At 42.8% G+C, this 69,867-nt stretch overlaps 1 protein-coding gene and 1 non-coding gene across 2 annotated transcripts; both read right to left on the bottom strand.

Annotated features, from left to right (window-relative positions):
* Nucleotides 1-33,655: 33,655 nt before the first annotated feature.
* Nucleotides 33,656-41,832, bottom strand: EIF5 (eukaryotic translation initiation factor 5). Its single transcript, XM_063090320.1, has 12 exons — nucleotides 41,745-41,832; nucleotides 41,381-41,598; nucleotides 40,240-40,519; nucleotides 40,053-40,134; nucleotides 39,595-39,767; nucleotides 39,161-39,272; nucleotides 38,198-38,343; nucleotides 37,790-37,948; nucleotides 37,302-37,463; nucleotides 36,647-36,811; nucleotides 36,156-36,290; nucleotides 33,656-35,769 (listed from the first exon to the last, which is right to left on the bottom strand). The coding sequence occupies exons 3-12, from the start codon at nucleotides 40,309-40,311 to the stop codon at nucleotides 35,680-35,682; spliced, it is 1,296 nt and encodes a 431-aa protein (XP_062946390.1). The 5' UTR covers nucleotides 40,312-40,519; nucleotides 41,381-41,598; nucleotides 41,745-41,832; the 3' UTR covers nucleotides 33,656-35,679.
* LOC134374416 (small nucleolar RNA SNORA28) lies at nucleotides 38,696-38,820 on the bottom strand. Its single transcript, XR_010023264.1, has one exon. It is a non-coding gene; the product is annotated as a small nucleolar RNA SNORA28 (small nucleolar RNA).
* Nucleotides 41,833-69,867: the final 28,035 nt, after the last annotated feature.

The raw sequence follows: 69,867 nt of genomic DNA, 5'->3' as shown, positions 1-69,867 counted from the left end.
ATGAATTTGAAAGCTTATACAAACTCAGTTAACTCCTAGGAAACTATAACATCATAACAACCCAGGAAGAAACAGAAAGTGAATAGCTCTATAACTATCAAAGAAATCAAAGCGAGCCCAAATAGTTTTACAGGTGAGTTCCGCCAAATTGTCAAAGATGACATTATTTCAGTTTTATACGAATTTTTCCAGACAAGAAGAAATGCTGAAACCCATGAACTAAGCAAGCATCTCAGGAAACTTGAAAAGGAATGGCAAACTAAAAACAAAGAAGGTATAGGCTAGGAAATAATAAGGAGAAAATAATAAAATAGAAAATATAATGTAATATTTATATATATATACATAAAAAAATATAATAGAAAGAATCAACAAAACTAAAAGTCTCAGTCCTGATGAGACGGATCGGGGAGAAAAAGGAAAAGCACAAATAATGTCAAGAGTGAGAAAAGGACATAACTAGAGATCCTTAGACATTAAAACGACAGCAGGAGGGTATTATAAACAACTTCATAAAAATCAATTCAAAAATTTAGGTGATATAGACAAAGTTCTAGAAAAATATACCTTACAAATTGACATGAGATTAAACAGAAAATCCAAAGAGTCCCATAACCAAGAAAGAAATTGAATCTGCAATTCAAAACCTTTCTACAAAGAAAACTCTATGCCCAGATAAGTGTACTAGCTACCAAACATTTAAAGAGAAGAAACAAACACTAATCTCTCACAAACACATCCAGAGGGGAAAAAAGAGGGGGCGCTGGCTGGTTAGCTCAGCTGGTTAGAGCATGGTACCGATAACGGCGAGGTCCAGGATTTGAACCCTTGCCGGAAGGAAGGAAGGAAGGAAGGAAGGAAGGAAGGAAGGAAGGAAGGAAGGAAGGAAGGAAGGAAGGAAGGAAGGAAGGGGAAGGAAGGAAGGAAGGAAGGAAGGAAGGAAGGAAGGAAGGAAGGAAGGAAGGAAGGAAGGAAGGAAGGAAGGAAGGAAGGGGAAGGAAGGAAGGAAGGAAGGAAGGAAGGAAGGAAGGAAGGAAGGAAGGAAGGAAGGAAGGAAGGAAGGGGAAGGAAGGAAGGAAGGAAGGAAGGAAGGAAGGAAGGAAGGAAGGAAGGAGGGAAGGAAGGAAGGAAGGAAGGGGAAGGAAGGAAGGGAGGAAGGAAGGAAGGAGGGAAGGAAGGAAGGAAGGAAGGAAGGAAGGAAGGAAGGAAGGGGAAGGAAGGAAGGGAGGAAGGAAGGAAGGGGAAGGAAGGAAGGGAGGAAGGAAGGAAGGGGAAGGAAGGAAGGGAGGAAGGAAGGAAGGAGGGAAGGAAGGAAGGAAGGAAGGAAGGAAGGAAGGAAGGGGAAGGAAGGAAGGGAGGAAGGAAGGAAGGAGGGAAGAAAGGAAGGAAGGAAGGAAGGAAGGAAGGAAGGAAGGAAGGAAGGAAGGGGAAGGAAGGAAGGAAGGAAGGAAGGAAGGAAGGAAGGAAGGAAGGAAGGAAGGAGGGAAGGAAGGAAGGAAGGAAGGAAGGAGGGAAGGAAGGAAGGAGGGAAGGAAGGAAGGAAGGAAGGAAGGAAGGAAGGAAGGGGAAGGAAGGAAGGGAGGAAGGAAGGAGGGAAGGAAGGAAGGAAGGAAGGAAGGAAGGAAGGAAGGAAGGGGAAGGAAGGAAGGGAGGAAGGAAGGAAGGAGGGAAGGAAGGAAGGAGGGAAGGAAGGAAGGAAGGAGGAAGGAAGGAAGGAAGGAAGGAAGGAAGGAAGGAGGGAAGGAAGGAAGGAGGGAAGGAAGGAAGGAAGGAAGGAAGGAAGGAAGGAAGGAAGGAAGGAAGGAAGGAAGGGGAAGGAAGGAAGGGAGGAAGGAAGGAAGGAGGGAAGGAAGGAAGGAGGGAAGGAAGGAAGGAAGGAAGGAAGGAAGGAAGGAAGGAAGGAGGAAGGAAGGAAGGAAGGAAGGAAGGAAGGAAGGGGAAGGAAGGAAGGGAGGAAGGAAGGAAGGAGGGAAGGAAGGAAGGAGGGAAGGAAGGAAGGAAGGAAGGAAGGAAGGAGGAAGGAAGGAAGGAAGGAAGGAAGGAAGGAAGGAAGAAGGAAGGAAGGAAGGAAGGAAGGAAGGAAGGAAGGAAGGAAGGAAGGGGAAGGAAGGAAGGGAGGAAGGAAGGAAGGAGGGAAGAAAGGAAGGAAGGAAGGAAGGAAGGAAGGAAGGAAGGGGAAGGAAGGAAGGAAGGAAGGAAGGAAGGAAGGAAGGAAGGAGGGAAGGAAGGAAGGAAGGGGAAGGAAGGAAGGGAGGAAGGAAGGAAGGAGGGAAGAAAGGAAGGAAGGAAGGAAGGAAGGAAGGAAGGAAGGAAGGAAGGAAGGAAGAAGGAAGGAAGGAAGGAAGGAAGGAAGGAAGGAAGGAAGGGGAAGGAAGGAAGGGAGGAAGGAAGGAAGGAGGGAAGAAAGGAAGGAAGGAAGGAAGGAAGGAAGGAAGGAAGGAAGGAAGGGGAAGGAAGGAAGGGAGGAAGGAAGGAAGGAGGGAAGGAAGGAAGGAAGGAAGGAAGGAAGGAAGGGGAAGGAAGGAAGGGAGGAAGGAAGGAAGGAGGGAAGAAAGGAAGGAGGGAAGGAAGGAAGGAAGGAAGGAAGGAAGGAAGGAAGGAAGAAGGAAGGAAGGAAGGAAGGAAGGGGAAGGAAGGAAGGGGAAGGAAGGAAGGAAGGAAGGAAGGAAGGAGGGAAGGAAGGAGGGAAGGAAGGAAGGAAGGAAGGAAGGAAAGGGAAGGAAGGAAGGAAGGAAGGAAGGAAGGAAGGAAGGAAGGAAGAAGGAAGGAAGGAAGGAAGGAAGGAAGAAGGAAGGAAGGAAGGAAGGAAGGGGAAGGAAGGAAGAAGGAAGGAGGGAAGGAGGGAAGGAAGGAAGGAAGGAAGGAAGGAGAAAAGAAAAGAAAAGAAAAAGAGAAGACACACTTACTTACAAGTTTATTTTAGTTGGACATTACATGTAGCCTTTACATCTGACAAGGACATTATGAGTAAGGAAAATTACATGCCAATATTGCTCATGGACATAAAAAACAATTCTAAGAAAATAATAGTAAGTCAAATCCATTGATACATTGAAAAGACACATCATAATCAACTTGGGCTTAATATAGAAATGTAAGTTTGGTTTAAAATCAAATGTAATTCACCAAATAGCAGTAAAGGAGAAAAATGTCATATGATCACCCCAATATATGCAGTAATCGGTTGATTGAATATTCCTAGCAAGCTAGGAATAGATTGGAACTTCCTTAATCTCTTAAGAATATCTAAACAAACCTGCAGCAAATATCATCATCACTAATGTTAAAATGTTTCCAGCTTTTCAAGTCATTAGCCTGCAAGTCTCTGGCTCTTCACGCACATGGATCTGGTCCTCTATCTCCCTTCAGCCCCCACCTCCATGGTCGCACCTAGTCCTGATCATGACCAACACGTGCATTCCACCCGGATCCCCAGTTTCAACATCCCACTCTCCCACCACCCGCTCACTCCCTCTTACACCTCAGTTCCCACAACGTTTGACTCTACTGCCTCCTCATTTTCATCCATGAGTACCCGGCTCACGTCCTCCCTTCTTGTACTCCGCTCAGATCCCATGACCTGAGGGGTGTAAGCACCCATTTGCAGACACCCCAATTCCAAGTTCACCACTCCTTTAGTCCTAACTGCCTGACAAAATCTCAGCCTCAACCAAACCTGACTTTCTCTGCCCACTCCTCACCCGTACCTGTGCAACTAAACATGGCTAGAGGAAAACGCAGTCACAACCGCCAGCGACAGGCTGGCCCTCGGGGTTGCCCACCAACCCTTGGGGACTTCGATCAAGTCTGCTCTCTGCAACTGCAGCTATTTCCCACCTTCTTCTCTCTTCTTTAACCTCCCCAACCCCCACTTCTCTTCAAGATGAGGTTATTGCCTCTCACTTCAATGAGAAAAAAGAAAACCCATACCAGTAAACTTACGAACGTTGTGTGCCTGTAGCCCCATGCCTTGTCTTCCCTTTTATAACACGGACTTGGTGCTCGGGTGTCACATCCCACCCCTCTTTCCTACTCAGCTATTTCCGTTCTGCCAGTACCCGCTGTCTCTGCTGCATTGTCAGCCTCTCTCTCGCCACAGAATTGTTTCCACCAGCATCCACGTATGCTTTCATCTTAGGCTATCTCTACTGACCCCACGTGACCCTCTAGATACCACCCCATTTCCCTGCTCGTGTCAGTCACCTGTGCCCAATCCAATGATCAGTTTTTATGTATCAGCAGGATTTGGCCACTCCTTCCTTCTGGAAATATTTCTACTCTTGGTTTTTGGACAACACGCTCCCTCTCTCCTCTTTTGTCCCCGGCTACTCAGTCTCAGTCTCTGATGGATCCTCTTTTTCTTGCCAATTTATAAATATTGTACGAAGGTACTTCGAAAAGTTCACGGAAAATCAGAATGCAAAGGTGATACAAGTCTTTCCACATACTTTTTGAAGCACCCTCATATTTGCCATCCCACAAGTTGCCATCTGCAGAGACTTAAAGTCCTTTGCCTTGTCAGGTTTCTAAAAATTCACTATTTAAAAAAAAATTTTTATTTATTTTTAAAAGATGACTGGTAAGGGAATCTTTTTTTTTTTTTTTTAAAGATGACCGGTAAGGGGATCTTAACCCTTGACTTGGTGTTGTCAGCACCACGCTCAGCCAGTGAGCGAACCGGCCATCCCTATATGGGATCCGAACCCGGGGCCTTGGTGTTATCAGCACCGCACTCTACCGAGTGAGCCACGGGCCGGCCCTGGTAAGGGAATCTTAACCCTTGACTTGGTGTTGTCAGCACCACGCTCAGCCAGTGAGTGCACCGGCCATCCGTATATATAGGATCCGAACCCGTGGCCTTGGTGTTATCAGCACCACACTCTCCCAAGTGAGCCACGGGACGGCCCAAAATTCACTATTTTTTGTTCAAGATGCAGTATAGGCTTAAATTCAAAGCCACGTTCTGGAGAAATACTTATTCCCTGAGTATCTCCTGTGTATATATAAATATACGAGTTAATAAACTTCTATTTCCTTAAAAAAATGTTTCTGGCTTTCCCTTTGAGAAGAGGAAAACACAAGGGTATTCACTTCTGCTGCTTTAACTCAAGATTGCACTGAAGCTGCTAATGAGGAAGGAAGGAAAGAAAGAGAAATGAAAGGTAAAAGAAGTGGAAAGTATAAGTAAAGCCGTCATTACTTGCAGATGATATGATGTATACATAGGAAATGTAAAATAATGTATAGATAACTTATTATAATTAATAAATGCATTTAAGGGCTGGCCCGTGGCTCACTTGGGAGAGTGTGGTGCTGACAACACCAAGTCAAAGGTTAAGATCCCCTTACTGGTCATCTTTAAAATAAATAAATAAATAAATAAATAAATTTAGTAAAGGTGCTGTATATAAGGTCAAAATATAAAAAGAAATTGATTTCTATAAAGTAGCCACAAAAACCTAGAAAAATAAAATGTTGTAAAAAATACTTTTTTTTTTTTTTTTTTGTCTTTTTTTGTGACCAGCCACGCTCAGCCAGTGAGCGCACCGGCCATCCCTTTATAGGATCCGAACCCGCGGCAGGAACGCTGCTGCGCTCCCAGTGCCGCACTCTCCCGAGTGTGCCACGAGGTCAGCCCAAAAATACTGTTTATAATATCAAAAATACAAAACAATAAGGAATACATTTAATAAAGGATATGCAAGGCATCTATATAAAAAACTGAAGAGAATTAATTAGGAGAAATTAAAAATAAATAAAAGGTGGAAATACTAAATTTATATATCAGAAGATGTGCAAATTTAGTCATTCTTACCAAATTGATCTATAGATTCAATACAATCTCAAAAAACATGCCAGAAGGGTTGTGTGTATGTGTGTATGTACATTCTGTGACTTAACAAGCTGATTCTAAATTTATATGGAAATACAAAGGACCAAGAAAATCCAAAAACATTCTTTTCTTTTCTTTTCTTTCTTTTATTTTTTTAAAGATGACCAGTAAGGGGATCTTAACCCTTGACTTGGTGTTGTCAGCACCACGCTCACCCAGTGAGCTAACCGGCCATCCCTATATGGGATCCGAACCCGTGGCCTTGGTGTACCCTCAAAAACATTCTTAAAGAAGAGGAATAAAGAGGGACAATTGACTCACTGGATATAAAGACTCATTATGAAGTACAGTCATTAAAGCAGTATGGTATTAGTGCATAAACACGAAAGCAGTGCAACAGACTAGCAAAGAAAACTCAGAAGCAGACTAGCACAATGCAGACACCTGATTTACAGCAAAGAGGGCATTGCAGAGTGGTGGCCAAAAACACAGTCTCTTAAATAAATGTTCTGGAACCATTGGATATTCTCACAAGGAAAGAAAAAAGTCCCTAGTTCACACTAAACAAAAATTAATCGTAGATCTAAAGATATAAGACAAAATACAAGGCTTGTGGAATATAACATAAGGAATTATATTCAGGAAGTTAGAATAGGGAAAATTTATTAAATACTAATAAGAATAACCCTAAAGAAAAATACTAATAAATTTTATTACAGTAAAATTAAGAACTTCTGTTCCTTAAAAGACACCATTCAAAGAGTAAACAAAGAAAAACAAGCAAATACTCTGGAGGAGATATTTATAACCACATAACTGACAAAGGCTCATATTCTGAATATATAAAGAACTTCTACAAATATCTAAGAAAAAGCCAAACACCCTAATAACAGAGACTTAAAAAGGCATTTCACAAAGAGGATGTCAAATGGCCTGTAGACATACGTAAAGATGCCTTATTTTATTAACAACCAGGAAAATGCAAATTACACTGTCGTTTACTACATTAAAGATATCATAAAGACAGGCTAAAAACTTGGAGAAACTATTTTTGTGAACATAATTAACAAAACATTAGTATTTTGAATTTTTTTTTTTTTTTTTGGTGGCTGGCCAGTCGGGGAATCTGAATGCTTGACCTTGGTGTTACAAGGCTGCACTCTAAGCAACCGGGCTAACCAGCTGATGTGGACTGAACTGTGTGCCCCAAGTTGTTGTATGTGTTAGAAGCTTGATCCTCACTGGGACTGTTAAGAGGGTGGGAAATCCTATTACGGTAATTGAAAGGTGGGGCCTTGAAGAGGTGATTAGATTCTGAGGACCCTGCCCTAGTGAATGGTGGTCATGGGTGTGATTCTGACGGCTTTAAAAGGAGAGCACACGACAGTCTCTCTCTCTCTGTGCTTCCACCATCTTGCAATGTGATACCCTGTGTCACTGAAGCCACCACCAAACAAGGTCTTTACCAGATGTGTTCCTTGGACTTTGGACTTCTCAGCCTCAGAAACTGTGAGCAATAAATTTTGGTTTTTTTTTTTTTTACAAATTACCCAGTTCCAAGTATTTTGTTATAAGCAACAAAAACAGACTAATACATCGGCCAGTCCAGTATCATGAAGAAATAAGAAATTCCTGTAAGACACTAAAAATAGCAAACAACCCAGTGCTGAATGATATTGATATACTGCTCTATGTGCATACCACGTTTTGTTTATCCATTTATCAGTTGATGAACATTTAGGTTGTTTCCACTTTTTGACTGTTGTAAGTAATACTGCTATACCATTCATGGACAAGTTTTGGTGTGGACACATGTTCTCTTTCTTCTTGGGTATATTCCTAGGAAATAGAATCGCTCAGTCATATGCTAACCCTATGTTTAATCTTTTTAGGAACTGCCCGAGCATTTTCAAAGTTGCGCCACATTACATTCCCATCAGCAGGGTATGTTTACGAGTATTATAACTTCTCCACATCCTCACCAACATTTATTATTATCTGTCTTTTTGGTTATAGCCATCTATATCAGGAGACTCCAAAAAGTTAATGGCAAAATGAAATTAAAAGATAAAAATATGGGCTGGCTGGTTAGCTAGTTGATTAGAGCATAGTGTTAAAACACCATGGACACAGGTTCAGATCCCTGTACACACCAGCCCCCCCCCCAAAAAAAGATAAAAATAAAAAATATAAACTTTATTTCTCAACATAAGCTCCATCAAGTTCAACACACTTTTGTAAGCAATGACACCAGCTATTTAGTCCATCCCTAAAGAACTGAAGATCTTGGCAATTTAACCATATCAATGCAGTCTTTTTTACATTATTTACTGAAGAAAAAATGAGTGCCCTTTTAAGATTTTTTTAGGATTAAGAAACAAAAAAATAGCTAGAAGGAGCCAAATCAGGACTATAAGGTAGATGCCTAATGACTTCCCATCAAAACTCTCACAAAATTGCCCTTTTTTGATGAGAGGAATGGGCAGAAGCATTGTTGTGGTAGAGGACTCTGGTGAAGCTTTCCCAGGCATTTTTTTGCTAAAGCTTTGACTTTCTCCAAACACTCTTATAATAAGCAGATGTACCATTCTTTGGCCCTCCAGAAAGTCAACAAGCAAAATGCCTTAAACATCCCAAAAAACTGTTACCATGACTTTGCTCTTTACTGGTCCATTTTGCTTTGACCGGACCGTGTCTATCTCTGGGTAGCCATTGCTTTGATTGTGCTTTGTCTTTATCTCTTGTTATAATTCTTCAAAGACATTCTTCAGGATCTTGATCTCACTTGTTTAAAATTTCCACTGAAAGCTGCTGTTGTCTGCAGCTAATTTGGGTGCAACGGTTTTGGCACCAATTCATTGGAAAGTTTGTTCAATTTTAATTTTTCCATCAGAATTGTGTAATTTGAACCAATTGAGATGTCTATGGTGTTGGCTATTTTTCTGCTGTTAATTGCTGATCTTTTTCAATTAGGACATGAGGAAGATTAATTCCTTCTTCACAAATTGGTGTGGATGGCCTGCTGCTATGGGCTTCATCTTCAATATCATCTCATCCTTTGTATTGTTTTTGTTTTAATGCACCCAACAAGAGCATCATCCCTTCTTAAGATGAGTTATCCATTTATAAACTGCTGATTTATGTGGAGCATTGTCCCCATAAACTGAAAGAGCTAAAGGAAGACGTGGACAAAGTCAAGAAAACTACGTGTGAACAAAATAGAAACATCAATAACGATACAGAAAATATAAGAACGAACCAAAAGGAAATGCTGGAGCTCAAAAGTACAATAATTGAATGAAAAATTCACTGGTGGGATTCAAAGCAGATTTGAACAGGCAGAAGAAAAAAATCAGCAAACTTGAAGGTAAGACCATTGCAACTACTGAGTCTAACAGGAAGAAAAAAGACTAAAGAACAGTAAACAGAGTTAAAGAGACCTGTGGTGTATCACTGAGCCGACCAACATATGCATTGTGGGCATCCCAGGAGAAAAGGACAGAAAGGGAAGAGAGATTATTATTGTTGTTTTTAACTGACAAATAAGGAGAGATTATTTTTTAAAATACCTGGAAACTTGTCAAATTTGATGAAATACATCAATATCAACATCCAAGAAACTCAATGAACTCTAGGTAAACTCAAAGACACCCTCACCAAGAAACACTGTAATCAAACAGTCCAAAATGAAAGATAACAGAGAGAGTCTTGAAAGCAGCAAGAGAGAAGAAAGTTTTTATGGACAAGGGATCTCCAACAAGATTATTGGCAGATTTCTCACCAGAAACCCTGATGGCCAGAAGGCGGCAGGTTGATGTTTTCAAGAAGAAAAACTGTCAATCAAGAATTCTATATCTGGGGCCAGCCTGTGGCTCACTCAGGAGAGTGCGGTGCTGATAACACCAAGGCCCCGGGTTCGGATCCCATATACGGATGGCCGGTTTGCTCACTGGCTGAGCGTGGTGCTCACAACACCAAGTCAAGGGTTAAGATCCCCTTACCGGTCATCTTTTAAAAAAAAAAAAAGAGAGAGAGAAATTAGTACATTCTTCAATAAACAAATGCTGAGAGAGTTCCTTACAATTACACTGGCCCTACAAAAAATGCTAAAGTGACTCCTTCAGATTGAAGTTAAAGGACATGACAATAACTCAAAGCTATATGCAGATATAAAGATCTCCTCTATAGGTAAATACGTATGCAATTATAAAAGTTAGTATAAGGGACAGTCAACGGCTCACTTGGGAGAGTGTGGTACTGATAACACCAAGGCCATGGGTTTGGATCCCTATATAGGGATGGCCGGTTAGCTCACTTGGGAGAGTGTGGTGCTGACAACACCAAGTCAAGGGTTAAGAGATCCCCTTACCTGTCATCTTTAAAAAAAAAAAAAAGCTGGCATAAACTTTGATTTGTAATACCACTTCTTATTTTCTACACAATTTAAGAGACTAATGAATAAAAAGACAATTATTAGTCTATGTTTTAGGACACATAATGCATAAAGATGTAATTTCTGACATCATTAACTGAGAGCAGTAGCGATAGAGCTGTATAGGAACAGATTATATTATTATTTTTTTTTTTTTTTTTGTCGTTTTTTCGTGACCGGCACTCAGCCAGTGAGTGCACCGGTCAGTCCTATATAGGATCCGAACCCGCGGCGGGAGCGTCGCCGCGCTGCCAGCGCAGCACTCTACCAAGTGCGCCACGGGCTCGGCCCAGATTATATTATTGAAATTAAGCTGGTATAAACTCAAATTACAGTATTATAACTTTAGGATGTATTCCTAAAGAATCCTAATAATAATGGGAAAAAATAAAATTCTAAATAATAAGTAACCCCCATGGTATCTGTGTTAGTCCATTTCTGTTGCTTATAACAGAAATACCTGAAACTGGGTAATTTATAAAGAAACAATATTTACTGCTTACAGTTTCAGAGGCTGGGAAGTCCAAAGTCCAGGGAACACATATGGTGAAAGCCTATGGTGGGTAGTGACTCTTCACAGCAAAGCAGTGTGTCACATGGTAGCTAGCAAAGCAGAGAGAGCTAACCTCTTCACTTGTTCTTCTTTTAAAGCCCTCAAAACCACACCCATGGCCACCATTAAACCATCAACCTATTACTTAGTGAATGGATCAATCCATTCACTAGGCATGGTCCTTACAATCCAATCATCTCCTAAAGGCCCCAGCTCTCAATTACCATAATAGAATTTTCCACCCTCTTAACACTGTCAGTGCGGATTAAGCTTCAACGAGGTTTGGGGGGACTTCCAATCCACAGCAGTAACCATGAAGAAAATAGCTATGAAATGTGCACAAAAGGAAACAAGATGGGAATAAAAAGATTTCACTACAAAAAAATCAATAAATACAGAAGAAGACAATAATGCAGGAAATGAACACCAAAAACCCTATATGGAATATAGAAAACAAACAGAAAAATGGCAGAGCAGCATAGAAGCAAAGTATGCTATTGAAGTTAAGCTGGTATAAGTCAGTCTCTCCTCATCAGTAATTGCTCTAAATTTAAATAGACTAACTCTCCAATCAAAATACAGAGATGGGCAGAATGGATAAAAAACATGATCCAATAATATGCTTTCTACAGGAGACTCACTTTATATCCAAAGACACACATAGGTTGTAAGTTACAGGGTGGAAAAGGATATTCTATGCACATAGTAATCAAAAGAAAGCAGATGTGACTATACTAATATCAGACAAAATAGGCTTTAAATAGAAAAAAGATTATAAGAGAAAAAGTAGAACATTATGTATTAGTGAAAGGTTTAATGCAGTAAGAAGACATAAATATTATAAACATTTACATTTCTAATCAGATACCTTCAAAATATGAAGCAAAGTTTGACAGAACTGAAGGAAGAAATAGATGGTCCTACAGTAATAGAGACTTCAAACCCCACTTTCAGTAATGTACAGAACAATCAGAGAGAAGATAAATAAGGAAATAGAGGACTTGAGCAACACAATAACCAACTAGAGGTAACAGACATGTACAGAACATTCTACCCAACAATGGTATACATATTCTTCTCAAGTGCACATGGGACATTCTCCAGGAGAGAGCATATTTTAGTCCACAAATCAAATTTAAGGAGATATATATCATACAAATTATCTTCTCCAACCACAGTGGGATAAAGTTAGAAATTATTAACAGAAGGAACACTGGGAAATTCACTAATTTGTGGAAATTAAACAACATGCTCTTAAACAACCAGTGGATCAAAGAAGAAATCACAAGGGAAATTAGAAAATATCAGAGATAATTAAAATGAATCTACAACATACCAAGATTTATGGAACACAGTGGAAGCAGTGCTAAAGAAGAAATTTATAGCAATAAAGGCTTACATTAAAAAAATAAGAAAGACAGGGCTGGCCCATGGCTCACTTGGGAGAGTGTGATGCTGACAACACCAAGTCAAGGGTTAAGATCCCCTTTCTGGTCATCTTTTAAAATAAATAGATAAATAAATAAATAAGAAAGACCTCAAATCAAAAACTAACTTTATAGCTTAAGAAACTAGGCAAAGAAGAACAAACTAAACCCAAAACTAACAGAAGGAAAGAAATAGCAAAGTAGCAGAATAAAAAATAATTAACACACAAAAATCAGTTGTATTTCTATATACTAATAATGAACCATCTGAAAAGGAAATTAAGGAAGCAATTCCATTTATAATAGCACCAAAAATAATAAAATACTTAGGAATGAACTTAACGGAGGTGAAAGACTTTACAATGAAAACTACAAAGTATTGCTGAAAGAAATTAAAGAAGATATAAATAAATGGAAACACATCCCATGTTCATGGATTGAAAGACCTAATATTGTTAAGATGTTGATACTACCCAAACAGACATACAGATTCAATGTAATTGCTATAAAAATCCCAATGACTTTTTTTTGCAGAAATAAAAATATTTATCCTAAAATCACATGGAATCTCAAGGGATCCAGATGGCTGAAATGATCTTGAAAAAGAACAAAGTTGGAGGACTCATGCTTCCTCATTTCAAAACTTGCTACAAAGTTAGAGTAATCAAAACAATGTGGCACTGGCATGAAGACAGACGTAATAGACCAATGGAATACAACAGAAAGCCTGGACATAAATTCTACCATATATGATCAACCATTTTCAACAAGGATGGGAAGAACTACTCAATGGGGAAAGAAAAGCATTTTCAACAAACCATGCTGGAAAAACTGGATATCAACACACAAAAGAATGAAGTTGTTTCCTTACCTTACACTATATACAAAAATGAACTCAAAATGGATCAAAAACTTAAACAACAAAGTTGGGACTATAAAACCCTTAGGAAAAAACATAGGGGAAAAGCTTTATGAGATTGAATTTGGCAATGATTTCTTGGATACGACACTAAAGGCACTGACCCCCAAAACACACACAAAAAAACCCAGAAAAATTGAATTTCATCAAAATTAAAAACTTTTGTGAATCAAAGGAGACTATCAACAGCATGAAAAAGCAACCCACAGAATGGGAGAAAATACTTACAAATTGCTATCTAATAAGGGGTTAATATCTGGAAAATATAAAGAACCAAGAACAGTATCTGAATCAAAAAATGGGTAAAGGACTTGAATAAGCATTTCTTCAAAGAAGGTACACAAATGGCCTCTATGCATATGAAAAAATAAAAAGATTCTCATCATGATTAATTAGGGAAATGCGAGTCAAAACCACAAGGAGATAACACTTCACACTCATTAGGATGGCTGACATGTTTTTTTAAAAAGGAAACAAGTGTGAAGGAGGATATGGACAAATTAGAACCTTTGTGCGCCCTGTTCATAATGTAAAATGGGGCAGCCACAATGGAAAATAGTATTTTTTCAGGTGGCTCCTGAAAAAATTAGAAATAGAATTTCCATATGATCCAGAAATTCTACTTCTGGATAAACCAAAGCAGGGTCTCAAAGAGATATTTGTACACCTATGATCATAGCCACATTATTTACAATGGTGAAAAGGTGAAAGCAACTCAAGTGTCCATCAATGGATAAATGGATTAACAAAATGTGGTATATCCATACAATGGAATATTATTCCCTTAAAAAGAAAGAAAATTCTGACACATGCTACAACATGGATGAAGCTTAAGGACAACATATTGAGTGAAATAAGCAAGCCATAAAAGGGCAAATACTGTATGATTACACTTATATGGAGTACCTGGAATCTATCTATAAAGATGTAGAGATAGAAAGTACAGTGGTGGCTGCCCGTGATGGGAGGAGAGGAGACCGGGGAGTTAGTGTTTAACGTGTACAGGGTTTCAGTTTTGCAAGATGAAAAACATCCTGGAACTCGATGGTGGTGATAGTTACACCACAACGTGAATGTACTTGATGCCACTGAACGTTTAAAAATGGTTAAAATGGTAAATTTTGTGTTATATGTATTTTACATAAAGTGTAAGTATTTATTAAAATATTTATTTTATAAAATATATAAAATTTTTATGTTCTAGATACAAGTTACTTATCAGATATATGATTTGAAAAATTTTTTCTCTTACTTTGGATTTTCTTTTCACTTCCTGTTCATTATGTTTTATGCTTTATAATTTCTGTATGTGTTACATATATATATTCTTTAGCATATATTAAATAACACAAAAAAGGAAGCACAGAAAAAATTTTAAGGCAGGATAATTGTAGAGGCTCTCAGAGAGAGAGAAAAGTTAACCTAGAAGGAATGTGAATGCAAGCACATCAAATTATGAGCAATGACTTCAATGTTCTGAGCAAAAATGACCTTCGACTTGAAATTCTATACCCAGCTAATTTATCAATAAAATGTAAGGGGCCGAGCCCGTGGCGCACTCGGGAGAGTGCGGCACTGGGAGCGCAGCAACGCTCCCGCCGAGGGTTCGGATCCTGTATAGGAATGGCCGGTGCACTCACTGGCTGAGTACTGGTCACGAAAAAGACAAAAAATAATAATAATAAAAATAAAATAAAATAAAATGTAAGGGCAGAATAAAGCATTTCAGACCTATATGCTGTGGAAGATTAGATTATTGTCTAGCAAAAATTTACTCCTTTCCCCTTATCTTTATGGGAGCAGTGTACTTCCTTGCCCCATTGCTGTTGGGCTTAACCATATAACTTGCTTTGGCTGATACAGTGTAAGCAGATGTGACACAAGCAGAAACTTGAAATATGCCTGCTGGGTGCTCAGGCTGTGTCATTCCCCATGAGAAGCATTCCTCAGGTAGCTGCTGGTTCAAGTACAGACACGGACCCAGCCCACACTTCAGAGTCAAGCCCAGCCAAGCCCTGCCTAGTTCAGCTGAACTGCAGCTGTACGAGGAAGAAATAAATGGCCGTTTTGCCATGGAGTTTTGTGGAGGTTTGTTATGGAGCAAAACTTAAGACATGTGGACTCAGAAAAATTTATTTCCCACACACCCTTTCTTTGGAAGTTACTTGGGGATCTGAGATGACAGAAAGAGAAACATATGGGATCTAGAAAACAGAGGATTTCAGCTCACGAGAGTAATGAAGGGAAAATCCAGACAGTGAGTACCTTGGGTTGACGGTCCCCCAAAACTTCGTCCCCACTGTGACAGTATGAAGAGGGTGGGAAATTCTATTATAATAATTGAAAGGTGGGGCCTTAATGAGGTGATTAAATTGTAGGCCCAAGCAGTAGTGAACGGATTAAAAATGGTGGCTATGGGAGTGGTTCGGAGGGCTTCAAAAGGAGAGTGCAGGAGGGGCTCTCTCGCACTCTCTCTGCTCCACCGTTTTCTGCCATGTGAGACCCCTGAATTGCTGTAAAGCCACCACCAAAGAAGACTCACCAGGTGTATTCCCTGGACTTTGGGCTTCCCAGCCTCTGAAACTGTAAGCAATAAATTTATTTTTCTTTATAAATCATCTAGTTTCAGGTATTTTGTTATAAGCCACAGAAACAGACTAACGCAGTGAGCATGGGCTTACACTGGAGCAGGAGCGGGATGGCTGAGAGGAAAGCGTCCGGAGATGACTCCACAGAGTTTAGAGCATACTGGAGGTTTTGGAAGAGCTTAGAGATGCCATAAAAGAAGACAATGCAACAAAGAAAGAAAAGCAATTTGAAACTCTAGGGGAAAAAATTAATATAAAAAAATTTGGCACCGCACACCTTGGCTCTACAGTGATAGAATCTTTGTAAAGAAAAAAAGTATTGACAGATCTTCAGCTTTATAATCAATCTATAGACAAAAGAGAAAACTTTGTTCTGATTGCAGAATGATTACAAATATCATTAACCTTGACAATGTAAAAAGAGTACAGATGACAAATTGGGAGCTGGAAGGTGGGAATTATGAAAGCCAAAGGTAGAGAAATACACAAATATCCTCATCTACCCTCGTGGGCAGTCAAGAGATACTCTGCATGTATAGAAGAACAAGTAATAGAATCGTAAATATTATTTTTAAGCTTACAAAAGTCACCAATAGAAGGACTGAAAATGGTAACTACGTTGAGAGAACGATATGGGGATTGGTGGTGGGTGGGTTCTTCATGTGCTAACATGACACCAGTGGATAATGTTCCAAAGTGATGGCAGCAGACAGCAATGCAGCCTGTCCTGGTTAGACGTTAACCACCGGAGACACCTCGGGCAGAAGCTGAGTTACTGTCAGTTGCTCTGGGCTGGCGGCGGGCACTGTCGCTGTCCGGATGCCCAGGGCTCTGTGAGTGTTTAGCAGGAGTTCATCTGACTTCAGGAAAAAGAAGAGAAGACAAATGTCCAGACTGATTCCAAAGCTTGTGCCTGTAACCATGTGCTAAAAGACAGATGGAGACACACACGCGCACACACACGTGCACAAACACATACGCACATGCACAAACACACACGAGCGCACACACGCGCACACAAGTGCACACACACGTGCGCACACACGCACGCGCACACACGACACACACGCGCGCGCGCACGCGCGCGACACACACAGGCACACACGCACGCACGCAGACACACGCAGACACGCGCGCACACACACACACACACACACACACACACACACACACACACACACGGTGTCACCTCTGGAGGTCAGGAGCCTCCTGGGGCTGGCCAGGGCGGTGGAGGGCGGGAAGGGGGCTCCGGCGCGCGCAGGGCGGAGAGTGGAGGGGACGCAGGGGCTCGTGGCAGGCGGGGGCCGGGGGTGTCGCAGAGGCGGAGTCCTCCGCGTTGTGGTCGCCCGTCTCTGTGCCTCTCCGCACAGTCCCTCGGCATCGCACGACCCCCTGGCCGGAAGGGGACCCAAGGGAGCAGGAGACCCGGGTGCCAAGCCCAGCCCGCCCTGGTGACCTCGGGCAATCCGCCCCTCCCTCGGCTGAGCGAGGGGGATGCAGTCGTGTCCTCAGGCTAAGGCACCTGTCCCGCGCGATGGCAGCCGTCCCACCGCCCCGCCTGGAGGAGGGCGGAGCGGCCCAGGGCAGTCCGCGGGGCCGAGGGGCGGGAGGCCAGGACAGTCGGCGGGGACTGAAGCACCCCCAGCTCCTGGGGCCGTGGGGAGGACTCGCCGCCACCGTGCGCGGGCCCCTGGCGCGGCTGGACGAGCCCCGCGGGGAGCCCCCCGCCCCCACGCGCCAAGGGAGCCCTCGCTCCAGCCCCCGCCGCCGGCGAGTCGGTGGGTGTCGACCCTCTAGGGAACCCTCCAGCCTCGCCGTCCTCGCCCCGACGTCTGTCGCTGCCCGCCGGAGCGCACAGCCTCCGCCAGCGCCAGCTCTCCAGCCTCAGCCCGCATCCAGCGAGACCCGCCGCCGTGACGCTCCGGGCTCCCTCCCGGCGCTTTTTTAGCATCAGGTGCCTCGCCCAGCGCGGCTGCAGGAAAAGTAAAGCGAGGTGCTCTGCAGGGCCCAGGGGCGCGGCCTGCCACCTCTTGCCACGACAGGCGCGCTTCTTCCAAGGCTCCCGGGGCGCCGGTTGTGCCCGCTTGTTTAGTTTTCTACCAAAGCCGAGCTGGCTCGAGCCCCAGTCACCCAGCTTGCTGGGAGGCCGAAGAGCAGACACTTGCCCCCGCCTCCCTCCTCCTCCCTGGGATCCTCATCCCCAGCCTCAGCATATCCAGGTCTGGGTCACCAGGGAGAGTCTAGGCCTCAGGACATGGAGGGTCCTCACGGTCCTTTCAAGGGCTGCTGGCTCATGCCCTTTGTGACTCTCCCAGCATCCTATCTTTGCTCCTGCAGGGCCTGTAAGCTCCTCTGACGCCCCAGGATCCACCAGCCCCTGGGGCTGCTCCCCTCAGCACCTAAGTTTCCAGCATCAGACTCACAGCCCTTGCCTAAGTCCCCTTGTGCCACATTGAGGGGGTGTGTTCCCCTCTATCCTCCCCCAGGTCTCTCTGCTGGAGTCCCATTCTGCCCTGCAGCTGTGGGACCGCATACCTCCTGGAGGCCAGGGAGTGACAATGGGGGATCTGGCGACATTGGTAGGTTTCTGTGGCTCTAGTTGGTGGGGTCTCGCCTGTGTCCTGATCATTTTAACATTCTGCCTCTGCTCACTCTGCACCTCCCCATCCCTTGCTCTTGAAGGCCGCCTCCTCCTTCCATGTCTTCCCCCACTGCGAGCAGGAGACAGGGTTGTTGGAAGCCGGCGTTGAACTTGGTGAAACAGCTGGGAATGGAACATGGTGCTCCTAGTTGCCCCTCCCCCGATGGGTGCCAGCCTCACCTCAGGCTTTCAGGTGTCTCCGTAGGGTACCTGCATGCCCAGCATTGTTCTCTGCTCTCCACGCATTAACTCCGCACAACAGCCCCAAGCCCTTGGGGTGGGTGCCATTGCTGTCCCATTGTACAGGTGAGGGGAGTAAGGCACAGCGAGGGTGCCGGGACTTGCTGCTGAGCCAGAGGGTGAGGGCTGACCAGGGCTCCCTTCCCGGCTCCACCTGCTGTGCTCTGGTAGCCTAGGCCTGCGGTGCCCGGCACCCGTCGGGTACCTGCATGCCCAGCATTGTTCTCTGCTCTCCACGCATTAACTCCGCACAACAGCCCCAAGCCCTTGGGGTGGGTGCCATTGCTGTCCCATTGTACAGGTGAGGGGAGTAAGGCACAGCGAGGGTGCCGGGACTTGCTGCTGAGCCAGAGGGTGAGGGCCGACCAGGGCTCCCTTCCCGGCTCCACCTGCTGTGCTCTGATAGCCTAGGCCTGCGGTGCCCGGCACCCTGCCATCAGCTGGCCTGGGACATGCCCAGGGTTTACCGTATGTCTGGATGCCAGTAAGGAAGCGCACAGACACCTGCACTTTCTTGCAGATCTTTGCCTGAGGTCTTCCCTCCAGAGCCACGGAGCCACGCCCTAGAACATGCCTTCTTGAAGTGTGGGGTGTGCAAGGTCACCTTATTTTCATGATAATTCTAAGGTGGTATTTGCCTTGTTCCACTCATTCTCTCATTTACAGAGTACAAAAAGTTCATTATTATGGTTTCAATTCCTCATGGCAACTAACTTTTAAGAAACTACCACTTGTCAGGTTTTGTTGTAGTATCAAAGAGCATCCACAATTACGGAAAGGTATGAAAATGTTACTTCCCTTTCCAGCCACATATCTGTGTGAGGCCAGATTTTCTTTGTGTGTCAACCAAAACCAAACCAAAACCAAACCACCACAGATCAAATAAAAACAGACAAGAGAATCCTGCTGTATTCTATAATCTAGACGTTAAAGAGATTTGCAAAATTGAAAAATTTTTTGAATATATAGTTTTCTGTAGAAATATATTATTTGTTAATATGCAATGAGCTTGTTTCATTAAAAAATTAGTTAATAAATAGTTTTATAATTTCTTTTCTTTCTTTTTTTTTTTTTTTTGGCAGCTGGCTGGTACAGGGATCTGAAAGTTTTCATTTCCAATACTATAAATCTTGATATAACCCACATGTACAAAAGCTCTTTGGGGTCCTCAGTAATTGTTTGGTTTTTGGCAGCTGGCAGGTATGGGGAACTGAACCCTTGACGTTGGTGTCATAACACCGCTCTTTGATCAGCTAAGCTAACTGGCCAGCCCTAGGATTTATTTTCTTTGTTGTTTGTTTGTTTTTTGTGGGGTCTTCAGTCATTTTGCTGCACTAAACAAAAGTCAAATGCCTCTCCCTGGGGCGGGAGTTTTGTTCCAGAAAACACCAATTTGGGGTAGTCCACAGTTTCTGTGAAAGGTTGTGCCCTGCCTTCTGGCTGACCCAGCACTTGAGTTTATGGCATGTCCAGACGGTGGGCAGGAGAGTGTTCTCAAGGCCCCGGACACTGGCGTAATTGACTACCGTGGGTGGGTCCTCCCTTCTGCACAAAGGGCTTGAGAATCCAAGACCGGGCACATAGATTTTCTTTCCTGCATCTTTTTCCCAGCATTTTTCTGGGGAATCACACAGCAAACCTTAATAAGGCTACAGTTACCCTGGATGACTTTGTCCGAATCCTGCAGCAGCGTTCTAGCGACTTCTCGTCCTAGAATATGGGTAGCTCCCACATCAGCAGGGACTGCTGAGCCACACTCATCTCCACATTCCAAGAGTCATGGCCACTGTCTCAAAAATTATTGCCTCCAACTGTAGGGACTATGGTACCCCCGTGGGTACATAGTTAGCACACTAGCAGTGCTCCCAGAAGCCCCCTCCCGTCATCTTCCTGCTTTGTACTGTTTTACTTTTCAGGATTGGTAATGGTTGCCTTCTGTTAGGCAACCGTAATTCTCCCAGATGTTTAACTGTGCTTCTAGATTTAAGCGAATCCGTTCAGCACTCAAGGCTATATCTTCCCCACCCTGGAGTTTACTATTTTGATCAATCTCTTGATTGGCTGCATTTCGTCGGTAAGTAGTTTTTCCCAGGAGGCTCATGGATGCTCTATTCTTTGAGACAGTTCACATTTGAGAAGATCTCTCTGTTGCTTTTGTATTTGAAAGATGACTTTTCTGGGTTTGATAGTTTGAGGTCACTCTTCCCCTTAGAATTGCATGAACATTGACTGACTCATGCCTGCTGGCACGAAATGCTGCTGCGGAGGAGTCTGGGCCCGCCTGGCTTTTACAGGTGACTTGTTTCTTCTGGTTGGATACCTGAAAAATTCTTTCTTTATCCTTGAAGTTCAACAACTTAGCCAGAGTGGGTCTCATTGCCTGTTGTTCTGTATCAAATTTTCTTGTCATATTTCTTACTTCTTTCTTTGGTGGCTTTTTACCTGGCATGCTTTTAAAATCTATTAATTTTCATTAATTTCAGAGAAACTAGTATTTTACTTTTGATTTTTTTTCTGTTCTAGTTGTTGGATTCTCAAGTGAAAAATGTTCTTACACTATTGTATTTCTTTGTCCTTTCCTTTCACATGCACTGTGACATCTCACAGATTTTCTTCGCGCCACCAATTTCGTTTCCAGCCCTGTCTGCTCCGTTTCCTGCTGTTTATAACCTGTTAGGTACGTAGTGTTAACGTCTTGGTTCTCAGTTTGTTCCCACCCCTCTTTGGCTACCACTTCACTGTGCTGTCTTTGAGTTTAGGTCTCACTGAGTCACATCTTCTAGGTTCTATTATGCGGAGATGCCTCTGGGGAAGTCTGCTTCTCTGCCACTAATCTCCTCCCTATTTGTTTTTACGCTTGTCTTTTTTGTTTGTTTGTTTTAACATTGCCAGTATTTTCCTTTGCAGATTAAAAAACCAAAAATTAGCATCCGACAAGGATCACACATTGTATTTAGTAGAAATGTGTCTGTAGTCTGCTCTGGTTGCCATAACAAAATACCATACACTGGGTGGCTTAAACAACAGAAGCATATTTTCTTTTTTTAAAGTTGACTGGTAAGGGGATCTTAACCCTTGGCTTGGTGTTGTCAGCACCACACTCTCCCAAGTGAGCCACGGGCTGGCCCTAGAAGCGTATTTTCTTACAGTTCTGGAGGCTGGAACGTCTAAGCTCAGGGTGCTAGCTTGGTCAGTTCCTGGTGAGAGCTCTCCTCCTGGCCTGCTGCCTTCTTGCTGCATCCTCACATGGCAGAGACAGGAAGCTAGCTCCCTGGTGTCTCTTCTTATAATGGCACTAATCCCATCATGAGGGCCCCACCTTTGTGACGGCATCTAACCCTACTCACCTCCCAAAGGCCCCATCTCCAAATACCATCACATTGGGGGTTAGGGCTTCAACATAGGAATCTGGGGGAGGACACTATTTGCTTAGAGCATTCTCCTTTCATCTAGAAACCTCCTCAACCTTTTTTGTTTGTTTTTCACGACACATATTTTTGCTTCCTTTTACTCTCACTGCATTAAGCTTGCATATTTGCTAAGTTGTTTATTTTCTTCTTGTTCATGGTTGGCTCAGGCTGCTCTGGCTAAGCCTTCTGTTTGCTCTGATGTTGTGGGGGGGAATTCTGACACCTCTCCTTCCTGGGAGTATTTATCTTCCTTTTTGGATCAGTTTGGACTAGTTTTAGCTGCATATATCAGAAAAAAATATGCTAAACAAGATAGATGTCTATTTCCCTCCCCTAAAAGAAGTCTGGAGGCACACAGTGCAGTGCTGATACAGTGCTTTCAACAGCGTCTGGGGCCAGGCTCCTGTCTTCCCACCCCTCCTCACTTCTCACTATGAGGTCGTCCTGTCCAGGCACAGCTTCTCCAGGATTCTGGTTGGTTACACTTTTTGGGGACATTTACAAGAGCAGGGTTAGTGGGAAGCACCACGTGCTGGCTGCTGCACGTGTCCTGGGGCTGTCCCCGACCCTAATCATCCTCCCCTCCACCTCCGCTGGATCCCTCTCTGCCCCAGACAGCACATCTGCTCCCCTAGGTGGCTGGCCGGGTGGATTCTGAGAGTCTGGTTACCAAAACCTAGTCAGGCCACTGTTGCTGTATTTACAGAGAAAACTGAGTTGCCAAACCTCTCCCCTGCAGCCTCCTTATGCAACATCACCGCAATGATCTGGGTGATTTCCTTGCCAGCCAGGATGGTGAACCTTTCCTGAGCCTTCTGCTCTACAGGCACGAGGAGGCCAAAGTGACTGGGCAGCAGCTGTGACTTTAGGTTCAACAGAACTCTGTTTCCCATGGTGTAAGCACCTGCTCTGCCACCCGGGACCTCGGACTCACAGAGCATAAAGTTGCCTGGCAGGGAAGCACAGATTGTCCAGGCAGGTCGGCGAGAGTGATGGTGAGTGGCCCACTCCTGCTCCACTCCTTGCTTCCCAAGCCATCGACGTCCCAGTAAATATTAACAACCAACCCTCCAAGTAGTGCTTACATAAATGTTGGTTGATATTTCTGTTAACATTAAGGAGCACGACAAAAGTAAAACAAGGACATATGTTAGAACTTCTCTTGTGCACCAGTGATGTGAATGACTTCTTTACTTAATCGGATAATAGTTTTCAAAGACTGGAAAGATATGACCTCATTTTTTGGTTGCAATTCACAATATAATGGCTGCAGACACTCGTCACTTCCTTTTTTTGTTGTTTTTGTTTTGGTTTGGTTTTGGCGGCTGGCTGGACATTGCTTTCTTATTCTGGGCAATCCACCGGAAAAAAAAAAAAAAAAATCAAGCCCCGATGCGCAGTCTTTGCTGATTTTCATAGTGTAAATACTCCTAGTCTGGCCAATTTCAAGCTACCAATTTGCCATTACTGAACATTACTGGGAAAAGATGTGCCGTCGCATGCCGTTACACAGCCTCTCCACCATCGCAGTGTATTTCCCCCAGGGCATGAATCCATGCATACTCTTACTCAGGCCATTTCTCTCTCCATCCAGAGTGGATGACTGATCGCACCACTGGAATCTTTGCCCTTTGGGAGAATTTCCCCCCACCGCTGTCTTTCAGGAGCCCCAGAATGGGATCACAGTGTCGTAGCAGTCTGTTTTCATCCTGCCCCCAGATACTGAGCCAATGCGTTATGAATCAAGCTTAAACTTTTTCCTCCTCTGTCAGTGGATCACTGGGAAGCCCCCATGAGTCCATAGGTGTGCATTGAGGAGATGTGTTGATATCATAGTGCAGATGACAGGGGAGTCTGGGCCACCTGCTTGTGCAGCCTATTTGTGACCTCTGGACCTGCTCTGACGTTTTCCAGATGTACATCTTCCATCTTACTGTGGATTTCTGTTGGGCCCTCCTGACCTGAAGACTCCGTGGGGCTGGCAGAATCAGCTCATTTCGGGAAGTTCTGGTCATTGGACACTTGATGTCTCATTGGACACTCAGTTTCCACCAGGGCCCAGAAGTAAATCAGGCTGCTTTTTGAATGGTCAATACTTCTCCACTGCATAATGCAAGGACTTTCTCCAGAACAGTAGGGGTCTGCACCGTAACTCTTCTAAGGGCTCAGCAAAGGCTCCACAGAGCATCTTTCTCGGCCACACCGCCTCTAGTTCCACTGTGTCTACCGAGCCGTGTGGCACAAGCCACGAAGCTGTTCCTACTGCAGCCTGCAGCACTGTGGAGCCCTTTTTTGCTCTTGGCCCAATTCAAAACTAGCAATCTTCCACGTGACCTGATAAATGGATTGGATCCACATTCCCAGATGAGGAATATGCTGCTTCCAAAGCCCAAAGAGGCCTAGCAAGCACTGTGCTTCCTCCTGGTGGTTGGAGGTGCCAGGTGCACTAACTTATCTTTTACTTTGGAAAGGACTTCCCAGCATGGGCCCATAAAAACTTCACCCACGTGGAGGCTCCTGATTCTCTGTGGGGTCTGCCTCCAATCCCCTGCAGTGCATGTGACTTACCAAGTCATCCATTCTTTTTCATCTGCTCTGATTAGCATGATACCCTCAACATGGTGGACCGATGGGCTATTTTGCAGAATATCTGGATGGTTCAGGTCCCTCCGAACTGTATTATGACAGAGAGCAGGAGAATTAACATCGTTCTGGAGAAGACCATGAACAGATACTGCTGTCTACTCCAGGGCACCCCGAGGGGAAATTTTAGCCACTGCACTGCTATAGCATGTTAGGGACGGTCAATATTCCACCTGCCACCTGTGATAAGTCCTCAGCACCATTTGACCAATGAGTCAACTTTAAGGAATCCCGTCTTTAGGGTCTGCTTCATAGGATTACTTCTGGTTCCAACTATCTTAGGTCAAGTTCCTAGAAGTAGAGCCTGCCATGGGGATTCTTGAAAACATTTTATTTCAGTGTGCTCTAGGGAGAATGGAGTGAGGGAAGCAGGACGGGGCAAAGGAGGGAAGATAAGCAAGACGGTGGCCGTGGGTGGAGTCTAGCTTCAGCCTGGTCCCTCGGGGAGCTGGGAGCAGAAATGGCACCATAGAGGTGAACCTACCTTGAGGCAAGGACTGGGCTTTTTATCCCCCCATCAGTCAGTCACGACTGCTGACTGCAGACGAGGCAGAACCTGTTCTGCTGAAGCAATTGGCAGGAGAGGAGGGAGCTGTGAGCTGCAGCGGCCACCGCTCGCCCTGCTTGCCGCTGTTGGACAACCAGAGGACAATCAGAAGTGTGTAGAGGGGCCCAGAACAGCACTGTGTCTAGACACTCCGAGTGATCGTCCCCATCTTCAGGTGACCGCACCCCAGGTGAATTTTCTCAAATCCAAGCATCAGCGAGTGAACGATACTCATTCCTCTAACGACAGAAGGGAAATATGGCACTCTTGTCCATTAGTCCTTCTACAGGAAGACGTACTAACGCAGTGTTTCATGCCAAGAAGTGGGATCCATTCTGCTAAAAGGACGTATAGTAACGTTCTTTCATTTTTTACGATATTTGTACACAAGCTTTGCTGGATACTGTCTGTACGTGGACGAATGATAAAGGCAGATATACATCCAGGTGGTTGGGAGAAAGCAGATGATGTTAAAATGAAAATAATTCATTGGATTGATCATTCTAAGTGGGGTTTATAAATCTAACCGTGAAAATATTTTGCAGTTATGGAGTAAAGAAGATGGCAGTCCTCTCCTCAACAAATCCTGAGGGCCAACCAACGTTTTCAAAAGTATGGTGTTTTGCAGATTCAAGAACAATCAGAAGTGATGATAAGCTAAAATCTACTACAGGTGTCACTGAAATCTGGAAGCAGTTTTTACAAGATGGATATATTCCAGCCCCACGCAGGACAGGGCATGAGCAGTTAACGGCAGGCAGAGGACATTGCCCATTTCTGATATACGGGGGGTGGGTATGAGCATCCTCTACAGGCCATGGTCCATGCAGCAAATGGCTTTACATCCTCTTCCCACACAGAGTGGGGACCCCAGGCAACCCCATCTACCACCCGCCACCCACCCTGTCCCAGCTGATATGTTAGTGTTATTTTATTTACTTCCATTTTTATTGTTTAATGAATAACTTCTCCATGTGACCGTAAGCTCCATGGAAACAGGGACTATGCCTGTTCCTATAAAACCTGTCTCAATGCCTGGGCACAGTAAATATTTTTTGGGTGAGTTAATGAATGTATCCTTTTCGTTTGTTTATTAATAAAATTAACCATTTTAAAGAGAACACTTCAGTACACTCATGATGTTGTGCAATTGACCGGTATGGAGCCCCCAAACATTTTCATCACCCTAAAAGGAAGCCCATACCCATTAAGCAATCTTCCCCCATTCCTCCTTCCCCTCAGCCCCTGGTGACCCCCAGTCTGCCTTCTGTCTGTGTAGATTTACCTATTCTGGTTATTTCATATAAAAAGAATCACACAATATATCCTTCTGGGTTGGCGTCTTTCACTTAGCATATTTTCGAGGTTCATTCACACCATAACATGCATTAATCAGTACATCAGCCCTCTTTATGGATGAATAATATTGCATCGTAGGCTGTGCCACGCTTTGTCCACTCATCCATCGGTGGACATTAGGGCTGTGCTTATCTCGTGACTACTGTGAATAGTGCTGCTGGGAACATTTGTGAACGAGTTTAAATTTGAACATCTGTTTTCAATTCTTTTTTTCTTTCTTTTTTAAAGATGACTGGTAAGGGGATCTTAACCCTTAACTTGCTGCTGTCAGCATCACACTCTCCCAAGTGAGCCACGGGCCGGCCCTGGTTTTCAATTCTTTCAGGTATATACCTTATGAGTGGAATTGCTGGGCCATATGGTCACTTCACGTTTAACTTTTTGAGGAACCACCAAACCATTTTCCGTGGCTGATTACTTTACATTCTCACCAGCAGTGTATGAGGGTTACAATTTCTCCGCATCATTGCAACATTGGTTGTTTTCAGTTTAAAAAATTATTATAGTTATCCTAGAGGGTGTGAAGTTGTACCTTATTGTGGTTTTGATTTGCATTTCCCTAATGATTAATGATGTTGGACATCTTTTCATGTGCACATTGGCCATTTGTATATCTTCTTTGGAGAAATGTCTATTCAAGTTCTTTGCCCATTTTCCAATTGGGTTGTTTGTCTTTTTGTTGTTCAAATATGTTACTATTGCCCGCCTATTTTTAAAATGTCCTTTATCAACACTATGTAATGCATGATATGATGTGCCCCCAGATAGCTCCCACCCCCAGCCCACACACTCCATCCATGATAAAGCTGCATTCTCCCACCTGCCTGGGATGCTCTGCCTGACAGCTCTCAGCTGAGTCCCTCTGCAGGACTCTCTCTCAGCTGAAGAGAGCCCCCCTTGTCCAAGGTCACGTCCCCTTCCTGAGAGCAACCCATATCCAATGCCTGGTATAAAGTCCCCCGCAGCTCGAATGCAGTGCACTCTGAAGGGCCGTTCCAGCGCCAGAGCTCCCCGTAGGGTCAGCCAAGGCCTGGGCTGTGACTGCATTGCAGCTCACCTTCCACCCCACTTTTCCCACCCCACTGCCCTTGCTCCCCAGCGGGTGCGGATCCCAAGAAACTTCCTGAATATAAATATGTCTCTCAGAGTCTGCTTATTGGGTAATATGACCTGCAGCACCCACGAAGCATTATTTTACCTGCCATTCATTTAGCTTTTCCCGCGTGTTTGTCACCTTGCACCTCAGACCGCCTGCATGGAGCACAGCCTTCAAACTTCCTCTAGTGCAGGTGTGCTGGGGAGAAGCTCGCAGGCGCTGCTGGTGTGAAGTGCCTTGTTTCCCTCTTATTCCTGAAAGACCTTCTTGCTGGGAATAACTTTCCTCCCTCCCAGCATGATTGAAGATATGATTTCAGTCTTCTGCCTTCCATTCCTGAAGATGAGGAATCAGCTGTCAGTCTGTCTTCCCTTGAAGGTAATCTACTTGTTTCAGTAACTGAAAGAGGTCGGTTGAGATTGCCCACTACAAAGTGTTAATTTTTCCCAACATTTTATCGTGAAAAATCTCAAATGTACAAAACCGTTGAAAGAATTGTAAAGCGAACACCCATATACCGCTCTAGAGTCTATAACTAACATTGTGCTGTATTTGCTTTATCCACCCATCTATCCATCCATCTTTTTTTTTTTTTTTTTTTTTTTTGTCGTTTTTTCGTGACCGGCACTCAGCCAGTGAGTGCACCAGCCAGTCCTATATAGGATCCGAACCCACGGCGGGAGCGTCGCCGCGCTCCCAGCGCAGCACTCTACCAAGTGCGCCACGGGCTCGGCCCCATCCATCTTTTTTTGATGCATTTCAAAGATAGTTGCAGACATCAATATGCTTTATTTCTAAACACTTGAACATGCATATCATTCACTAGAGTTCAATATTTGTTTATAATTCTTTTTTAAGGTAAAACAAAAAATAAGGTAAAACTTGCATGCCATGAAATGAACACATTTTTGACAAATGCCTACGCCTGTGTAACCCAAACTCCTATCAAGACAGAAGACATTATTGTTACCACAGTTTCCCCGAGCCCTTTCTCTTCAGCTCTGCCCCATCCCATCCGCAGAAGCAATTGCTGTTTTGATTTTTTTCACCACAGATTAGTGTAGCCTGTTTTAGAACTTCATATAAATGAAATCATACATATGTATTCCTTTCTGAAGGGCTTCTTTCATTTAGTACCACATATTTGAGATAAATGAATTTTGTTGTGTCATATCTCTCATCTCTTTTCTTTCTTTTTCTTTGGGCAGCTGGCCAGTACGGGGATCCGAACCCTTGACCTTGGTGTCAACCACGTTCTAACCATCTGAGCCAGCCGGCCAGCCCGGGTGTGGAATTCTCTAGGAGTGGAACTAGTGGTTCACAAGGCAGGTGCTAGTGCGGTTTTTGTAAGAAACCATCAGAGCTGTTCCTGAAGTGCCTGTGCCAATTTGCTCCCGGACCAGCAGGGTAAGAGTTCCAGTGGCTCCATGTCCACCCCAGATCTGCTATTGTCAAGTTTTAAGTTTTAGCTGTTCTGGCGGGTGTGTCGTGGTACTTTATAGTGGCTCTTCCATCAACTTTTGCTTTATATACTTTGCTTTTCATTATGGAACTATTATCTCTGATACAGTGTATCTTTCATCATTTTGTGCTGATCCCCTTTATTCTAGTGATTTCTTGTCTTCATTAAAATTTTGTCCGAGATCCAAAGAGCTATACTTTTGCTTAGCGTATGTCTACTATACCTTTTTTCATCCTTTTACTTTCAGCTTTTTTTGTCCTTGCATTTTAAGAGATGCTCTTATAAATAGTATATTGCTAGACTTAAAAATCCAAGCTTATAGTCTGTCTTTTATCTGATAGGTTTATTCCATTTACTTTCATTTGGATTTTAAAAATATTTGGACTTGTTGCTACATCTCACTCTTGCAAATTTTTCTGCTTTTTAGATGTGTGGGTTTTCTACTCTCTTGCTTTTTAAGGTATTATTATTTTGGGGGTGGCCGGCTGGTATGGGGATCCGAACCCTTGGCCTTGGTGTTACGAGGCTGTGCTCTAATCAGCAGAGCTAACCAGCCAGCCCTTAAAGCATTGTTTTGTTTTGTTTTTTGTGTTTTCTTTTCTTTTTTGGTCTTGCGTTTTTTTAAAGAAGACTTGATTTTTATTTTTTTAATTGATTTTTTTTTTTAAAGGGAAGCTTTAGGTTCACAGCAAAATTGAGCAGAAAGTACAGAGTTCCCAATTACTCCCTCCTCAGCATCAACATCCGCCACCAGAGTGGTACATCTGTCACCACTGATGACCCTACACTGACATGTCGTTACCACCCGAAGGCCATAATTTATGTCAGGGTTCACTCTTGGTGGTGTACATTCTGTGGGTTTGGACAAAATGTATAAAGACATGTATCCACCATTATGGTAGCAACCCTCCCCCTCTAGCCCTAACTCCTGGCCACTGCTGATCTTTTTACTGTCTCCATGGTTTTGCCTTTTCCAGAATGTCACATAGTTGGAATCATGCAGTATGTGTGGGTGTAATTTGTCCACAAAGCTGGATCTGCTGGTGTCTCTGGATCATCGCGAGGCCAGACTTGTGCAGTGAGGTTCTCAGTGATCCTGTTATCATGTCAGTCCTTGGAAAACTGCCCCCTTCTCCCAACTGGCTCTGCAACTTGGTTTACTTTGTATTTTATCATCATAAGAACTTGATTAACACAGAGGCACTGTGGTCACATCTGAAGATCCCAATTCTGCAACTATGGAGGGCTGTCTCTGATCTGGAGGCCATAACAAAATCCTGTGGCCACTGAGGCCCTGAACTCTGGGGACCCCTTCTGGGTACTGAACTCTAGGCAGGCCCCAAATTTAGATCTTGTTCCTCAGAGGAGGCACTTCCATTACCCTGGGGGCTCAGATTCTGCTGCCTGTGGGACAGGAGGCTGGGCCTGCTTCTCTCTTCAATCTGGGACACTGCCCTCAGGATAGCCGAGGCTGCTTGGGGACCCAACTTTCCCAGGCTGAAGTGCCACCTTACCTGACTAGTCTACCTCCCATGGCTGCTGCTGGCTGTGCCAGCTACACGATGCCCCTCTACCGTCTCCTGAATTTCCCCACAGCGGCTTAACCTCCCTAGCGGCTAGGAGACGCAAACGCGAGCTCACCCATGGGTGCCTGCCACTGCCTCCAGCCTCCTCTCCACCATCTACCTGCCAGCCACGGGGGTAGTTCCACTTTCCACGTGCACTTCCCTAAGTCTCTCTCCCGGGCATACTCCCACCCATCCTTTGAGAACCAGTTCAAATGTTGCCGACACAGTCCTCAGGGTTCCCAATCATTTCCTCTCCTTTAAAGCTTTTACTCTATTTGTGTTGGTGTTGGCCTGGGAGATTCTCTAGGGTGTGTGTGTGTGCGAGGGGTGGAGGTGGGGGGGTGCCAAATTGGGGTCAAGTGTAAGCTTGCCCAAGGCCTGGTGCAGAGCAGGAGCACAAGGGATCCAGTGGGGTGCATGGGCAGATAATGCCCTGCCCCTCTACAAGTTTTTCAGTCTGTAGATGGTCCCTTCAGATGGCTCCAGTCCTCTGCAAGTTGGAACTTCATCACCCAAGGACCCTGAGAGCTGCTATACCAAGTCTTCCCTCCACTGTGTAACCATCTTAAGGACCAGAAAGTTCTTCCTTTTCTCTACTCTTTAGTCCTTGGGGCAATGGGGACCGGAAGGCCAGTTAGGGGACAAGTGTTGGCTTGGGCAGAAGCCACGGGGTCCAGCCCTCATGTGCATTTACTATAGACCCTTGGCCAGTCACCTCTGTCTCTGGGCTTTTTTCCTTTCTGTGAAGTGCGTCTATAACCCAATCCCTGTGCCACCAACCCCAGTGTGTACCTTGGGGATCCTTTCACAGAGTGCTACAGACACACCAGATCAGATGGGACCTCACCCACCTGCCTTGCACACATGCCAGTCCTCACCTTTGGGACGCTCTTCCTGTCTTCACCTAGCCAGGTTGTGGGTTACCTTCCGGGGAAGCCCCTCAGCCACACAGGCAAGCTGAGTCCTCCCCCTCACGCCACCACAGTCAGCTTCAGAGCCTTTTCCCCACATGGACAACGTACAACAGGGTGTGGATGAACTCTCTGGCACCAGCTCATGGCTGTTCTGCAGCAGCAGTTGTGGGAGCTTCCCAGCCAACACCACCCGTCGGACAGCCTGGGTCACCTACTAGTTCAGGATACTATTCACAGCTGTTACGAGATCCCAGGAGGGTGCAGCCTATCTACAGCCACTGACTGACCTGGCTTAGTCTGGGCACATGCTAAGTGTTGCTGGTGGCAACCACCAAGGGGATATTACGGTCTACTTGAGGGAAAGACTGTACCCTGAAACTGCACAGCCAAGAACAGCTTTTCTTTTAGCTGTCCAGTGCTCTTCCATCAGCTGTGAACCCTGATATCTGGCACTCCCAGCATACTCTGCCCTTCTAGAAAGCACCATTTCCCCCACTGCCCCAGCGAGGCATTAGGCTCCCAGCAGTATTTTTCAGGGTTGCACACGGGTTACTATCCCCATCACGCAGATATGGAGTCTCCCAGTTTTACATGGATGCTCTGGCCAGAACCCAGGTTTGATTGCAAAACCGAAGTGAACATTCCTCCCTTTGCAGTATCCCACCCTTTCCCACACTGCAGCACACACAAGCCATTCAATCTTCTGGCTGTAAAGAACCATGAAAATTTGATTTCTAAAGATGTCTGCTGGGCCAGAAGCCAGAACCAGAGCCCTACTGTAGGCGGACATAAATCCCAAGCTCCCAACCGATTAAAGACTCAAAGGGTCAGACTGGTGCACAAGCCAGTGAGACCTTTGGCAAGTCACCTGCCCACATCACCAATTTATGAAGTGTCACTGTTATGAATCAAGGTCTCTCAAGTACCAGAGACAGAGGTTAAAAAATGACTTCCTGTCTCCCCAGGGAGGAAGCACACAGCATGTCAGTCGGAAGGCAGATACAAAAGTGCAGCAGTTTCTGGTAGTGGGAATGCTCTGAAGCTTTGGAGTGGTCAGAAAACCCAAAGTTTTAAGAACCATTAAAAAAAAAATGCAGGGACAGGGTCAACTTTCTATTTCTTGGTTACTCTCTGGAATACTGGTAGGCAGAACTTAACTGTAGTAGAAAGACGGCTTACTAGAAAAGCAAGGATTATTTGCAGAGATAGGGAAGTTTAGTATCTTAATTATGGTTTGGCTGTTTTGTTAAAAATAAGCTGTAAGCAAACGGGAGCATAGTCTTTGGTTTTAAGTACAACTAAGCAGTGCAGGAAAGACAAAGTTGTTGGGTAACAAGTCAGACTGAATGAGTGACCCTAGAACAACAGAACTTATACTTCAAGACCATGATGAGAACTGAGCTAATGGAAAATGCAGAAGGCTCAAAATTACTCCACTAATCTTTCAGGAAGGCCAGCTTTCATTTCTAATTTAATTCCAAGTCATAGGTTTATGGAGTCAGTGTTTGCTACACTGGAGTAAACAGCTTTGGGCCCAATCCCAATATCCCTCCCACATGGGAAGCAGAGATACAGAGACCACCTCCTGCCCCTCTTCTGACCTTTAGGACCCAAATAAGAACCTTGTAAGTTTAACTTCAGAACTGACTTGTTTAGAAAGCAATCTTCCTCACTGCCTAATTTTGAACTCGAGATACATACTGTATCTAGTTACACAGCTATATATTCAAAATCTGAATTTCCTAGGAAGCACTTGTTAAGATTTCAAGAAATAAAATTAAGGCAGATTTTCTGGTTCATAATCAAACTTGTGTTACAGAATAGGAATACCAACAAGACCACCAAACCCAAGGAAATCCAGTGATTCAATGAACTGAACATCTGCTTTGTGAACATGGATGGCAAATGTGACTGCAGAAGGCAACACTCAACACAAACCCAAAGCAACAGTCACAAAACAGGGCCGCTTTGATCTCATTATAAAATCATAGGTTAGTTTTGATATTAAAGAGGAGACAAAATATAATTTTAACATTGTTTTAATCAAGTAATGTAGCTATTTGAAACAAAAAATCTTAAGACATTTCAATAGAGCAAAAGTGAAGAATTACTCTATTAGCATAACTTCTGTGAATAAAATTCAGATTACATGAATTTGAATTCCACTGAAAGTTTGGCACCAGACTGAACACTGGTCTAAGCCAAAATTTTCTTAGTGTTTAGAAGCCCTGAACATGTTTTCCTTCAGATTAAAAGTTCTATAACAGAACCTCATTAGCCTGACAACAGGTATGCTGAGTGCAATTTAGCTTAGGCCACCAGTAAGTCCTACAGAATTTCAGTTAATGAAAGCAAGTTGGCCTTTGAGCAGAGAAACTGAAACCTAAGAGACATGTTGCAAAAACTTTCTATTCTCTTTGGTGTGACAAAGCACATTCCCACCAGCTATATGGCCTCCTGCTCTCCTCTTAACAGAATCTATCAAAAGACAGCTGGAGACCAATTCTTACTTCCCCAATAAGATTGCTAGGTTTCAATTCCTTAGAGTATCAAGTTAACAAGGTTTTATTTTATCAAATGTCTATAATTTCAATGTGAAAAATTTTTATACACATTATTAAGGTCTCAATGTATGAGTGGGAATCCATATTCCCACTGTGTACTTTTTGTGGAAAAGAATAAATGCAACATGTTTTTACCTTGAAGATTACTCAAATACAGTCAGAAGCAAAATCAAGTTCTAGAAAAGTTAATTGGGCAAGGAATTCAAAAGAAAAATTGACTTTTACGTAGACTGGCAGGCCCTAGTCCTGTGAACTCAGTGGCCATCACCACAGATTTCTTGGGTATCTGGAAAAATTCAGTGTAAAGTAAAAATACCCCAAGTCTTATACCAAATTTTAGGTTCCGACTTAGAAATATAATTTTAGTTTTGTTTTTTTTATAAATAAGACATTATGGAAAAAAAAATCAAGTTTGAAACATTAGTTAACACTTATTTTGGCAAGATAGCAACCAAAATCTAAAAAGCATAAGCTTTCTGTCCAAATGTAAAAGGCATTAAAAGAACAAACTGTACCGGGGGTAAAAACCACAGTGAACAGAAGGTATATCTAAACATCTTGAAACTGTAATTTAAACCATAGGGTAAAAACTGAAAAACTATGCTCAGTTTTTGCTAGAGATTAAGTGCACCTTTTTCTGTCCCCCCCCCACAAAAAATCAGTTTACTATTTAATCACACCCAAAGTTTGAGTTTTCTCCCAGTACAAAGCAACCACTACATACACATAAAATGCTTGTTAATGTAATAATTTCCCTGACTGATACAATGTGCAATGAACACAATTTCAAAGACTACAATTTTCGGCAAGTGTAGAACTGAAAAAACAATTCCATGTTTCAAAACCTGCTCTTAAAAGTTATTTATAGGACACTCAGGTCATTTTTACTTCTCAATCTGATTATCAGTCTACCTCACACGGGAAGACAAATTACCAGATGCCAATTTGAGGAACTAGAGATAAAACTCAAGACATATTTTATTTCTCCATGGCTGAATATGGTTATTACAAATAAATTTGTTTACATCCTGCTGAAGATTGCTTTACAGTCTCAGCACTTAACAATATTGAATAGGCTCCAAGAATCCTATCAAGTTAAATGATGGTGCAACATTTTAAAAGGGAGCCAATTACTTCAGCTTAAGTCATTCACAGCCAAAAATCTGAAGAATGACCAAAAAAATCAAATCTTTATTTTTATAACTAACTGTATAAATGTGATCCAAATGTGTCCACCACTAGTTTTTCAAAAAGAAAACATGCTATAAATAAGCAAACTATTATCTGTTCACTGATGTGTGTATGGACTCCCCTAGATGTCACGTTGGGCTTAATTACATACAGACCACTCACAGCAATAAATTTTTAGTACAAAGTGTAGCATGATGTTAAGCTATTTTAGCTTTCGCACATTCATGTTGCACTTCTGGCTGATAATGAAGAAAAATTTGCAGCATTACACTGGTAAGCTAGGTTGCACCCTTTAAATGGCATCAATATCAATGTCATCATCCTTGTTGTCAGACTTCACAGTTTCAACTTTTGGTACACTGGCAGTCTTCGAATACACCACCTAAGAAGAAAAATGACTTTGATTGTAAACCTTTTTCCCAATAAACCTACTTATAAAACAAAATAAATACAAATCAAGAGGTCACAAAGGAGAAAAACTTCCTAGATATAGCTATCATTCTTCATGAAAGTCTTGTTGTGAGAAAGTAAATTATCTGACACGATCTCCACAACCTGTATTTTGTTCTGATAGTCCATGTCTGGTGGATGGAGATTTCTATCACTCATCCTACTGATGTAATTATTTTTCCAAATCAAGAGCCATATTCTATTACAACTCATATCTGGAATTAGCCAAAACTGCCGATTTATGTTACCACTCACAAACCTTTTAATCTCAAACAGCCATAAGCTAACACTGTATTTAACACTTTCCCCAGTATTTACCTCAATGTTCTCATCCTCATCATCTTCTTCACCACCAGAAGATTCTTCCTCTGCCTCCTTCAGCCATTTTATAAATGGTTCTGCTTTGACACGAATCTCTTTGGCAAGTTCTTTTGAGACATATTTCTTAGAGGCCTAAAAAGTTTTCAGCACAAGTTTCTTAGTCTGAAGATTTTAAAATATACTTTACCTTGTTATTTACATAATCCCTTTTCTTGGGCTCTTTGGGAGAACTGTGTCATATCCTAATCTTGAATCCTCAACAGAACATATATATTCTGCAAACACAGAGTGGAGTCTAAGCAGTTTCCGCTGTTAGGACTACAAAGCTGACATGGTGGGAATCACCAAGTCACACCAGTCAAGCACAGGGACTGCATTTTAATTAGAGAAGAAACTAGGCACTAGATATTACTTCTACATCCAAAAAATACAACAGCTCTGGGTCTCACTACTTTTGAACTTGAAGAGTCCACTTATGTATTCCCCACCTTTTCCGACCAGCTGATGATGACCTCCTCTTCTAAAAGGTCTGCGTCATACATCTCCTTCAATATATGTGGAATCTTGGAGATGAGCTGAGCTTGATGCATTGCTACCACACACTCCAAACCATGAAGAAGGTACCGCTGAGCTTTTTTGTTGTTGTGACAAAACTGCAAATAGATATCTTGGCATTAACAAGCTTTTTTAGACATTCTAAGTTGACAATTCTAGTATTCAAGAATATCCATCCTCTTAAGATTGTTTAAGAATACGGCCTATATAACAGTGGTTCAAAAAGATCAATGCACAGAGACTCATGTATCACTTTATCTGTAAGGGCCTACGCACAGCATTGCATTTTCAGATCTCACAAGCCTGGTAAAGTAAGTCAATTATCTCCACTTTTAGAACAACAAAGGGCCAGCCCATGGCTCACTCGGGAGAGTGCGGTGCTGATAACACCAAGGCCACGGGTTCAGATCCTATGTATAGGGATGGCCGGTTAGCTCACTGGCTGAGCGTGGTGCTGACAACACCAAGCCAAGGGTTAAGATCCCCTTACCAGTCATCTTAAAAAAAAAAAAAAAAAAAAAAAAAAAAGAGCAAAAGTGGTTAAAAGTGACAGTCCCCAGCCTACAAATCTAAAACAAATTTGCTTACTCGTAGAAAATGGCGCCTGTATTTTTTAATTTGTTCTCTTATCTTCTCATTAAAAAGAACTTCGGTTAGAACAAGAGGGCCCATGGCTTTTACATCCAGTCTTTCTGCTTCAGCAACAATTTCTTTGTCACATGAGTCAATAATACCCTCTTCTTTCTTCTTCTGCAAGTGTAAAAGGAGACAACTCTGAGGCACATTTTGCTAGGCTTGAGAGATAACAGTCACACCCTATTCTCACGGACTTTTTTCAACATAATTTATTACTTCTAAATGATATACAGATCTATTAAATGTAGTGCCTAAAACCACCTTCAAAAGTTTCTTGAAAAAATTAGCAAAAAGTGAAAATAAGCTTTGCATTAGAGTATTCAAAAGATACGAGAAAGTTACTTCCCAACCACCCAGCTGAAAAGAATAAAGTCCAAGAGAATAAATAAAAAGTACAATTGTGGGTTAAACTGATTTTTAGATCAAACTAATGTTTTTACCTTAACAAAATCAAACAGGATATTGACCCGCTCTTCAACAGTTCTTTCCAAATCATCACTAAGTGTCAAAACTTTTGCATGGTCACTGATTTCATCCATTCTGCGCCTTTGAGCTTCCTCAGTTGTATCCTCCCCCCAATCATCATCCTCCTCCTCTTCCTGTTTACAGAAACAAAGATGCTTGGTCAAAGGCCTGAAAGAAATTAAAAATACTCCAAATTTTGTCAAGTTAATGGCATTAACCATTTTCTATCAAAATAAATTGGGTTAACCACAATTCAAGCAACCAACAGCACCTAGGGTTGGAATATTACACTAAAGGCTAGTTTCATTTCTGCCCACCCTCAACCAAATGCTATGTATTTTACAAAATTTTAGTGCCTACTAGGCTGTCAATCCCACACTTACCACAGCATGTGGAGGAGGATTGATTTCATTTGGTGGTGGTGGCGGTGGTGGCGTCTCACTGCTGGATACAGAGCCATTTTCCTTGTCTTTGCCCTTTCTGTTTTTCTTTTCTTTTTCTTTCTTTCCAGTACTATTGTCACTATTCTCTATAGAAAAACAGAAAAGAAATAAAAGTTTAGTTTCACAGCTTACATTACCTCAGACATTTAAAATTCTACCCTTTTGTTATGTGTCCCCTTAGAAAACCACACACACACAATGCTACCTAAGGAGCTTCACAGATCAAATTCATCCACTGTTGTTTCACAGGTTAAAAAAAACTCCGGCTAAACACTGAGTGACATGAAATACTATAAGTATTAACTGTTGAATAAGATTAAGATGAAGCGGTGACGCCTCAAACCACCAGGTAAACACTGTCCCTCGGGGTTGCTCTCTTCCATCCATCATAAACCTGAATAAGGTCCCATCTCAAGCCAGCTTCAGCCAGACTCAAACGTTGTTTAAGTCTATATAACGGCTCATCTCATGGAGAGAGAACACCGGAATAGGTTAGACTTTCTTGCTATCGCAAGCTCAAATTGTGTCAGACAGCTTCGATCATCTGCCACAGAGTGTTGCTTGCAATGCTCTAAGGCCACTTAAGCTTAATGAAGCAAGCCCCATTTATAAAGCAGGACCACAAGTAGAAGATCCTTTGCTGGGTTCCCACCACGATCTGTTTGGTAACATTTCATCTGTCCTAAGATGACCTGTCTTAAAGATTGACCGTATGGTACAGGCTTAACTGGCAGCCTCCTTTTCACTTTTAATGGTACATTTTTCAGTCTTAGACTTAACAAAATACAATACAAGAATTAAGAGTTCCTTCTATCCTGGTTTTATAACCAAAAAACTCCCATTTTGTTTTCAACAGTTAGTTGCTTTATGTTAAGATCTTAGAATTTCATCATGAAGACTTACCAGGCGGGTTTTTGAGAATGAACGTGCAGAGTTTATGATGTGTGTCAAGCATGCCTCGATAGCCACAGGCTTTACAAGAATGACCTATTGTTTGCTTCTTTGGATTGACATGCTGCCAAGAAAATAAGAACAATTATGTCATCCATAGTATGAAACAAATTCTACTGTGAATTTGTGGAACAAAGTGTACAAATACCTAGCCATCAGGAGATATGTAAAACATCAGCTCAACACACAAAAGTTTTTCAGTGACCTGTTTTGCTTTTTTTTTTTTTTTTTTTTTTAAAAAGGAGCATGGAAATGGAGATCTCCAAAATTTTGAGGTTTCGTTTCATTTTCAACTATGTCTGCTCTGCCTTCTTAGGAACATGATTTACTGACATGAGAACTGATCACAAATGCAGATATATAGCTAAAACGTCAAAGGCACTCACCAGTTCTGTTTCAGGATTCTCACACTCAGGACAGAGAACGAACTTTTTAATGAATCCATCCAACATGTCTTGCAGCTTACTCGCCTCATGAGATCCATTGACAATGTAACGGTCATTCTTAACATCAAACTGGGTCTGTGCTCCCAGCTCACAACCAAAATATTTGGTGGGATCTATTTGCAGAAAACAAAGTTTGAGTTATTACAGTTAACTATATAAACTGAATGAATAGCCAAATATTAGTTATCGCTCTACATTTTAAAATTACTGCGTTTAAATGTCTTGCCTGCGTAGCCGTGCAAACTTAAAACTGATTTATCGGTTGCTATAAGTCCAAGGTTCCACATTTAACTCCTAAGTTAACTAGCATATAATTCAGGCAAGTTTTCCAGCTGAAAGACTGTGAAAACTCTACCCACAGTAGGCCTTTCCAGACTTCTCCAAGAAGCTTTACTCACACGTTGGAGGCCGATTAAGCGCCTTTGCAACGTCAACCATGTTGACTATAACTGTCTTGATTCCATTTCCTTTGCCCTCCACCTAAAAGAAAGTAAGAATTTAAATTCTGTTCTGTCCTCCCTATAAGATGCAATTTAAATATTCCATAAGGAGCTGCAGCATTTGTACTAATAAGATTAGTATTACCTTCGCAATCAGACGGGGCATCTTGTAGCGATAGAACTGGTCTGAAACGCTGCGGTTGACGTTGACAGACATTTTGGCTTATTAGTGGCTTTATCAATAAGATGAAGAGATCTTTGATTGCAACTTTTTGGTATCTTCTGTCTGGAGAAGAAGGGATGACATAAACGACTGCAAGAGTTCTCGGTCTCTGACATGAAAAAATTTTCGCCACTGAGGCTGTAAGCTTCTTGCTTGTATGCTATGTTTCCCCAATACAGGTACCAATGGCTGCGCAACAGCTCTGAAAGAGAATACAAAAATTCCCCCAGGTTTAACACCATTCCTGCATGGAAATACTTCGCTTCGCTTCACATCTTAGTCAATTGTGCTTAATTAATCTTACGTTAAAAAGTATCCAAATTCATAACACCTAATACAGCACACCTGTAAGAACATAAAAGGCCTCCATCTTGGCTAAACAGCCAGTCTGGTAGGCAAATGCCTGATTGGAAAGAACCGTGCTGCCTCAGCTGTCGTGGGTTTACATCAGACCAAAGGTAACTGGCAGGTCAATGATCTGCTCTGCGGAGTGACCCCGTTTCAACCGCTGAGAAAGGAATCCGGGCCCTGTCCTCCCCCACCCCCAGCCTGTACTGACCCAAGACTTCCCGAACGCGCCTCCCTCCCCCATACCCGCATTTTAGCATATGGAGCCGTTCTTTCGCCCGCCGGCCTACTCCTTCGGTGGCGGTGGCTTACTTCTGCGGCGCTTCCGCGACACGAAGCGTGTGCCGGGCCGGGGGGGGGGGGGGGGGGGGGCCGCCGGCCCCGACCTCCACCCAGCCTTCCTTCTCGGGTGCTCCGACACTCGCCCGACCTTCGCCCCGTCCCCATGGCTACCGCGCCCCACAGGCGTCCCGGCCGCATTCCCGAGCGCGGGCCGCCCCGGCCGGGCGCGCACTGACTCAGCCCAGCGCCGCGGGCACGCGCGGCGCGCCCCCGGCCAGCCGGGGAGAGGGCGCGCCGGGAGTGTGCGGGGGCCGCCGCCAAGCCCCGGCCACCGCCGCCACCCCCGAACTGCGCCACACGCCGCGGCGGTCACGCGGCGCCGCCGCCATCTTGTGCGGCCGCCATCTCCGGCCCCGCCGCGCCCGCGACTCACCGTTTTCGTCAAATAAAGACATAAACCCAACGCTGCTCGCCCGGGACTGGGATGAAGTGAGGCGCGTGTCAACCCGAGTCCGAGTCCGAGGCGGCGGAGGCGGCGCGCAGCGCAGCGAGCGGAGGAGCGGCCGGGCCGGGTGCCGCCGCTGAGCAGCGGGGAGGGGCTGTCCCAGCGACGTCCGGGGTCCACACCCGTCAGCGCCGGAGCCTGGCGACCTGGCGCGGAGAGACGGCGCCGTGAGCCGCGGGAGGGTCGGGGAGGGGCCTGCCCCGCCAGCCAGCGGCCCGCGGGGGGTCGATGGAGTGGGGGGGGGGGGCGCTAGGCAGGGGGCGCGGGGCCGCCGCCCCTCCGCCACACTCACCTCTGGAATGTTCTCGCTCTGACTGAACAACGCCGCCGCCGCGCTCAAGCTACCCTCGGCCCCAGCGCCCGCCCCCCACGTCAGGCCACACTGCCCATTGGCTGGAGGCCCGCCCGAGCTCGCTCGTTATTGGTCTGCACGCTGCGTCAATCGCACGCTGCCCCGCCCCTTCTGCTTCCAGGCTCCACTCGCGGCCTCGGCCTATCTCCAGGTCCCGGCTTCCTTCCTTTTCTCTCCCCTACCCCCGCCTTTCCCAGAATCCTTAGCCGCGCAGGCTGCGCGTCTCGCGAGAGCGGCAGTGGCCGCAACCGAGGCGGCGGGGCGGGGCTTTGTCAGTTTGGGCGCTCTGAGCAAGATGGCGGGTGGCTCCCCTCCCCCGCCGGCTCGGGCCTCGGCGCGGCGCCGCGATGACTCTCGGCCGCGCGGGGCCGTCGCGCTCGGAGCCGCAGGCGAGGAGCCGCTCTCCGGGCCGCGTCCCCGCGGGCCGCCGGCTTCCTCGGGAGAGGGCCCCTCCATTGATTTGCCCGCGGCGGGCACGCACCCTTACTCGCGGGCTCGTCTCTGTCCTCCTGTCTCCCGGGACTCCCGTCGTCGGGTCTCGAGGAATGAGTTGTTTCTCCTCCCCCCTCCCTAGGCCTGGGCCTTTCATACCAGGTGCTGCCTTTTATCTGAGACTCGCGATGGGGTGGCTGCGGTGACCGTGGCCACCGACAGACAAGCCGGCCTGTTGCGGGGTCCCCATCCCGGGTTGTCGCCGCGCGCCCCCGCCCCCCGCTTAGCTCGGCGGGGCGCTCCCCCACGCTTGTGGCGCCAGGTTAGCGGTAGCTCCGGGGTTGGTGGGGTCTCCATCTCCCCTGAGTGCTGGAGAAGTGCCCTCACCGACTGCTCTGTTCACTTTGCTGAAAGGAAGCGTCACTTCGGGTTGGCACACGTCCAGCCCACCGCCACTTTACAAATCGTGAATTCACTGCAGGGCAGCCCGTACCCCAGGGCAGGTGTTTGCACCGAGGCTGCACTGTATCTTGAAAATGATTCCTATTTAGAAGGAGCCTATCACATTTTCGTCCTGTTGAAACCTTCGCATTCTTTCAGAAACTTAGATTTTGTGTAAAAATTCCCGTTGAGACTTAAAACGCACCCAGAGCCCACCCTGCAATGGGAGGACATACTGACCGCAGTCGAGCGAGAGCCCTGGGTTCCGGCCTGCTCTCCAGTGGTCTGAAAGCAGTCATGGCAAAGGCCTGGGCAGTGATGTCCGCCCCCTAAATCTGGATAAGACAGCAGTGTTTAGGGGAGGGTGAGGGGCTGCCTTTTGTTGTAGACCAGTCGAATTTGCAAGGTTAGAACTGACAGATTGGGTTTTTTAAAAATCAAAATCCGAGCGTACTCTTCCATGGTTTATAAGCTTGGTAAGTCATTTAAAAGTTGATAGGGTCAGTGGGGAGAATAAATTAAAGGCACAGCCCAGAACTGAGAGAAGTGATTTGTGACTTTTACTGCAGGGACGTTTGTTATAATCACAGTGTATATACATCATTGTATAATTGTTAAACCAAATGCATACTGCTTTGCGGGTACCAGGGTTCCCATCAAACTGGACAGGCAGATCCCAGACAGCTGCTTATGTTTCACTCTGGAGCATGACTTAGCAGTATTGAGACATTTGAGTTTTTGCTTGGCTGCACACAGATGGCATTATTTTAGAAACTGTTGGAAAATATGAGCATAAAACCAGTCTGAGGTAAAAGGCCTACCTCCTCAGAAAAGTGTTTTAATGACTAAATACAAAGTGACTAATTTTTTTGTGTGTTTGGCCCAATTTTTAATTTTATTAAAGAAGTTTGTGTTAATTTTAACTAATTTTTAGTATGTGTACCACTCATTTGTATATAATCATGGACAACTTTTAAAAATTACTCATTTTTACCATTTAAAGATGGTACTTAAGTATTCATACCATTTGTGGAATTTGTGTCATATTGTAGAAATTTGCTCAGTCCTTTGAATGTTGTCTTATTTACTTCTTAGACACAGAAGAATTTTTATTTCCATTTTGCACATGAGCAAATTTATGCAAATGAAGCTTAGTGGAAAAAATAAAGCAACTTACTCAAGATCATATGCCTAGTAAGCGGCAGAGCTAGGATTTAAACCCAGATCTGTGTGATCCCCAAGTCTGTTCCTTTAGCCATTATATGGCACAGCCTCTCCAGATAAACATAAATGTAAGTAAAACGAGGAAGTTTACATACGTAATCCCATTTATTTTTTTAACAGTTTTGCAAGAGGGTGTTGTTATGCCCAACAACAGCGGTGAGGAAAGAGACTCAGGAAGATTATGCAATTTTCTCCAAGTCACCTGTCTAATAAATGGTGGAGTGTTTGAACTCCAGCTTGTTTGACGCCAAGCTCATTGCACAATTCTGCCTCCCATTTCTGGGTCTCCACCTCATTTGGCTGCCTTATTTCCCCCAATCGCTCACAGTTTATTAAATAAAGGACCCTTGGTGCTTATGATATCCATGTCAAAAGAGTGCGTGAATTACACTTTTCAGCACTTGCCCTGGATGGCAGACATGAATAGCTGCTGGAAAGGAAAGTAAGTAAATTGGCTTTCTGGTCGTTTGGACATCAGTGTCTGTGAGTTTGTTTAGCGTGAATTAGCCCCCTTGAGCAAGATCAACTGTATGGACTGAGAACCTTGTGTTTCTGACTTGTAGACCACTGAGGGGACTAAGGTATTGCCCACTGTGGGGGGTTGTCCGGTTGGCCACCTGGCCTTCTCTGTGATGTCCCTCTCTCAGTTTTTAAAGCTGCATACTGTTAGTTACCTAAGTTCCTGTCTCACTTACTTGAGGATGAGCTACAGGGCATATGCATCATCTTTCTTCCAACACTAGTCTGTCGCAGTAGTATACATAGAGCAGACATTCAAAGGGCTGGAAAGGAACCAGAGGTTATCTGATGAGTACAGAGGCGATGGCTGACTTGAGGGCTAATGTCCTAAACCATGGTAATCTAATGCCTCCATATCAATAAACATTTCTGTGCAAGACAGAAAGGATACAGTCCACCTAAATCACAGGCCCTGCCCGGGGAGGTGATGTGTAAACAAGTAAATACTGATATGTGTTTGGTGGATACCCCCCTGCAGCTTGGCCTCCTTCATGAACTCTGACCCTTTGGGCTGTCTTCCTGCCTTTGTGAACTGTACACCGCACCCCCACCCCGCGCCACTCCTACTCCACACCTCTGGCGTTCAGGTCACTTTACTGTAGTTGGCTGTTTACTTGTTCGTCTTCCTAATCAGGCCAAGCAACTTGAGGGCAGGGGACTTATGTTTGAGGAGAGCTAAGGATTTCGAGCTTTGGTGGAGGAAGGTGACAGAGGCAGAAAGCAGAGATGTCTTTGAGGAAAAGATGAGGTGTCCAGGTGAAGCATTGTTGAAGACTGATGTAATGTCTTCCTCCTCCTAAGTACAGTGCTTCCCTGGCCAGAATCTATCTTGCATCATGCCATTCCTAGAAAGAGAAAAAACCTGCAAAATGGCATCATTTCTGCCTTTGAATGTGGATGAATCGTAGAGCAGGCTCTGCTCTTGGATCAGTTTTGTTTCGGTCACATCGAAGCCACACACAACACCCCAGTACAGGACAGTGGCTCCACTCTGCTTGCCCCAGGTCCTTTTTCCGGGGAGCAAGGAGTGTAGCCACTAAACTGCACACCTGTGTCTGTCACCTGCACTTTCACCCACGTGATGCTCATGGCAATAGGAAAGGCAGTTATTGCTGCCCAGCGCGTTGCTGTGGGGATACATTGTGAGTAACGCAGGTGCTGGTGTAAGACCCGTGCACCAAGCACAAATCCTACACGCCGGAGTGGCTTGCTTCACAAAGACCACGGGACTGAGACCGTTGCAATCAAGCAAGAGGAATTTTATTTTCCAGCATGCTGGGGTTGCTTCGCCTTTTGGACAAAAGCGGCCCTGAGCTGTTTAACACCAGAGTTTTTATACGGTTTTTTTTCAGACAGATTTTCATAACAGGACGAACTGTTAATTAGCTGAGGTGCCTTGAGATTTCTGGTCCAGCTCAACAGGCTAGCACACCCCGATAAGGAACAGCGCATTTTTCAATCGTTTATCTTCCCTGGGGTCTGCCAGGTGTCCTCTAGATAAGGGGGCTGGTTAGTTCTTGGGAGGGCCTGGTTCCCAGAATGTGTGTCTGGGTCTGCCTGACCTCTGCCTGACTTCTTAGAAGCTGCTTTACTTAAAATGCCTTTAGATATGTTTCCCCATTTTAGCAAGCGTTTACAGAAGCAAATTGTACAGGTTAAAGTTATACTAACAAATTGTGCAGGTTAATACTTTCCCATTACTACACTGGATGAAGGCTGAGCTGCAGCCAGCAGCAGCTTCTCCTGCACAAGACCCTGGGACTCCTGCTCTGATTCCTGACAGCCATTTGCAAAGCTTTATAAGGGAGTACTTTCTCACCCCGTCCCTATTATCCCTTGTCCTCTTTTGTGGTGAATCTGGCCCATTTGTCCACAAGGCGAGGGCTCTGCATGCCAGTGGGTTAGCTTCTGGTTGCTGATGGGCTGTTGGAGTGGGCCCTCATCATTAGAGTGCTAGTCCCACGCCACTGAGGCCTGTGCCACCAGGGCATATGTCCTGTTAGGTTCCTAGCATAGAGTTACCTGCCACTGGTGTCATCTGGGTCAGTTTTTGAATACACATTTCTATGGCTACATTCTAGGCTCTATTTCTTCAAGGAGGCCTATTCTACTTACCTGTGTGTGGCCTGGTTTCCCTAAGGCAGTGGTTCTCAAATGTAAGTGTCAGAACTCTTGAGGGCTTATGAAAAACAGGTGATGGCCTCTCCCCAGAGTTTCTGATTCTCAGGTGGGACCAAGAATTTAGATTTCTGACCAATTCCCAGGGGGTGCAGGTGCTACTGGTCCCAGGACTGCACTTTGTCTGGAAGCCAGGGGATCCCATGACTTTGGAACCCAGATATCCTTCTTCCTCTCAGCACAGTCTCAGTAGCTTTCTTTTAAGGTATTCCAGGTGTCCTATTTCAGGCGGTCTGTCTGTGAATCAAAATAAGAGGAACAAAATCTCTGCCTCAATGAGTGTGTTGTAGAAGTGGCCCCCAGGTCTACCAGCAAAGTGGGGGGACTGGCATTATACTGGTCACACTCATTAGAATTAGGGTAATGATGTTGATGACCTTGTAGTGCAGGCATGGCTTGGTGTCCTCACACCTCAGGAGGTGGCACGTGTGCATGTTGTCCTGCTCATCTCATCAATGAGGAAACCAAGGCTCAGAGATCCAGTTTGGAAGTTGGGTGTCCTGATTCCCAGTGTCAGGGTTTCCCACTAGCTAGGGACTAGCTTGGTGCATCTGGGTTCTAGTGGTTTGTTTCTCTTCCCCTAGTTGGATTTCAATTGCTTCATGCTCTTTTTTAGTCGCATCAGGGGGAAGGCAGGAGCCAAGCGCTAACCCCAGTAGCTGAGACAGGACATCCGCATGCCCTGGAAGGTCTACTTGGGTTGCTGTCTCTGAACCTGTGACAATGTGTTTTCCTTGATGCGACTGATCTTCATCCACCAGCCACTGTGTATCCTGCCCAGGGCTGCGCCATATGTGAGAGTTGCAGATGGCCCCCAGAGGTGTGGTATCTGCTGGTACACTTATTTTGTTTGTGAGCAAATATTTAAAAACTTGGGAGGTTTCATCTAAAAATCCACATTCCTGGTTCCTTGGCAAAGTGGAAGCCTTAGCAGTCTGAGACATTCCTATGTGATAGTTCTTCTGGGAGCTAAGTTTTGGCTGACCACGCAGAGCCTAAGGTGGGGGTGAGTGCTTATGGACGTGAACCACTGTACCCCGCCAGGTGTGCATGCACACTGTCCTCCCAGATGTGCATGTGCACTGTCCCCCCCGCATGTGCATGTGCATGTATACTTTCCACCCCACGTGTGCATATGCACTGTCCCCTCCAGGTGTGCATGTTCCCCCACACATGCCCCTTCACTTACTGACCATTGCTTGCCTCACCTCTGTGTTCATCTTCATTGGTCCATTCATTCATTCAATATATATCACATATCCTTTGTGCCAGCCTAGAGATTTTAAACATTTAAGAGAGTGCATGAGGAGCTATCTCTCTTTCTGCTCCTGCCATTCTCAAAATGTGATACTCTTGTCGATTGATTGAATTGTGTCCCCCAGAGTCCATTTGTTAGAAGCTTCAGTTGCTACTGTAACTGTTGAGGGTGGGAAATCCTATTATGGTAATTGAAAGGTGGGGCCTTGAAGAGGTGATCAGATTGCAGGACCATGCCGTAGTGAATGGATTAATAATAGTGGTCAGGGATGTGGTTCTGAGGGCTTTAAAAGGAGAGCATGAGAGAGTTCCTCTTTGCTTCACTGTTTTCTGCCATGTGAGACCGCCGGGTCACTGTCACCACCACCAAGGCCTTCACCAGCTGTGTTCCCTGGACTTTGGACTTCCCAGCCTTTGAAACTGTAAGCAATACATTTTGTTTTCTAACAAATTACCCAGTTCTAGGTATTTTGTTATAAGCAACAGAAATGGACTAATACTCCAGATAGCCCCAAATTTAAAACATGGCCCTTGGTCATCATCCACTTGGGGAGATAAGACCCTCACAACATCAGCCAGTGTCTCAGGGGCAGCTCATGTTGTCATGCACTCACAGTGAGTGGTTTGATGGCCTCAGTGCTTCATGTATATTAATGCATTTAATCCCTACAACAATAGCTCTCCGAGGGAGAATCTGTTGATATCCACTTTGCAGAGGAGGAAACTGAGGCATGGAGCGGTTGCGCAACTTGATCAAGGGCACGAGGAGAGCGGATGAAACAGAAGGGTGATGTGGATTTGCATAGCTGTATTCTCTTTCCCATCAGACTCCTCCCTTATGATGTGGACAGCACAAAACTAACCTTTATCTCGGTCACGCTCATGAAAACAAAATTCTTATTTCATTTACCATTCCCCTGTGAAGTACAACAGGCCACCTGCCGCTCTGCCAGCTTCGCAGGGCAATTACAGGGGCTTCAGATGTATTGTCTAAAATATCTGATTATCTTCTTGACCTGGAGGCTGATGTTTCTGAACTTTCATTTGAACAAGATTATGTCCGTATTTAGGGTCGAGTTCATGAGTCTCTGTTGTGTTCTCAAGTAGATGGAAGAACCATCCAGAAACCATACTCTGAATAACCTTTACTTTGTGGTACTGATTTATCTAAGTAAATATAGTTAGTACCAGATGGGACTGCTGCAAAGTAGAATTCTTAAGGAAAGAATGGATTTATTTTGAGTTTCCTTAAATTAGGCGAGAGATTCTTTTTTTCTTGGGTGATGAACTCCCACGTTCAATGTTCCCAGCATGACATTTTGTGCTGTTATACTTGGTAAGTAAAGCTCAGCTATTCTGAGCTTTGTGTGCCAGGGGCCTGTGCTCAGAACTCTTTTTTTAGTTTAGCTCATAAAGGCTGCTTGTATGTTTGGGTATTTCATGCAGAAGGGAGTCTTTCAGGCTAGGTCACTTACATTCCATGCTCTCTTGCTAGATATTTACAAAGTTCATGTCTATTTTAAACACACACCTTTGCTGCCTTAACATCACAGTCATAATTTAAAGCCCTTACTGGCTTGTTTCCCTTAGCATAATGTCTTCAGGGTTCACCGATTATGCTCAAGGAAATCAGCCAGTTGTAAAAGGACAAATACTGTATGACTCACTTACCTGAGGTCCCCAGAGTAGGCAAATTTATAGAGACAGAAAGTAGAATGGAGGGTGCCAGGGGCTGGGGGCAGGGAGGAGTGGAGAGAAGTTATTTAATGTTTCACAGTTTCACTTTTACAACTTGAAAAAAGTTCTGGGGAGGCATGGTAGCGATACTGGCATAACAACTTGAAAGTACTTTTTGCCATTGAACTGTACACTTAATAATGGTGAAAATGATAAATTTTATGTTATATATATTTTACCACAATAAAAAACCCACAACCCTACAATAATAGCCTAAGTGATTATATCCAAATATATACAAAATGATGGTGCATAGGGCCGGCCCGTGGCTCACTCGGGAGAGTGCGGTGCTGGTAACACCAAGGCCACGGGTTCGGATCCCATATAGGGATGGCCGGTTAGCTCACTGGGTGAGCGTGGTGCTGACAACACCAAGCCAAGGGTTAAGATCCCCTTACCGGTCATCTTATTTAAAAAAAAAAAAAAAAAAAGATGGTGCATATACAAAGTTTACATTCCTGCAATTAAATATAATGTAATCATAATTATTACTGATAATCACATATATTTATATGAAATTTGTTTTCTGTTTTGTATTTATCTTTTTTTAAATAAAAAGTTCCTTGGTAAATAGAAAAAAAATTTTTGGCGGCTGGCCAGTGCAGGGATCTGAACCCTTGACCTTGGTGTTACCAGCACCATGGTCTCCTGAGTGAGCTGACTGGCCATCCCAAATAGAAATAATTTTAAGTCTCTGACTTACTAACTCTGTGATGTTGAACAAGTCATTTTAGCATTTTGAGCTATTATTATATTGTGCAATAGGAATGATAATACTCCACATGGTTACCAAAATAATTTTTTTTAAAGCCGTGAAATTTACTCAGCAATACAAGCAGAAACCAAAGTAAAGTGAAATCATCCTTCGGTAGGTTTTAAGTGGTAATGGAATCAAGTGCAATGTTGGTAATTCCTCAGCGCCCTCAAGCAGGAGTCATAACCCCAGTCCTTCAGGGGCTGGCAGAGTGAAGCAGGCTGGGGCGAGGCAATAAGGGATGGCAGGGACTGTAGCAAACTGTAGAGCCCCAGTGCCCAAAAAGGCGTTTACATTCAATTAAAAAGCAAGAACAAAAACTCCATGTGCTCCAAACAAAAAGTTAAGGGGTCGTGTCTGGCCTGTGGGCCACCAGTTTGCAATTTTTTTTTTTAAAGATGACCAGTAAGGGGATCTTAACCCTTGACTTGGTGTCGTCAGCACCATGCTCTCCCAAGTGAGCTAACCGGCCATCCCTATATGGGATCCGAACCCGTGGCCTTGGTGTTATCAGCACCGCACTCTCCCAAGTGAGCCACAGGCCGGCCTCCGCCAGTTTGCAATTTCTGCTTTAGAATAAGAGACTCTTAAATCTGGAAGGGAATGGGAAGCCTTTTGGTCCAAACCCCTACTTTTCAGAATAGAAAATGTGATGAACATATGGACTGCTTTAGGAAGAGCTGGTCTGTAATCTAAATCTACATTTTTTTTTTTTGGTGGCTGGCCAGTAAAGGGATCCAGACCCTTGACCTTGGTGTTATCAGCTCCAGCTCTAGCCAAGTAAGCTAACCAACCAGCCCTGGAATCTGAAATTTAAACAATGATTCAGGGCTCTCTTATACCTCACTGTTGGAAACATTTTTTTCCCCAGATAACACATCCTTCCACATTTGAATTTGAATATTTTTTTTAAAACATAAATAAATTTGTTTAATTTCATCTTACTGCCCAGATTAAGTCAGCCCCTAGTACTTTTCTATATTAATAATAGCTGCCACTTCGCAACAAAACCCAAAACTCGATTTTTAGCAGATATTTTGGTATGCATACTATGAGCTTACTAGCCTTTTAAAATTGCAAGTAGTTTTATTTGGCTCTTTGCATTAAAATTCCAAAGGAATTTTTTTATGAACATTATTGTATCTCAGATTCTATTGGCCTTCTATGAGATTTAACATGTCTTGAGAAAAATTTTTTTCTTTGGCTGTCAGGTTATTAGCATTTACTGTGAGAATTTATATTATTTTGGTAGAACTCAAACCCAGGGGTATGAACTGGCAGACCTGAGATGAACATGCCCCTTGCAGATGTGTAGTGTTCGGTCAGGATTATGTTTCAAAATGCCTTTTTGGGGGGAACAAAATGCCTTTAGGGCATTATGTGCTCAGAGGAGCTGTGTGTGTTCACCCACTCCCCTCAAATGACATCTTTCTCTTCTAAACTCATATAGCCACTCCCTGGCCAGTGAAGATATGAGTGGTTGTGATTGCTGTCATTCAAGGGAAATCACAGTGCAGTGCCACCAAGGTGAGTTTCTTGAGGAGATGTGTCCAGAGGCCAAGAGTGAGTGCCAGAAACTTCCATGTCAAGTCAACAATGCCCAAAAGCCATGTGTCACTGCACTGGGTGAGACAGTTCAGCTGCTCTCACTCTGTATGCAGTTTCTGTTGCCTCCTGGCCATGCCAGTTACCACAGACCTTCAGCCTAGAACACTGGGGAGTCCCTGATGAGTAGCAAAGGAGACCACTACACGTTTAGGAATGGAATCAAAAACCGTTTCACCCAGTGCAAGCCAGTGAACACATGGAGAACACCATGCAGGCAAACCCTGTGGGGGTTTTCAACATGAGCTATTATAACATGATAGTTGCCCACATTCATTCAGCTCCTGCCAGGGAGCAGGTTCTGAGCAAAGTTCTTTTCATGTGTTGGATGTTAGAATGCATGTTACTAACAGAGTGTCTGCTCCAATGAGGGAGCTGAAGGGACCACTCAGCTGGGTTTGCTTGGGACTTTCCCATTTTAGCAATGAAAGTCCCTCCACTTGGCAATCCCTCTTGGTCCCAGGCAAAGCAGAATAGTCAGTCAGTCACCCATGGCAGGGGCATGAGTTTTACCTAAATTACATGGTAAAACATAAAATGGAGTGGAAAAAAAAAGAAAAAAGAACTGGGTCAAAAGAATGATCAAGATCATGTTCTCTAGGGCATGTCTATATTGCAGGTCTCAGCGAAGGGGTAAATTGTTGCTTTGCCTCCCACGGATTTGTCACCCCTTTTCCCCTGGGTGATGGAGCTGCCACAGATAACTCAAAGCCCATCTCTTCTGAGCAGTGAGAAGCCCCCAAAAGGGGTTAATCTCCCAGAACCCTCAAGAGAGAGTCATTCCTTCCATTTGGGAAATTAACCACGAATTGGGGTGCTCTTCCCACATTTATTCTGCAGACCAGGAAGTTACAGGAAGAGAACATAGGTGGAGTTTTTGCTAAGTACAGTTTAACAAGTTTAACAATAGAAGCTGGTAACATTCAGTAAGACAGGCAAGGTCACATTCCATAATGCAATTTGCAATGAAAGCTTGACTTTAGCAAACATTCTCTTCTTTCCCAGTATCTTTACATATCAATCAGTAACCTGTCTGTCTTTGAGACAGCAACCTTGCTGTGTTACAATTCTTTATCTTACAACAGAGACTATATAGCCTGGGGAAAATTTCCTGTCCTTTGCAAGGTCAATATTTGAAACTGCAAGGCTTTGGAAATCCAGGCCCTATGAAGTACATTTGCTTTATGCGTACTCCACATATCACCCTGTTTTATTTATTTAAAAGAAAAAGCAAAAACTATAGATCAGGTTTTCACAGTTAAGACAAAAGTATTTAAAGCAAAGTTGGTATCATTTAGCATGGCAAGTCCTTTTAATTTACTTCAGGTGAGGACTGATGATGTCATCATCTCAGAGTGGCTGCATTGGTATCATTCCAGGTGCTGTGAATTGGGTGTAATTACCAATTGTTGAAACTCTGGAATGGGATTCTGCTCCATATAATAGTTGATTCTGAGTCCAGAGAGGTTGTTAATGTTCACCTGTCCAGGACATTACTGTTTTTTTTTTTTTTTTTTTTTTTAGATCCGAACCCGTGGCCTTGGTGTTATCTGCACCGCACTCTACTGAGTGAGCTACGGGCCGGCCTAGGACATTACTGTTTTTAAAGCATCTAGTTTTGTAAAATTTTTGATCAGTTGCAAGTCTTTTGTTTAGGAACTGGATGTCTCATCCAAGTTACAGACACCCTCTTAAAGACCAGAAAAATTTAGAGAACTGCTTTTGTAGAGAAGACGTTATTTCCCGCTTTGTGATCAAGGCATTCCTCATAAAAGCATTGATGATCAATATCTTGATTGAAAAGGTCTTACTTTTCCTTGTATAAATCCCATGCTGCTGGGAAGGCTCATCCCCAGGTGGTGATCTGTCCCACGTCGGGGGGGAAAGATGAACAGCAGGATGAAGCAGCAGTTAGGCCAAATTAAGGTAACATGAAAGAGGGGTCAGCAGCTTAGAAGTGAGACATGCTATCTTACATCCAAGTGAGACATGCTATCTTACATCCAAAGTTTTAAATTATATCCTTTTATAGAGAGAGTGAGTTAATTTTCATTGAATTTATAAAAATAGCCACATTGCCATAATAATCATAAGGATACTTAAAGTTTTTAAATTTGGGGGGAATCAAATAGGGAGAAAACAAATAATTTTATCTTTGTTTTAAATGATATTTTACCAAACTGTTGTTAGTTATAGATAGCTTTAGAGAGAGAGAGAGTTTTCTTACATTTGGAAAACAAAACATTAAGAGAACCAGCAGTGTTTCAGAATAAGGAAATTGTAAAATCCCATCATTCTTTTTAATTAGTTCACTAATTAACTTTTGTTGTTTTGACCTTTGTGAACAATTTGACAAACCCATCAGTTTTTTCATTAGAATTTTGGAACTTGAGTTTAAAGCTATGAACTCAAAGTTTGTCAGGAAACTGTACCTATCAGAGTTTTTTCATGAAATATTTGAAGATATAACATTTTAAAATTATAATTAAACCAAGATTATGACCTGTAGCATTTATATCAAGACACAGATATTTAAGAACCTTACAAGAGTTTGGAACACATATCCATAACACCTTTGGTACTGACAATGTTTTCCCATATAGTCTAATTTACTAAATGTTGCTTTTTGTTGCTTTGCCCCACATGGATTTGTCACCCCTCTTCCCCTGGGTGATGGAGATGCAAAGGATTACTCAAAGCCCATCTCTTCTGAGCAGTGAGAAGCCCTGAAGTGGTTAACTTCCCTTGGGAACACTCCAGCGAGAGGCATCCCTTCTTCGGGGAATTAACCCTGAACTGGGGCTCTCTTCCGGCATTTATTTTCCAGACTAGGAAGTTACAGAAAGAGAACATAGGTGGGGTTATAGTTTAACAATATAGGTTGGTAACTTTCAGTGAAACAAGTCAGATGACATTCCATTAGACACTTAAGTGATCTTACAGCAATTTCTCAGTATCTTTACATAACAATCAGTAACTAGTCTGTCTTTGAGCCAGCAACCTTGCTGTGCCACAAATCTTTATCTTACACCAGTGACTTTATAGCCTGAGGAAAATTTCCAGTCCTCAGCAAGGTCAATATTTGAAACTGCAAGGCTTTGGAAAACCAGGCCTGTGAAGTACATTTGCTTTATAGTATATTCCATGATTAAATAAGCCAGTTAGTTTTGATACATCTTTTATATATCCTTTGAGAATCTCCAGGGCCCTTGGAACTCCTCAAAGTTAGTTTAAGCTTTCAGAATTTAGTGTTGGAAATCTTTGTCAAATAACAAAAGGCTTAAAACACTTAGTTGAATGAAATCACAAATTATTAGAAAAAGTAAAACCAAAGTGACAGAGGGTTTCAAAGGCAGAGAGCACAGGAAATTATCATGAAATAATTTTTCTTAAACCAGTTATCTAAGGGACGAAGAAAACCTTTTACAATTTTGTATTAACAGCAATCAAGTGAAAAGACCTCTAGTAATCCTGTTTGATTAGAAAACCCAGGCAATGATGTGTGTTGATAAAGAACATTTTTATACATTCAGGTTAGTAAATAGGTGTCCATTTATCAGAGCAAATTACACAAAGCCCAGTTTGAGTTTTAGCTATTTTTACCAAATACATAGTTATGGTTTCCCAGCCAAAACTTGGTGTATTAGATCTATACCCTTATTGGTTAATGTTAACTAGGGCCTATGTGATATTGGGCATAGGTCTCTTTTCACTAGCCATTTTGGGTCCCAGGTTTCCATGTGGCATTTGGAGCCATGTGGATCTTAAGACAGAGGGCAGTATTTACAAACATAACGTCTAAAAGATATTATTTCTCCCAGCATGGCCAGGAGGTGGAGCTAAGATAACAAGGAGACATATTGACCTAGAGACAAATTTAGGTAAAAGGTTTAAATCAAATTTTGAAAATATATTTATCAAAACTTTAGAAAATTTAAGTCACGTGGGCCGGCCCGTGGCTCACTCGGGAGAGTACGGTGCTGATAACACCAAGGCCCCGGGTTCGGATCCCATATACGGATGGCCGGTTCGCTCACTGGCTGAGCGTGGTGCTGACAACACCAAGTCAAGGGTTAAGATCCCCTTACCGGTCATCTTTAAAAAAAAAAAAAAAAAAAGATAACGTCTAAAAGATATTATTTCTCCCAGCATGGCCAGGAGGTGGAGCTAAGATAACAAGGAGACATATTGACCTAGAGACAAATTTAGGTAAAAGGTTTAAATCAAATTTTGAAAATATATTTATCAAAACTTTAGAAAATTTAAGTCACGTGGGCCGGCCCGTGGCTCACTCGGGAGAATATGGTGCTGATAACACCAAGGCCCCGGGTTCGGATCCCATATACGGATGACCGGTTCGCTCACTGGCTGAGCGTGGTGCTCACAACACCAAGTCAAGGGTTAAGATCCCCTTACCGGTCATCTTTAAAAAAAAAAATTTTTTTAAGTCACGTGAACTAAAAAGTATACTTATTTATTTAATGAGCATGCATTAATTATAAGCCAATTTGGTACCTTGCAAACAACACAATTACACATATAGACACAAACGTATAGACATAACATACAGCTTACACACGCATATATGCAGACATAAACAAGGATCTTATAGGTTTTGTTCAAGATGTAAAAAAGCTCACTAGTTAAAAGGACAGTCAGGTTTAGATTGTTTTTTTTTTTTTTTAACTTATTGGTGAGGCCTCACCCTGCCTTAAAGAAAGCAAGATAACAAAATTACATTGTAAAGTATGCAAGCCTTTTCAAGAAGATGCAGAGAACATTTTCTTCCTTTTAAGAAAATAGCATAGAATTCTGCCATAGGCTTTTGTGAAGAAATACATAGATGAGACTAGGAGAGAATTTAGAAGTCTGTTTAAGATAAGCAGCTGGATGCCAGAAAATTTGAGACCATCTAGTTAAACAGGTAGATTTTAGGTTACTTTTTGTTTCTCAAATGAGTTACTGAGCTTAAGGCCTGAGCTATTGAAAGCTATTTGACTGTTGAAGTTTTTTTAAATTTACCCTGGGTCAATTTGGAGCGTGTTGTCATTATTTTCATCACTGGTAGTTTGATCACCATCCCCAGTGAGATGGATTGAGGTCTGATGGTGAGGTGTTGAGATTTTGGGATCAGATTCAATTCCTCATCTGGTCTGCAGTTCCACATATGGTTCAACAGCCTTAGCAGGAATCCACAGGAGGCCTGTGGGTAAGAGAACAGATGCATACCCTATCCCCCATGTTAACAATTCAACAGGTCTCAACCATTGTGGTGCCGTCAATAGGTGGTGGAATAAAACCAAAGGTCTAGGTCTCTTTTTAGGAGGTAGAAAGTGTCATTCTGTGGCCATTAATTTTGGGGAATTACAGTTTAGAAAATTTAGTGTAAACAGAGCTTTAAAGACCTGTTCATGAGAGGCCAGTCCTATATCTATATTACCTCTCCTTTGTTTACTTATTTGAGATTTAAGAAGGCCATTAGCTCTTTCAACAATTGCCTGGCCAGTGGGGTTAAATGGGATTCCTGTGACATGTTTAATGTTCCAGTAGTCACAGAATACTTGAAAGACTTTGGAGGTGTATGCTGGTCCATTATCTGTTTTAATTTGATTTGGAATCCCCATGGTGGCAAAGGCAGAAAGACAATGTTTTTTTTAACATGTTTAGCAGTTTCTCCTATTTGGCCAGTGGCATGAATAAGACCAGAGTAAGTATCAACAGTAACATGTAAATATTTAAGATGTCCAAAAGTAGAATAATGAGTGACTTTCATTTGCCAAATTTTATTATCTTTTATTCCTTGAGGATTAACTCCTCCAGGGAAACTAGATTTAGAAAACCTCTGACAATCGGGAAAAGCACAAACAATATCTTGAGCTTGCCTGTAAGAGATCTGATGCATGTTAGCCATAGCTTGTGTACCCTGATGAAAAAACTGATGAGAATCAATAGCTTTTTGCAAAACATTATTATACATATCAAAGTGATTAGCCGTATATTTCCAATTGATAAAGGGCCAGGAAGACCAGAATGAGAATGCATGTGAGTTACACAGAAAGGATGATGTCTTTTCTGAATAAGTTTTTGTAAATGTTGAAACATTTCAAATAAAAGAAAATCATTTCCCTTATGGATAGATGCATCTTGAATTACCTGTAAGACTCCAACTATGTAGGCAGAGTCAGCTACTAAATTAAGTGGCTGATTGTAAAAATGTTGTAAAGTGGCAATGGCAACTGCCAGTTCAGCCCTTTGAGTGGACTTATGATGGATAGGAACAAAATGTTTCCAAATTCCCTGTTCCTGCCATGTTATAGATCCCTTTCCTGATCTGCAGAACTGTCTATAAACACAATTAGCGCTTGAGAGAGGGGAATAGGGGACAAACAGGATTTTAATTGTATGGGCAGTATTTGGAGTCCTTGTAAAATTTTATCATGGAGTAATGAGAATTGTATCTTACCAAAAAAATCAGCCATAGTTATCTGTAAAGATTCTGATTGTTCAAGGGCAGTGTAAAAATCAGTTTTAGAAAGACCAGGATTAATAATATCAGGATCATACCCAGTAAGTACTTGATAATGGTGTCTTCCCCTAGTGAGTAAATGAATACGTTGTTCTAATTTAGTGTATAATTTCCTTTTTTGTTGACTGGTTAAGAAAATCCATTCTATGACTCCTATTTGAGGAAGAAATTGGCAAGGCAAACCTGTGGGACTACGTGGGATGTTTAAAATAATGAAATGAATGACTTGAGATTTAACAATATGTGTTAATTGTCTGGAATGTAAAAAGGGTTCAATCTGTTTTAATTCTATTTTGCTTCCTCAGATAAGTGACAAGGGGAGGACAGATCAGGGTCTCCCTTCAAGGTATTAAACAAATATTGTAATTGATAAGTTGAAACACCCGTAGAAGGGTGGAGCCAGTTAATGTGGCCAAGTAATTTTTGTAAGTCATTTAGACTAACAGGCTCCTGAATGTGGAAAGAGGTATTTTGTGGCCATATACTTCTCTGAGTGATTAAAAAACCAAGGTATTTCCAAGGCTCCTTTTTTTGAATTTTATCTGGAACTACCTGTAAACCAGCATTATTGACTTGTTTGATTAAATGTAAATAAATGTGTGATAGCAATTCTGGATTGTCATGAGCATTGTCAATTTGTCTAGTTATAGCTTCTTGAAGATGATTAATAAAATCTATATAAGGCTCGGTGGGTCCCTGTCTAACAGTAGCAAAAGATTTAGTGGGAGTATTCCAGGGACTATGCGATGTCTCTAAATCCCCATTTGTAAATGTTGCTTAACAAGTAAAGTAGCTTGATTTAATTTCTCCCCTTTAAGAGGCCATTGTTCCACCCAAACCGGAGGACGAAGGGTCCATTGTAATTTGACTGGTAGGACTGTGGCCATGGCCATCATGATAAATTTTGAAGGGGATGTCCCAATATATATATCCCATTGAGCAGGGAGGTCTTGGCCCCATAGAGTTTGAGGGAGATCTGGAACATAAGGCATAATGGAGGCAGTTTGTCTCTTGGGGCCAGTACACAACAAAGGATTTTTACTTTGATAAGGGATTTTGAACCCACCCAATCCATTAAGTGTAACTGGTGAAGAAGTTACTTTCCATAATGGAGTCCAATCCTTTTTAGCAATTATGGTAACATCAGCCCCTGAATCTGTAATTAATTTTTGTTCAACAGATAATGTCAACAGTGGCTGAGTCTTATCTAATCTCTGTATCCAAAACTCATCAGGGGAAGCAAGAGGCTAAAATTTAGATTTTGTTTCAGTAATTTTGTCCCAAGCCTTTATGGCTGCTCTAGTTGTTTGATCAAGTAGCATGTCCATGCTAATTTGAAGCTCATTTCATAAATTTTCTAGTGAAATATCATGTAAGGCTTCCTGATATTCTTGTAGCCATACGGTATATTGAGCAGGAGTAAAAACAGTTTTTCCAAGTGTTTACCAATCCCAAGGGGTCATATTATACCCCTTAGCAATTGATTCTAAGTATCCCTTAGTAGAAGTACTATGTAAGCCATTTTCTGCGATGCTCTTTTTAAACCTTTCAAACATGGAGAATGGGAGGTCTTCATGTCTTGACTGAGTCCCATTTCTTACAACAGGAAAGACATGATGAGCATCAACTCCCACGTTATGTCCTTCTTTAAGACAGGACTCCATCAAGGGAACAAATGAATTGTTTGCCTCCAAAGGTGGAGGTGGTGGGAGAGGAGGAGGAGGAGGCAAGGATTGTTTTTCATCCTCTGTAATGGCATAAACACGTTTTTTCCTTTTGTTAAGGTTCTGAATAATTTTTAAAGCAATTCAACAAAATTTCCAAACCACTATAATCAATAATAATTTAGTTAGATGACAGTTAGTTACTTTATATAACCTACTGCCTTAAGGAGACATAGAAGGACTGAACTGTGTTGAACTTCCCTCTTAGATAGTAAACTACCCATAATCACAATAATAGATAGAAAATTGAGATAGTAAGAAAGCAAAACTTCCAGGCAAAGCCCTAGCTAGACACTGCAGCAGGTGTGCAATCATTTAATCGAAAGCCATGTCTGTGATCCCCTTTACTGGGGTGAGTCCCCCTTACCAGGATTTCCCTCTTGACAGGATGAGTAGATGTCCTCTTCCTTTTTCCGGGCATCTTTTTTCTTTCCCCCCTTTTGTCAGGGCCTCCCTTTTATTGAGATGAGTGGCAGATGTCCTCTTTCTTTCCCCCCTTTTGTCGGGACCTCCCTTTTGTCGGGATGAGTGGTGGACATACTCTTTCTTTTTCTTTCCAAGGCTTGGCAGGTCAGTCTCCGATCTGTGGACCAAGAATTTGTCACATTGGGGTCACTATTTGTTGCTTTGCCTCCCACGAATTTGTCACCCCTTTTTCCCTGGGTGATGGAGCTGCCAAAGATTACTCAAAGCCCATCTCTTCTGAGCAGTGAGAAGCCCTGAAAAGGAGTTAATCTCCCAGAACCTTCAAGATAGAGGCATTCCTTCCATTTGGGAAATTAAGCACGAATTGGGGTTCTCTTTCCACATTTATTCTCCAGACCAGGAAGTTACAGGAAGAAAACATAGGTGGGGTTTTTGCTAAGTACAGCTTAACAAGTTTAACAATAGAAGCTGGTAACATTCAGTAAGACAGGCAAAGTCACATTCCATAATGCAATTTGCAACAAAAGCTTGATTTTAGCAAACATTCTCTTCTTACAGCAATTTCCCAGTATCTTTACATATCAGTCGGTAACCTTTCTGTCTTTGAGCCAGCAACATTGCTGTGTTACAATTCTTTATCTTACAACAGAGACTATATAGCCTGGGGAAAATTTCCTGTCCTTTGCAAGGTCAATATTTGAAACTGCAAGGCTTTGGAAATCCAGGCCCTATGAAGTACATTTGCTTTATGCATACTCCACAGTAAATCAATTTAGTGGTGTCAAAAGGGCATTTAAATTATTTTTTATTTTTATTTTTATTTATTTATTTATTTATTTATTTATTTATTTGTCTTTTTCGTGACTGGTACTCAGCCAGTGAGTGCACCGGCCATTCCTGTATAGGATCCGAACCCGTGGCGGGAGCATCGCTACGCTCCCAGCACCGCACTCTCCCAAGTGCGCCACGGGCTCGGCCCAATTATTTTTTATTTTTTAGAGAAGTTTTAGGTTTACACAAAATTAAAGGAGGAGGCAGAGATTCACCATGAACCCCCTGTCCCCTAAGTGCACAGCCTCTCCCATTATCAGCATCCCCCACCAGAGCGGTGCATTTGTTACAATCCATAAACCTATATTGACACGCCACTATCACTCAGAGTCTGTTGTTTGCATTAGGGTTCATTCATTCTATGCAGAAGAACATTTTTAAAAAATGAAACGGAGTAGAATAGACTAGGTTAGAGTGTTTTGCATGTAGCAACCGTTAGTATCATTCTGTGAAAACTTCGTTTTAGTTACATGTTTGCATGTATGTACTGGTCATCATGTAAAATTCTTTCCTAACTGTTGGTTGTGGTGACAGAAGCCTCCTGAGAGAGCCTGCTCTGGTCCAGTACGGGGAGAGTGGCTTTAGTCAGACCACGCTGGGAATAATGTAGGATTTCCTTCTGAGACCAGACATTTTTCCATTTTGCACATAGAAAATAAGAATCAGGGCAATGACTTGTTTTAATCGCTATGGTTAGGAAGATGCTTGTGTATTTGGATTGCTTCCACTGACATGCTGGGCTGGGCCCTTTAAGTGGCCAGAGGTTCTGCGCTGGAATGTGGCCCCATCCTCTTTGGGCTGTGAGTTCTCTGAACCATGGATGATTCTGTTGGTGAGGTTGCTTATCTTTTCATGCCAAATGTGGCTGACAATCTCCGACTAACCTGAAAAACTAATATCAAGGTCACGCATGCCAGAGAATGGGGCTGGGCAGGAAGGGGGCGGCTCCCTGGTGTTGGGTGTGTAAATAAACACTCTGACAGCCTGGCTGCCTGGATCCCCCCACCTCCGTGCACCCTCCTACTCTGAGAATGTAAAACATACACTTGTAGATTCCATGCTTAGTTTTGTGAATTGGCTTCACGTTTGGCACTTCTGCCTGGAGCCTTGCGTCTGTCCCAGTTCCCAGGAGGCAAGGGCTCGGCTTTCTGCATCTGGATGTTAGTATCTTTCCTCAATTTTAGAAAACTTAGTCTTTGCCACTTTTTTTCTAGAACTCCAACTGGATATAGATATTGCCACTCTGATATTTTTCTTTAACCCATGAATTACTTAGCAGTGTTTTAAGCTTTCCAAACAAACATTTGAGGGTTTTTAAAAATCTTTTTTGTTAGGAATGTCTTAGCTGCACATGGTCTGAGCTTGTGGTCTGGGTGAGATTGGGTCTTTTTTTTTTTGGTAATTTTATTTTATTTATTTTATTTTATATTTTTTACTTTTTAAAGATGACCGGTAAGGGGATCTTAACCCTAGACTTGGTGTTGTCAGTACCACACTCAGCCAGTGAGCGAACCAGCCATCCCTGTATGGGATCCGAACCTGTGGCCTTGGTGTTATCAGCACCACACTCTCCCGAGTGAGCCACAGGCCAGCCCTGTAATTTTATTTTTTAATTGATACATAATAACTGTACATGTTTATGGGGTAGAGAGTAATATTTTGATACGTGTATATGCTGTATAATGATCAGGCTAATTAGCAAACCCATCACTGCAAACATTTATCAATCCTTTGTGTTGAGATATTTGAACTCCTCTCTTCTAGCTATTTGAAAATATACAATAAATTTTTGTTTATTATAGACACTTAGCACTACTATAGAATACCAGAATGTATTCCTTCTATCTAGCTGTAATTCTATATCTGTTAAACAATTTCTCCCTTTCTCCCCTCCTTGCTATCTCCCCAGTCTCCAGAAACCCCAAGACAGCCGGTCTTTGAAATGTGGTAAGGCACCTTCTCCACGGCCCAGGTAGTGCATGACAATTTTTGTGAATTGTCCCAGTGTGCATTCTTTGTGGGCTGCAAAACTGTCTGTATATGCATGTTGTCCACTGGGTTCCAGATCTAAATCTTTGCTGCTTTTTGGCAATATTTGAATAGCCAGTATTTGAGAGATGTGTTGAGATCTCCCACTAAGATGGTGACTGGCAGTTTCTGTCTGTCCTCAGAGAGATTTTGAGGCCACTCTGTCAGGTGCATATAGGTTTAAAATCACTTTATTGTTTTGGTGAATTGGACCTTTTGTCATTACTTAGTGACCATTGCTATCTCTAATAAAACTTGTTTTAAAGTTTTTTTTTTTTTTAGCGATATTAATATCTTCCTTTGGTTAGCATTTTTCTGCTTTGTCAATTTTCATCTTTCATATTTGACCTTTGACAAATGTCCTTGTATATGTGTCTTTGGCAAACAGCATGTCTTTGTCTGTATTTTGACTGATAGGTTTAGTCCATTTTCTTTTACTGTAGTTATTGATATTTTTGGACCAATTTCTACCATTTTAATCTGTTATTTAAGTTTGCCCCACTTTTTCTGTTTTTGTTTTGTTTTGTTTTTTGAATTAATGTCTGTACGCTCCCCTAAATAAACAAGAAACTGCCAACTGCTCACACTTTCATTTTACTTATTTTTTTAATTCTGGAAAAAGTATCTTCAGTATTCCTTCAGATGTGTATCTCTGGCACCTTTTGGATTTCCTGTATCCAAACGTTAGCAACTCTGTTAGCAACCTACCCACCATTTCTCTTGGCATTTCATTTTATGTTTCTTTCTCCTATCCTCCTTCCTTCTAGGAAACTTCTTCCATCCGATCTTCCCATTTGCTGATTTGTTCCTCAGCTGTATCAGTCCTCTCTTTATTCCACTTATTCTGTTTTTAGTTAAACCATGTTTTTCATGGTTGAGATTTTTTCTTGGCTCTTTTTAAAAAAGTTTTTCTATTACTATTTTGTGTTGCTAATATCTCCCCTTATCTCATTTGCTACGAAGAATAGTAGGCTAATTTCAAACTGTTGGTCCATCTTTTCTCTTATTTCTGTTTCTGGTGGAAACTGTAACACAGGTTGTTGGTTTCCTTTTGAGAATGTTGTGCTCTGCAGGTGTCTGGATATTTTGTCCTTGTGTCCAGTTTCCCCTGGGGGCATAAGCTACCCTGTCAGGCTGAGCATATGAGAGGAGGCCAGTGGTGCAGGGCTTGGGGGTGGGGTGGATGAAGCCCCCAGATGGAGACCCCTGGGCACAAGAAAACCTGGAACAACTCTACAGCTCAGGGCCTGTTGCCCCCAGGGAGAAGCAGCACCTATAACAGACCCGCCTCAGACTGTGGAACCCCAGCCCTGGTTTTCATGTTCTGGGGTGAGGAAGTGCTGCAGAAGGGACTGCTGGGAGATTGTCAGTCTCCCTCAGTTTTCCTCAGGGCTTCCCAAGCTCAGGGCTTCTGCCCACCCTGATTTTACCCCTGAGGCTCCCACGGTAGTCACAGTTGGGAGACCAGGCAGGCCCTTTTTGCCTCAAGGCAATACAAGGAGAAGCATGAACAAAATTCCCACAGCCCCTTTCCTATTTCATTCTCCCATGGCCTGGCTGCCTTCTGCTGAGGCCAAGGTCACCGCCCACTCACTCACCTGGTCAAAATAACAACAGAATACTTATTTTGAGATTCATTCATGTTGTTATGTGTATTGGTGGTTCATTCTTTTTCATTCCTGAGTAGTACTCTGTTGTGAGGATAGACCACAGTTTGTTGATCTATTCACCACCGATGGTCATTTGGGTGGGTTACAGTTTTTGGCTATTACAAATAAAGCTGCTGTGAGTATGTGTATACAAATCTTTGTATGGACATATTTTTCCTTTTCTCTTGGGTAATTACTAGAATTTGAAATGGCTGGATTATATGGTAGGTATATGTTTAATTTTTAAAAGAACTCCCAAAATGTTTTCCAAAGTGGTTATACAATGTCACAATCTCCTGGGCAATGTGTGAGAGTTCCAGTTCCTCCATGTTCTCATCAGCATTGGGATGGTCAGTTTTTAATTTCAGCCATTTGAATAAGTAGTAGCTCATTGTGGTTCTAATTTGAATTTCCCTAATGACTAATTATGTTGAGTATCTTTTCAGATGCTTGTTTTCCGTTTGTATATATTTGGTGAAGTGTCTGTTCAGATCTTTTGACCATTTTTGAAATTGTGGTGTTTGCTTTCTTTTCAAGAGTTCTTTTATATTCTGGATATGATTTTGTTGCTTTGTGTTGCTTTGCCCCCCATGGATTTGTCACCCCACTCCCCCTGGGTGACAGAGATGCAAAGGATTACTCAAAGCCCATCTCTACTGAGGAGTGAGAGGCCCTGAAGTGGTTAATCTCCCACAGGAACCCTCAAGAGAGAGGGATCCCTTCCTTGAGAAATTAACACTGAATTGGGGTTCTCTTCCTACATTTATTTTCCAGACCAGGAAGTTACAGGAAGAGACGTAGGTGGGGTTATAGTTTAACAGTATAGGCTGGTAACTTTCAGTGAAACAAGGCAGATGACATTCCAGTAAGGCAATTAAGTAGTCCGATCAACAACAGTTTGACCTTAGCCAACATTCCTTCTTAACAGCACTTTCTCAGTATCTTTACATAACAATCAGTAACTAGTCTGTCTTTGAGCCAGCAACCTGCTGTGCCACAATCCTTATCTTGCAACAGAGACTTATAGCCTGAGGGGGATTTCCAGTTCTCCGCAAGGTCAATATTTGAAACTGCAAGGCTTTGGAAAACCAGGCCCTGTGAAGTACATATGCTTTATAGTATATTCCACATCTCCCCTGTTTTACATATTTAAAAGGAAAAGCAAAAGCTATAGATCAGGTTGGCATAGTTAAGACAAAAAGCATTTTGTTAAAGCAAAGTTAGTATCAATTAGCATGGCAGGTCCTTTTAATTTACTTCAGGTGAAGACTGGTGATGTCTCAGGGCAGACGCAGCAGTATCACTCCAGGTGTTGTGAATTGGGTGTGATTACCAATTGTTGAAACTCTGTAAAATAGTTCATTCTGAGTCCAGAGAGTTTGTGAATATTAGTTCACCTGTCCAGGACATTACTGCTTTTAAAGCATCTAGTCTTTTGACAAATTTTTGATCAATTGCAAGTCTTTTGTTTAAGAACAGGATGTCTCATCCAAGTTGCAAACACCCTCTTTAAGGCCAGGAAAATTTAGAGAACTGCTTTTGTAGAGAAGACGTTATTTCCCCCTTATGATCAAGGCATTCCTCATAAAAGCATTGATGATCAATATCTAGATTGAAAAGGTCTTACTTTTCGTTGCATAAATCTCTCAGTGTTGGGAAGGCTCTTTCCCAGGTGATGATAGAAAGAAGCATCTCATCTCACTTTCTTTCAGTGATCTGTGCCATGTTGCTGGGAATGCTGTTTCCCAGGTGAAGATCTGTCTGTCCCACGTCGGGGGGAAAGGTGAACAGCAGGATGAAGCAGCAGTTTATGCCAAATTATGGCAACATAAAGAGAGGCCAGAGCTTGGAAATGAGACATGCTATCTTATATCCAAAGTTCTAAATTTAATCCTGTTATAAAGAGAGAGTTAATTTTCATTGAACTTATAAAAATAGCCACATTGCCATAATAATCACAAAAATACTTAGTTATTAAATTTTGGGGGGGAGATCAAATAAGGAGAAAACAAATACTTTTACTTCTGTTTTATTTAATTAAATTAATTAATTAATTAATTATTATTATTATTATTTTTTTTGTCTTTTTGTGACTGGCCGTACCGCGCTCAGCCAGTGAGCGCACCGGCCATCCTTATGTAGGATCCGAACCCATGGTGGGAGCACTGCTGCGCTCCCAGCACCGCACTCTCCCGAGTGCGCCACGGGGTCGGCCCGTTTTACTTCTGTTTTAAATGACATTTTACCAAACTGTTGTTAGTTATAGATAGCATAAGAGAGAGAGAGTTTTCTTACATTTGGAAAAACTTTAGGAGAACCAGCAGTGTTTTAAAATAAGGAAATTGTAAAAACCCATAATTCCTTTTAATTAGTTTACCAATTAACTTTTGTTGTTTTGACTTTAGTGAACAATTTCACAAACCCATCAGTTTATTCATTAGAATTTTGGAACTTTAGCTCAAAGCTATGAACTCAAAGTTTGTCGGGAAACCGTACCTATCAGAGTTTCTTCGTGAAATATTTGAAGACATAACAGTTTTAAATTGTAATTAAACCAAGATTATGACTGGTAGCATTTATATCAAGACACAGATATTTAAGAACCTTACAAGATTTTGGAACACATATCCATAACACCTTCAGTACTGACAATGCTTTCCCATATAGTCTAATTTATTAAATAAGCCAATTAGTTTTGATACACTTTTTATATGTCCTTTGAGAAACTCCAGGGCCCTTGGAATTCCTCAAAGTCATTTTAAACTTTCAGAATTTAGTGTTGGAAAGCTGTGTCAAATAACAAAAAGCTTAAAACATTTAGTTGAATAAGATCACAAATTATTACAAAAAATAAAACCAAAGTGACAAAGGGTTTCAAAGGCAGAGAGCACAAGAACTTATCATGAAATAAGTTTTTTAAACCAGTTATCTAAGGGACAAAGAAAACCTTTTACAATTTTGCATCAAGAGCAGTTAAGTGAAAAGACCTTTAGTAATCCTGTTTGATTTGTAAACCCAGGCAACAATGTGTGCTGATAAGAACATTTTTATACATTCAGGTTAGTAAATAGGTGTTCATTTATCAGAGCAAAATTACACAAAGCCCAGTTTGAGTTTTAGCTAAATTTACCAAATACATATTTATGGTTTCCCAGCCAAAAACTTGGTGTATTAGATCTATACCCTTATCAGTTAATGCTAACTAGGGCCTATGAGATATTTGGCATAGGTTTCTTTTCACTAGCCATTTCAGGTCCCAGGTTTTCACGTGGCGTTTGGAGCCAAGTGGAATCCAGAGAGGCAGAGGGCAGTATTCACTATCTATGTCTAAAAGATATTGCCTCTCCCAGCATGGCCAGGAGGCAGAGCTGAGATAACAAGGAGACATATTGACCTAGAGACAAATTTAGGTAAAAGATTTGAATCAAATTTAGAAAATATATTTATTGGGCCAGCCCGTGGCTCACTTGGGAGAGTGTGGTGCTGATAACACCAAGGCCCCGGGTTCGGATCCCATATACAGATGGCCGGTTTGCTCACTGGCTGAGCGTGGTGCTGACAACACCAAGTCAAGGGTTAAGATCCCCTTACCGGTCATTTAAAAAAAAAAAAAAAAAAGAAAATATATTTATCAAAACTTTAGAAGATTTAAGTCATGTGAACTTGAAAAGTATACTTATTTATTTAATGAGCGTGCATTAATTATAAGCCAATTTGGTACCTTGTACGTAAAACAATTACACAAACAGACATAACATACAGCTTACACACGCATATATGCAGACATAAACAACAAGAACAAAGATCTTACAGGTTTTGTTCAAGATGTAAAAAAAAAAACTCACGAGTGAAAAGGACAGTCGGGTTTAGATTGTGTTGTTTCCAAAAAGACTTATTGGTGAGGCTTCACCTTGCCTTAAAGAAAGCAAGATAACAAGTTTACATTGCAAAGCAAAGTATGCAAGCCTTTTCAAGAAGATTCAGAGATTTTCTTCTTTAAGAAGATAGCATAGAATTCTACCATAGGATTTTGTGAAGAAATACATAGATGAGACTAGAAGAGAATTTAGAGTCTGTTTATGATAACCAGATGGATGTCAGAAAATTGGAGACCATCTAGTTAAACAGGTAATTTTAGTCTAGTTTTTGTTTCTCAAATGAGTTACTGAGCTCAAGAGGTAAGCCACCAATCAGAGATGAAACCATTTGACTCCTGAGGTTTTTAGGAGAAGAGCAGTAGACCCAAAAGGGGTCTGGTTGGCGCCATGGCTGCCTTTCTTCCTAAAACTGCAGAGTCTTCAGAGAAAAAGAGTAGCACATGCAGTTAAGAAAAGAACCACTGCTTTTAAGAGAGGAGAGAAGCATTGTGCAGATAAGAAAGAAAAACATGTTCAAACGATACCAACACTGTAAAGAAATATTAACTTCTTTTACATTAGATTGTCCAATTTAAAGTTTTCTCAGTCACTGGCAAAGATTAAGTTTTATCCTTTTTTGGTGACATAAACATGTCTTAGTCTTTTGTTAAGGTCTTGGATAAGTCTCAGAGCAACTTGACATAGATTCCTAGTTGCTAGGTGGGAAGGCTTAACGAGACCCATTGCATAATTAACCAGTGACCAATTTGTTCCCACATTTTTATGTTAAGGCTCCCTTCCTTGAGGTATTAAGGACGTGGTTGTTTAATATCCACTAACAGTTTTACAGGCTGCCATTCAGTTACTTACAGCCT

The sequence above is a fragment of the Cynocephalus volans genome, chromosome 3 (assembly GCF_027409185.1).
Source record: "Cynocephalus volans isolate mCynVol1 chromosome 3, mCynVol1.pri, whole genome shotgun sequence".
Lineage (NCBI taxonomy): Eukaryota > Metazoa > Chordata > Mammalia > Dermoptera > Cynocephalidae > Cynocephalus > Cynocephalus volans.
The sequence above is the reverse complement of the archived record's forward strand: the minus strand, read 5'-3'. Positions and strand labels throughout refer to the sequence as shown.

Excerpts from the sequence above, each read along its gene's own strand:
- EIF5 (XM_063090320.1), bottom strand. The coding sequence starts at position 40,311 with ATGTCTGTCAACGTCAACCGCAGCGTTTCAGACCAGTTCTATCGCTAC. Across the intron at positions 40,135-40,239 it reads TGCCCCGTCTGATTGCGAAG|GTGGAGGGCAAAGGAAATGG; the intron begins GTAATACTAATC and ends ACTTTCTTTTAG. Across the intron at positions 39,768-40,052 it reads GCTTAATCGGCCTCCAACGT|ATCCCACCAAATATTTTGGT; the intron begins GTGAGTAAAGCT and ends TTCTGCAAATAG.